Source organism: Euprymna scolopes, chromosome 33 (assembly GCF_053919585.1).
Source record: "Euprymna scolopes isolate OS-2025 chromosome 33, ASM5391958v1, whole genome shotgun sequence".
In the NCBI taxonomy this organism is placed as follows: Eukaryota; Metazoa; Mollusca; class Cephalopoda; order Sepiida; family Sepiolidae; genus Euprymna; species Euprymna scolopes.
The window spans coordinates 74,223,166-74,295,254 of record NC_136514.1 but is presented as its reverse complement, the minus strand read 5'-3'; the positions used below and the strand labels follow the sequence as shown (position 1 = coordinate 74,295,254).

General features: G+C 33.1%; 1 protein-coding gene across 1 annotated transcript; it reads left to right on the top strand.

Annotated features, from left to right (window-relative positions):
- Window positions 1-18,244: 18,244 nt before the first annotated feature.
- LOC145258301 (sperm microtubule associated protein 1-like) lies at window positions 18,245-64,826 on the top strand. The gene is made up of 3 exons (XM_080116347.1): window positions 18,245-18,628; window positions 47,089-47,188; window positions 63,151-64,826. Exons 1-3 carry the CDS (start codon window positions 18,377-18,379, stop codon window positions 63,294-63,296), a joined length of 498 nt encoding a protein of 165 aa, XP_079972473.1. The 5' UTR covers window positions 18,245-18,376; the 3' UTR covers window positions 63,297-64,826.
- Window positions 64,827-72,089: the final 7,263 nt, after the last annotated feature.

Genomic DNA, 72,089 nt, shown 5'->3' with positions numbered 1-72,089 from the left:
TGAAATTAATATATGATTTTTTTTATTGTATTTCTTTTTTCTCCATTGAAATTAATATATGATTTTTTTATTGTATTTCTTTTTTCTCCATTGAAATTAATATATGATTTTTTATTGTATTTCTTTTTCTCCATTGAAATTAATATATGATTTTTTTTATTGTATTTCTTTTTTCTCCATTGAAATAAATATATGATTTTTTATTGTATTTCTTTTTCTCCATTGAAATTAATATATGATTTTCTTTATTGTATTTCTTTTTTCTCCATTGAAATTAATATATGATTTTTTTTATTGTATTTTTTTTCTCCATTGAAATTAATATATGATTTTTTATTGTATTTCTTTTTCTCCATTGAAATTAATATATGATTTTTTATTGTATTTCTTTTTTGTCCATTGAAATTAATATATGATTTTTTTTATTGTATTTCTTTTTTCTCCATTGAAATTAATATATGATTTTTTATTGTATTTCTTTTTTGTCCATTGAAATTAATATATGATTTTTTTTATTGTATTTCTTTTTTCTCCATTGAAATTTATATATGATTTTTTTATTGTATTTATTTTTTCCCCATTGAAATTAATATATGATTTTTTATTGTATTTCTTTTTTCTACATTGAAATAAATATATGATTTTTTTATTGTATTTCTTTTTTCTCCATTGAAATTAATATATGATTTTTTTTATTGTATTTATTTTTTCTCCATTGAAATTAATATATGATTTTTTATTGTATTTCTTTTTTCTACATTGAAATTAATATATGATTTTTTTTATTGTATTTCTTTTTTCTCCATTGAAATTAATATATGATTTGTTTATTGTATTAATTTTTCTCCATTTAAATTAATATATGATTTTTTTATTGTATTTCTTTTTTCTCCATTGAAATTAATATATGATTTTTTTATTGTATTTCTTTTTTGTCCATTGAAATTAATATATGATTTTTTTATTGTATATCTTTTTTCTCCATTGAAATTAATATATGATTTTTTTTATTGTATTTCTTTTTTCTCCATTGAAATTGATATATGATTTTTTTTATTGTATTTCTTTTTTCTCCATTGAAATTAATATATGATTTGTTTATTTTATTTCTTTTTTCTCCATTGAAATTAATATATGATTTTTTTTATTGTATTTCTTTTTTCTCCATTGAAATTAATATATGATTTTTTTATTGTATTTCTTTTTTCTACATTGAAATCATTATATGATTTTTTTATTGTATTTCTTTTTTCTCCATTGAAATTAATATATGATTTTTTTTTATTGTATTTATTTTTCTCCATTGAAATTAATATATGATTTTTTTTATTGTATTTCTTTTTTCTCCATTGAAATTAATATATGATTTTTTATTGTATTTCTTTTTTCTCCATTGAAATTAATATATGATTTTTTTTATTGTATTTCTTTTTCTCCATTGAAATTAATATATGATTTTTTTTATTGTATTTCTTTTTTCTCCATTGAAATTAATATATGATTTTTTATTGTATTTCTTTTTTCTCCATTTAAATTAATATATGATTTTTTTATTGTATTTCTTTTTTCTCCATTGAAATTAATATATGATTTTTTTATTGTATTTCTGTTTCTCCATTGAAATTAATATATGATTTTTTTATTGTTTTTTTTTCTTCATTGAAATTAATATATGATTTTTTTTATTGTATTTATTTTTCTCCATTGAAATTAATATATGATTTTTTTTATTGTATTTCTTTTTTCTACATTGAAATTAATATATGATTTTTTTTATTGTATTTCTTTTTTCTCCATTGAAATTAATATATGATTTTTTTTTTGTATTTCTTTTTTCTACATTGAAATTAATATATGATTTTTTATTGTATTTATTTTTCTCCATTGAAATTAATATATGATTTTTTTGTTATTGTATTTCTTTTTTCTCCATTGAAATTAATATATGATTTTTTTATTATATTTCTTTTTCCTCCATTGAAACTAATATATGATTTTTTATTGTATTTCTTTTTTCTCCATTGAAATTAATATATGATTTTTTATTGTATATCTTTTTTTCTACATTGAAATTAATATATGATTTTTTTATTATATTTCTTTTTTCTCCATTGAAATTAATATATGAATTTTTTATTATATTTCTTTTTTCTCCATTGAAATTAATATATGATTTTTTTATTGTATTTCTTTTTTCTCTATTGAAATCAATATATGATGTTTTTATTGTATTTCTTTTTTCTCCATTGAAATTAATATATGATTTTTTTATTGTATTTCTTTTTTCTACATTGAAATGAATATATGATTTTTTTATTGTATTTCTTTTTTCTCCATTGAAATTAATATATGATTTTTTATTGTATTTCTTTTTTCTCTATTGAAATCAATATATGATGTTTTTATTGTATTTCTTTTTTCTCCATTGAAATTAATATATGATTTTTTTATTGTATTTCTTTTTTCTACATTGAAATTAATATATGATTTTTTATTGTATTTCTTTTTCTCCATTGAAATTAATATATGATGTTTTTGTTGTATTTCTTTTTTCTCCATTTAAATTAATATATGATTTTTTTTATTGTATTTCTTTTTTCTCCATTGAAATTAATATATGATTTTTTTTATTGTATTTATTTTTCTCCATTGAAATTAATATATGATTTTTTTATTGTATTTATTTTTCTCCATTGAAATTAATATATGATTTTTTTTATTGTATTTCTTTTTTCTCTATTGAAATCAATATATGATTTTTTTTATTGTATTTCTTTTTTCTCCATTGAAATTAATATATGATTTTTTATTGTATTTCTTTTTTCTCCATTGAAATTAATATATGATTTTTTATTGTATTTCTTTTTCCTCCATTGAAATCAATATATGATTTTTTTTATTGTATTTGTTTTTTCTCCATTGAAATTAATACATGATTTTTTTATTGTATTTCTTTTTTCTCCATTGAAATTAATATATGATTTTTTTATTGTATTTCTTTTTTCTCCATTGAAATTAATATATGATTTTTTTTATTGTATTTATTTTTTCTCCATTGAAATTAATATATGATTTTTTTATTGTATTTATTTTTCTCCATTGAAATTAATATATGATTTTTTTATTGTATTTCTTTTTTCTCCATTGAAATTAATATATGATTTTTTTATTGTATTTCTTTTTCTCCATTGAAATTAATATATGATTTTTTATTGTTTTTCTTTTTTCTCCATTGAAATTAATATATGATTTTTTTTATTGTATTTATTTTTTCTCCATTGAAATTAATATATGATTTTTTTATTGTATTTATTTTTCTCCATTGAAATTAATATATTATTTTTTTATTGTATTTCTTTTTTCTCCATTGAAATTAATATATGATTTTTTTATTGTATTTATTTTTTCTCCATTGAAATTAATATATGATTTTTTTTATTGTATTTTTTTCTCCATTGAAATTAATATATGATTTTTTATTGTATTTCTTTTTTTCTCCATTGAAATTAATATATGATTTTTTATTGTAATTCTTTGTTCTCCATTGAAATTAATATATGATTTTTTTATTGTATTTCTTTTTTCTCCATTGAAATTAATATATGATTTTTTATTGTATTTTTTTCTCCATTGAAATTAATATGATTTTTTATTGTATTTCTTTTTTTCTCCATTGAAATTAATATATGATTTTTTATTGTAATTCTTTTTTCTCCATTGAAATTAATATATGAGTTTTTATTGTATTTCTTTTTTCTCCATTGAAATTAATATATGATATTTTTTTATTGTATTTTTTTTCTCCATTGAAATTAATATATGATTTTTTTTATTGTATGTTTTTTCTCCATTGAAATTAATATATGATTTTTTATTGTATTTCTTTTTTTCTCCATTGAAATTAATATATGATTACTGTTTTCTACATCATTGTTTCTTTTTGTAGTGTTTTAAAATTTGGTTTGTTCCTTGCTAATGGGGTCAGAAATTGCTTCGTGTTCGAATCTTCCGACCGGCTGTTAATGTAACTCCCTGCACTGATGGTTCCTGAAAGGATTAAACAGTAGTGTCTTTAGGCATTATAAAATAACTATAGAAATAAATATATATATACATATATAAGCCTGACGAATTCTCGCGAGGATGAAACGTGGAATATTCTATGTAACTTAATTGCGATATATATTTTCATAACTTACTATATATATATATATATATATATATATATATATATATATATATAGTAAGTTATGAAAATATATATTTAGAGAGAGAGAGATACAGAGAGAGAGGGAGGGAGGAGAGGGGGGCGTGAGTGTTGTTCTATTATTCCCATGGTTAGTTATTGTACTAGCAAAAGGAATCGCAATGGATATTATGTTTGGATAGTGAGGTGTCAAGGCGTACAATGGCAAGTTGCATAAGGTCGTGTTTCCTTTTTGAGCCGCCATGTTTTCAGAGCTGAGATTTGGGCGTTTTCAGCAATCGTGACAACCTTCAAGATAGACCTTAGCTATGGCTTACAATTGTTGTCTAACGACCGGCATGGCTGCCGCTATCCAAAATGGCGCTGTGATTATTTCACTCCCGTATTATGATCTGACAAGAAAAATATTTTGTTTCAATTTATTCACGGGCTCCATTACCGATACATATGTGTGACTTTGTACGGCGCATCTTTCCTATGCGTGTAATACATTCGCTGCCTTCTTGTTAGTGACCGGACAGGAAATCCGGTAGCAAATTACTTCTTTCTTTTCCGTCCCGGCTGTGTGAGGTTTTCTTTTTTCTCACCACAAGGTAAATACAGTTCAGCTCTCGTTAAACATTTTTATATTCTCGCGATGGAGACGTGAGAGTGTGTTGTTCGAGGCAGATATATTTTCCTCTGTTATCTGAGGAAGAATAATGACCAATATGTTCTTCCTTTATTTATAATTAAAATATTTCCATTCTATGGACCTCCAGCGCGAATGGAGACCTCGCGATATTATTACATCACATGACAACCAATATTTTCTTTGTATGTACTAGCGGAATCTGTGGAAATTCCACAGCCGCATCATTTATCTGTTGTATATTACTACCGTGCTTAAAGATATTTACATTCTATTAACACCCGGTGCAAACGCAGACCCCACGATATTATTATATAACATAACGATCAATATTTTCTTTATTTCTGAAAATTCCACAACTGTATTATGCATCTGTTGCATATTAATGCATTCTATGGAAATCAGGCGAAAACGCAGACCCCACGATATTATTATGCAGCATTTGTTTAAATTGAAACATATTTAAGTATTCAACTTAGAGTAGTTTCAGCATGTGCCCCTTTATGGGGCTATATATCCAAAACCGTTGTAAGAGTTTGTCATATTTCCATTCTATGAATGTCTCACACAAATGTAGACTCTGTGAGATTATACTACTATCTTTGGATAGAACAGCTTCTACAGTTTGAATTATTTGTTTGCATAAAATGTAAAAAATTACATTCGGAAAAAATTAGCAGAAGGCCATCAAAAGTGTGGGGAAAATGGGGGTCGTTAGTCTTTCTTGGTCAAAATTTAACCTGAAGGGCAACAACAACAACAACAACAACAACAACAACAACAAGATATTGCTGAAAGGATACAAAAGATAACAATAACGAAAACGGATGAAATATTAAGGAAAACCCTTGAATGCGGAAACTAATACACATGATCCATAGGCGCTAGTTGAACATAAAGGACTCGCTACAGAAGTAAAACACAAAGAAGTACTACATGGAATCATGACAGCTGTAGAATTATAAGTTAACTCCCATGCGCCCCGTCCTTTTTTTTTTTTGACCATAAACTAAGGTCACACTAAATAACTGAGGAAGATCAAGGAGGATGGAAAAAACGAGGAGAGAAAGCACTAATCAGACCTCTATTTGATGAGTGCGAAGAGGACTTGGACCTTGTGGAGGCTTATTGCCACACAAATCCCAGTATAGACCATTGGTCGTTACCAACGAGAAATCAATAGTAAACGGATATTGTAATAATGCAAACTAATTTGCATATCTTATTGAAAGAGGTCGTGAGTACTGGAAATCTGGGAGACTTGCCATTCAGACTCCAGGGACAACCACATGTTGTTTTCAAAGAGAACTTTTTGATGATGGCATGTGAAAACTTCTAGTGAGTAATAATAATAATGTGGAAATTTCTGACACGCATTTTGGCTGATTAGATTTACCAATATCTGGAACAGCAAAAGATCTTACTTGAGAAACTAAAGGAATGTAGGTGAGGTAGTAGGTGAGATAGTAGGTGAGGTAGTAGGTGAGGTAGTAGGTGATGTAGTAGGTGAGGTAGTAGGTGAGGTAGTAGGTGAGATAGTAGGTGATGTATTAGGTGAGGTAGTAGGTGAGGTAGTAGGTGAGATAGTAGGTGATGTAGTAGGTGAGATAGTAGGTGAGGTAGTAGGTGAGGTAGTAGGTGAGATAGTAGGTGAGATAGTAGGTGAGGTAGTAGGTGAGGTAGTAGGTGATGTAGTAGGTGAGGTAGTAGGTGAGGTAGTAGGTGATGTAGTAGGTGAGGTAGTAGGTGAGGTAGTAGGTGAGATAGTAGGTGATGTAGTAGGTGAGGTAGTAGGTGAGGTAGTAGGTGAGATAGTAGGTGATGTAGGTGAGATAGTAGGTGAGGTAGTAGGTGAGATAGTAGGTGAGATAGTAGGTGAGGTAGTAGGTGAGGTAGTAGGTGATGTAGTAGGTGAGGTAGTAGGTGAGGTAGTAGGTGAGATAGTAGGTGAGGTAGTAGGTGAGATAGTAGGTGAGGTAGTAGGTGAGGTAGTAGGTGATGTAGTAGGTGAGGTAGTAGGTGAGGTAGTAGGTGAGATAGTAGGTGATGTAGTAGGTGAGGTAGTAGGTGAGGTAGTAGGTGAGATAGTAGGTGATGTAGTAGGTGAGATAGTAGGTGAGGTAGTAGGTGAGGTAGTAGGTGAGATAGTAGGTGAGATAGTAGGTGAGGTAGTAGGTGAGGTAGTAGGTGAGGTAGTAAGTGAGGTAGTAGAAAGGCCAAAGGTCAATTGCTTGTTTATAGGATGATACTTTGTGATTGTAAGAGACTCACAAATGTATCAATGTCATGGATAGATTACTGCAAAGCATATGATCTGGTTCCATATAACTGGAAACATTTGGAATAGTGGCGAATGTGCAAGATTTATTTGCAAATAAGTATGAAAAAATGGAAGATATCATTTATATCAAATGGTGAAAGATCTTGGGAGTTCATGTTTAGAGATGGAATTTTCAGAAGGAGAGCCTGTCGCCATTTTTGTTTGTTTTGAGTATGGTATCCTTGCCGTTCATATTGCGAAAGGTAAATACATGTTACGAGTGGGGAAAGACGGAGTACCGGATAAACCATCTATTATTTATGGACGACTTAAAGTTTTATGCAAAGAATGAAGACCAGCTAAGTATACAGCTGAAGATTGTTCAAATGTTCAGTAATAACATAAGCATTCGACTTTGAAAATGAAGAAGTGTGGTGTTCTAAATGAAAAAGAGCAAAATTGTTGAAAGTAAAGGAATAAAGCTTTTGAATGGGGAGATGATAAAAGAGGTTGGAAAGGAAGGACAAGGAAACTCTTAGATGCAAAACTCTTGGCCATTCGTAAACAGGATCAAAGAACTTATACATCTTGACCAGTAGAAACTAATAACAATGCAATATTCATTACACCCGAAAGATGATGCTGACAAATTCTATGTGAAAAGGAATACAGGGGGAAGATATCTGATAACGGTAGAAGGGACAAAAATACTTGGAAAAATATAAGAAGAAAGATTGATCACCACAAAGAGAGACACCGTCAAGAAAAATGATAGATGAACCGATGAAGCCAGAAACAACAGACAAGAAAAGTGAACAGAAAAAGAGCGGACAATTCATAAAAGAGAATCAAGAAAACACCTTTTACATGAACAGAGAAACAAGATGTCTATTGACAGCTGCACATAACGACGCGATTAAAATTAACCACATTAAAGCTAAAAACGATAAAACACAGGAAAATAGTAAATGTAGACTCTGTGATTAAAGAGGTTAAGCAGAAGCCACATAATAAGTGAATGCACCAAACTAGCTCGAAAAGAATGTAAGGGCAGGCATGACTGCGTGGAAAGGCAATAAACTGGGAACTCTGCAAACGACTGTACTTCGAATACGCAGACAAATCGTACAAGCACAAAACGGAGACAGTACTGGAAAACAAAAGCCACAAGATCCTTTGGCTATGGAGGTACAACGAGATAAGCTCATCGAAACAAGGAAATCGGACGTCATTATAATTAACAAGAAGAAAAGAAATTAGATGTTGCCATTCCAACACACTACAGAGTGAACATCAAAGAGATACAAAAAACGAAACAATATATGTAACACAAATGGCTCACAAATGAATACGTAAATCGAACTAGTTTTAAACTTATTTGTTAATTGCGTTTCCTTTGAAATAATTCATGTCGCTAATAGTAATGTTTATTCCTGATATCTTTTTAAATATAACTGTGAGTTCACATCGAATCTCAAGGTAGTGTGAGTAGACGACTATTCCCACGATTATTTGGTTTCTTCTGTCGAGATAAAGCATTGTTTCGTTCATGAATGTTATTTAAAGTGAAATAATTCTTATTAATTTCCAAACGTGTTTTCTTTAGTTAAGCGGCTTTATCAGACGAACAATAGCGTCAACTGTTATAAATTACAAGGATGTCGACAATGGATGGACATGATTTTAGGTGTGTCCTCTAAAAAGGTCACAAATAGTTCATCACTAAGCGCATAAATTGAATGGACGCCGAAAATCAACAGTTCTTTTTCTTCAAATTCCACAATCAGTAATTTAGATTTTGCTGAGCTGACTGACTTGGTATTGACGTTAGGCAGGTGATATATATATATATATATATATATATATATATATATATATATATATATATATATATATATATATATATATATATATATATATATATATTCAGACAAGTATTGTTGAAAAGCACGGAGTGTTCTTGCTTAATGAGCTTTTTTGCAATTTTCCAATTTTTTAAATTGTCGTTTTTATTTCTCGGTTGAATCTGTGCAAGAAAGTTCCATAGTCGTCTTCTTCCATCTGTTTTTTTTTGTTTGTTTTTTGCAAGTACTTTCTACTGAGTTACATCAGTCGTCTTCATGCAGTTTTGATTATTGTTCGTTTAAAATTTAAATCATATTTAAATTTGTTTATTGTTCGTTTAAAATTTAATCATATTTAAATTTTTTGATAATTGTTCGTTTAAAATTTAATCATATTTAAATTTTTTGATAATTGTTCGTTTAAAATTTAATCATGTTTAAATTTTTTGATTATTGTTCGTTTAAAATTTAATCATGTTTAAATTTTTTGATTATTGTTCGTTTAAAATTTAATCATATTTAAATTTTTTTATTATTGTTCGTTTAAAATTTAATAATGTTTAAATTTTTTTATTATTGTTCGTTTAAAATTTAATCATGTTTAAATTTTTTGATTATTGTTCGTTTTAAATTTAATCATGTTCAAATTTTTTGATTATTGTTCGTTTAAAATTTAATCATGTTTTAATTTTTTGATTATTGTTCGTTTAAAATTTAATCATGTTTAAATTTTTTGATTATTGTTCGTTTAAAATTTAATCATATTTAAATTTTTTGATTATTGTTCGTTTAAAATTTAATCATGTTCAAATTTTTTGATTATTGTTCGTTTAAAATTTAATCATGTTTAAATTTTTTGATTATTGTTCGTTTAAAATTTAAATCATATTTAAATTTGCTTATTGTTCGTTTAAAATTTAATCATGTTTAAATTTTTTGATTATTGTTCGTTTAAAATTTAATCATGTTTAAATTTTTTGATTATTGTTCGTTTAAAATTTAATCATGTTTAAATTTTTTGATTATTGTTCGTTTAAAATTTAATCATGTTTTAATTTTTTGATTATTGTTCGTTTAAAATTTAATCATGTTTAAATTTTTTGATTATTGTTCGTTTAAAATTTAATCATGTTTTAATTTTTTGATTATTGTTCGTTTAAAATTTAATCATGTTCAAATTTTTTGATTATTGTTCGTTTAAAATTTAATCATGTTTAAATTTTTTGATTATTGTTCGTTTAAAATTTAAATCATATTTAAATTTGCTTATTGTTCGTTTAAAATTTAATCATGTTTAAATGTTTTGATTATTGTCCGTTTAAAATTTAATCATGTTTAAATTTTTTGATTATTGTTCGTTTAAAATTTAATCATATTTAAATTTTTTGATTATTGTTCGTTTAAAATTTAATCATGTTTAAATTTTTTTATTATTGTTCGTTTAAAATTTAATCATGTTTAAATTTTTTGATTATTGTTCGTTTAAAATTTAATCATGTTTAAATTTTTTTATTATTGTTCGTTTAAAATTTAATCATGTTTAAATTTTTTGATTATTGTTCGTTTAAAATTTAATCATATTTAAATTTTTTGATTATTGTTCGTTTAAAATTTAATCATGTTTAAATTTTTTTATTATTGTTCGTTTAAAATTTAATCATGTTTAAATTTTTTGATTATTGTTCGTTTAAAATTTAATCATGTTTAAATTTTTTGATTATTGTTCGTTTAAAATTTAATCATGTTTAAATTTTTTTATTATTGTTCGTTTAAAATTTAATCATATTTAAAAAATTTTGTTATTGTTCGTTTAAAATTTAATCATGTTTAAATTTTTTGATTATTGTTCGTTTAAAATTTAATCATGTTTAAATTTTTTGATTATTGTTCGTTTAAAATTTAATCATGTTTAAATTTTTTGATTATTGTTCGTTTAAAATTTAATCATGTTTAAATTTTTTGATTATTGTTCGTTTAAAATTTAATCATGTTTAAATTTTTTTAATCTTGTTCGTTTAAAATTTAATCATGTTTAAATTTTTTGATTATTGTTCGTTTAAAATTTAATCATGTTTAAATTTTTTTATTATTGTTCGTTTAAAATTTAATCATGTTTAAATTTTTTGATTATTGTTCGTTTAAAATTTAATCATATTTAAATTTTTTGAACTACGTGTGTAAAAAAATATACTTTTTTTTTACACACGTATAATTGTTGGATTTTTTTTACACCCGAGACGCTTCACTAGTTCAAGAAAATTAAATATAATTTTACTGAAGCATATAAAAGCATCCTGATTTTGAACGGACAATAATAAAAACTGCCTGAAACTGAATTGGGTGGGTGTTCGTTGGTCGGAACGACGATGACCATCTGATCATCCAGGAGGTATGATGGATGACTCGTGTTGAAGTATGAAGCAAATGTTGCACAATATCTCACCACTTCTCTCCTGAGTCGGCACTGCTTTATTTCAGTGGTAAGCAGAAGTCTAGGACAACTGGAAACAAGGCTGAGATAAGCAGAGAGCACAAACAGCACCTAGGATTTCCAAATGGCCACTCATTTTAGTACTGACTATGCTTAACTTCTGTGATCAAACAGGACCAGGTGCGTCAGCGTGATTATGCTGTTTATTGAATTGCCAAGGGTCATATCTTAGGAAATATTCTAGCAGCAGCAGCAGTTTTATGTCCTTTCTCTACGCGCCGGCATCCGTCGGGTAGCTTTAAGAAATCCAACAGATTTTTCTTCGGATTCCACAATCAGTAATTTAGTCTCTGCGGATTGACTTGCTATTGACGTTCTAAGCTGAAAGAACTTAGAGTTGTTCGTCCTTACGTGTAAAGAAACGGCGTGTAACATTTCGATATTAAAAAGAAATACTTCTGTATACATACGTGTTCCATTAATAAAATGAAGTCTTTATACATACATGCGGATGTTTATACGTGATGGTTTTTACACGCAATATAACAAACAAATGATAAAAGTTTATATTCTAAATTTCATGGTGTTTACCATCTTACAATCTATTTCTTTTAATTCTCTTGATAGTGACACACCTTGAGAGCAATTGTTTCGTAGCGCAAAAATATTAATTTAATTTAATATTTAATTTATTATATCAATAAATGAATCTAAGTCGACAGAAGATATAGCAAGTATCAATCCATTAAAATAAAATAAAATTCATTTGTACATGATTACAAAATCGGAAAATTCAATATATATTTGTTTATTTTTCAACGAGCAATGCAATGTATATAAATATCTTTATATTCTATATATTTATTATATATTTACTTATTATTTTTCAACGAACAACGTTCAGTTTGTAAGAATATCTTTAATTCAATGTATATTTATTTCATTTTTTCAGCGAAAAACGTGCAATGTATATAAAAAATCTTTAACAAAATATATTTACTTTGCATACAATTAATAAAATATATTTAATTAAATGTATATCCATTTAATTGTTTTCAACGAAGAACGTGCAATGTATACAAATATATGTAAAAATATATTTACTTAACGTACAATTTATAAAATATCTTTAATTAAATATATATTTAATTTTTTTCAAAAAAAAGTCCAAATTTTTAATTAAATATAACTTCATTTGATTTCTTAAAATAATTATTTTTCAACGAACAACGTTCAGTTTGTAAGAATATCTTTAATTCAATATATATTTATTTCATTTTTTCAGCGAAAAACGTGCAATGTATATAAAAAAATCTTTAACAAAATATATTTACTTAGCATACAATTAATAAAATATATTTAATTAAATGTATATCCATTTAATTGTTTTCAACGAAGAACGTGCAATGTATACAAATATATGTAAAAAATATATTTACTTAACGTACAATTTATAAAATATCTTTAATTAAATATATATTTAATTTTTTTCAAAAAAACGTCCAAATTATATAACTTCATTTGATTTCTTAAAATAATTATTTTTCAATGATTTTTCTTAAAAGTGGCTTTTTACTTCTACGCAATACGAACGGATAAACCGTTTGCTTTGCTTTGTGTGACCGTTTCTAAAATACGTAAAAACGTAATCCACATGATGTAATCACAGTAATCACAAAGGTCGCCCGTTTTAGTGGTACCACTCCCGTCTTTTGAGTTAAAAAAAAATAGGAGGCTTTACTTTTGGAACGACCCTCGTATTATTTGGTCACTGAAACTTCTTACTGAGAAGTCGCCAGTGTCGCCTATCACATTACAAGCGGGAAATAATTCTCCTATTCCCAAATTTATCGTTTTCTTGTCTTGGAATTACGTAGAGATTTTACGTAAGTCTTTACTGTTGCTGGTTTAACTTTCTGCATTATTTTAACATCTTAGTGGATATGCGCAGACGTCGATTCATAAATACGAAACTTTCTGTTCCAAGTTTGAAATCAAACGCTTCATCTATCAGCCATCTATTTTTTATTGCCGCTACTAATTACTCATACCAGACCTTCATACACTCCTACCCGGAATTAACAAACTTGAATTTTGTTGTGAGCACACTGATATCACAGGTGCTCCTGTTTTCTCATGCTGTCGTCGCCTCTTCGCAGAAAAAATAAAGGTAGCAAAGAAAGAGTTATGCCATATACTGCAGTTTGGGATTATGCACCCCTCATTCAGATTTTAGATTTCCCCTATTCATATGGTCCCGAAGCTTCTCGGAGATTTAGATTGTGGGCCGACTGGAGAGTATCAATGACTGAATGCCCTGACAATATCCGATTGCTACCTAATCAATCCCACATATACAGGATTTTGCTTTATCTGTGTATGGTTGTAGGACCTTATCCAAACTTTATTAGGTTAAGACTTACCACACCATCTTAGTGAATCCGACCGATATACCCAAAACTACACTAAGAACTCTGGTGCGTTTGAATTTTTTACTTTTGGTTTGTGAAACGCGGCTAGTACCTTCCAATGTCTCATCGACGAAGTAGTGCGTGATTTGAACTTCGTCTGTAAGAACTTTTTTTTTTTTTTTTGTGGCAAGGGTCTCATCTGAGGAACACGTAACTCACCTCCGCCTACTGTTCGAACGGTTTCAAAAATATCAGGTGCGGATTAACCCTGGTACATCTGTTTTCTTCGTTACTAGTTTCCTTAGGCCAGATCATCAGCCCTGAAGGTATATCTCCCTCACTTGAAAAGGTGAAGGCTGTACAAGATCTTCATCCACCTTCACTTCGCCAATTAAGGCACTTTCTCAGCCTGTTTAATTACCACGGAAGCTTATCTCCCGTCTCCTCTTTCTGACCTGTTACGTAAAAGGAAGAAGAAAAATGAGCAGATTTCGCTGAATAATATTTAGCTGAAAGCATATATTTCGAGACAGCTGAAATAGGTAGAACAACGTTACAAAACGTTTGGCTATGTACCTTGCACTTTCACTTGAGGGCCGTCAATTTGTGATCAACATCGATTACCGACCGTATATGTTCGCACTGCAGTCTAAGCCGGATAAATATTCTCCTGTGAAACTCTCCATATGAATTTTGTTTTGCAATTTACCGGCGATATCCGCTATATCTCCGGTGAACAGAAGACACCTTGTTACGCCTTAGTATCAATTCTCTGTCCTCACCTTCATATATCGACTTACACCAACCACGTCTGGACACTCTGGATCTGTCCTCACCTGAATTTGCAACTCATAAACCTGCTCGTGTCCACTTCGGACACGCAGATTATCTGTGACACCTCAACAGATTTACATCGACTTTTTGTTCTGATAACTCAGCGTAGGGTTGCCTTTGATACCTTACACAATCTGGCACACCCGGACTCAAAGCAACAGTGAAGCTGATTACAACTAGATTGTTCTGGCTAAATATGAGACGTGGCGTCGCTGCCTAGACACGTTCCTGTGTGTTCTATCAAAGGTCACAAGCATATCCGTGCATCTCTTGGAATATTCAGCACCCAAGACGTCCAGTTCAACCATCTCCATATTGATTTGGTTGGACCACGATCAGTCAGTAAGGGATTTACTTATCTGTATAGAATGTTTCACACGGTGGCCTAAAGCTCTTCCCTTAAACGACATTTCGGCTGAATCACTAGCGCGAGCCCTCACATCAGGCTGGATATCGTATTACGAAGTTCCCACAACTATTACCACTAACCGTGGAGTTCAGTTTGAATCCAACCTCTTCTAGGAACTTTCCAGGATTTTAGGGATCAAACGTATTCATACAACGGACTATCACCCTGCTTCTAATGGGAAAATAGAACGCTTCCATCGACAATTGAAAGCCGCATTGCGATGGAGCGAGTATGTACCTGTTTTCCTTTTTGGTTGTCGCGCACTTATCAAAAGGGACCGAGAATACTCTACAGTTGAACTCGTCTATGGGATATCTCTATCGTTGCTGGGTCAGATGCTGACCCCGATGTATTTAACGGCAACTGATCAGGCTATGTACATCTGTTAGATATTGGCAGGGCAATACCAACAAGATGTGCTGGTCGACGATTATTATGATCATTATTAATATTTGTAAAAATAGAATTCAGAAAAATGTTATCATAGCGAAATAAGGTTTTACAGATAAAATTATTTATGTAAAAATGTTTTGATAGAAAGGAATGTTAGTTTTCATAACTAGCACAAACAAAATGTTAACTAGGTGAAAAAGAATGTTTGAACATAAACAAAATACGTGGCGAAAGTAGATCATTCGGTTCATGTCTTTGAACACATGGTGATAATGACGTAACGATAGAGCTTGAAATACACGTATCAGTTATTCAAGAGTTAGCAGACTCGGTCGGAGTCAGAGGGAGAAAGACGATCGTGGACAGCAATGACTCCGAGTTGAGAAAAATGTCGATAGTAAAAGTCTAGGACTAATGTTGCAGCTTTACAATGGGGGAAACATCCGAAATAAAGCTGCTGTAAATATCACCAAGACTTTGAATTGTACGAATCTTTTCCGAGGATATGTCAAATCAAGACCACAGATGGATCAGTTATGTTTTCCCATTGGCCAATGTAAAACACCAGAGACTGTTATTTGTCCCTTAATGCTATAATTGTTATAAGTCCTGTTTAAACAATCACTAGACGATCAATAGGCGCATTCATATCTAGACCATCAAATATACATTCATGAGCAAAAAAAAAAAAAAAAAAAATGGGCCAAGAGTGAAAGAAGGAAGAAATCGATTTTTCAATATTTTTCCATGAATTTTTGTTAATTTTAACTGAAAATTTCTATTTTGCAGATTATTATTATTATTATTGCATATAATAATAAGTGGAAAAATTAATCCTAAAAATGGTAAGACCGCATCTTGGTAAGGATATAAAAAACCGAATTGCAGGATTAAGGCAGTTCAAAATGATTACAAGCAGATTTTTGATATTTTAAGAAAAGAAAAAGTGAAAACATCTCTTTCTGTAGTGAAGCGAATTGGTCAAAGGTTCGAAGTCGAACGCTTGGTAAAAAGGAAATCTGTATCTGTTTTGACGCATAGGTGGAAATTTTATTTTAGTAAGTTTCCACCTATGCATCATATCTTCGGTCCCAAAAGGCATTTCCTCATGGACTCATGTTTTTCAGAGAAAGGGCGTCGTGAAAGGCCCTCTCACTCCACCTTATACTGGTCCTTAACGTGTGCTTTCACGAACTGAGAAACTTATTGCCCTTGACATCAGTGACAAAAAAAAATGATTGTATCTATTAACAGGTTAAAAAGAGCCTTTCTCGACACTAAATCACAAGAGATCCGTATTCCTCCTACATAGTATGAACATACTCCTAAACCAGCAAAAGCGAACACACAACCAAAAGACAATTATGTCACCACCATACATAGTGGTCGACGAATACATTGGCCAATAATACCTGTAGAGAGAATGGTTTTTTTAGTCTGTGTACACATTTGTACGATTTCTGCTTGTTTTTCCAAATAAAAAATTTATGAGCGTTTTTTTTTCTTAACAAAAATGACTCTTATAAATAATCCAACGCCTCATACTTTTGACTGAAAAACAAGAACTTTTTTTTCTGGAGCAACGATCATAGAACGCAACTTTTCGACGATAAGTAAATACAATTTGGTATAACAAATTATTCGTAAACTGAACTGACATTTTTTACAACTGCTACTTTTTTTCTCTTTCGGCTTTCCGCCTAAGAAGGGGGGGGGGATGTAGCAGTCACGATAAAATAAAAGTTTTTTTTTGTTCGCGAATTACTATCCCGGCCACGCAATTCGGCTACACACCGACCAATCAGCTGACAGGGTGTATTTATACCATCTGACCACTAGGGAACTTCTTTTAGCCCCTTTGAGAATCACGCTTAGTCAGCAGAGAGAATCCGCCAGACAGATTTCTCTCTTTCTCTCTCTCACACACACACACACACACACACACACACACACACACACACACATATATATATATATATATATATATATATATATATATATATATATATATATATATAATTATTTACTATAATTATTAACTACCTACAGACACTAGTTTTTCATCCTTTCGGGAATCATCAGTGCAGGGTGTCACGATTAACACCAGTCGATAGATTCGAACCCGACGACAGAAGTCATCTCTAGCCTCATTAGCAGGGACCTAATACATTCGGCTACCGTTAACCGCGAGAAATGCTGTTGAATTCAAACAATTTTATTAATGCTTTTTGTACTGGCATTTTGCTTTCTTAATTTCATTCATCTAGTCGCACAATAAAGATGAAACGTTGATGAACACATAACTTGGTTTGTTCCTTTCCTCCTTTCTCTCTCTCTCTCTCTCTCTTTCTTTCACTCTCTCTCTCCTCTGTGTATATGTATATATATATATATATATGTATATATATATATATATATATATATATATATATATATATATATATATATATATAGAGAGAGAGAGAGAGAGAGAGAGAGAGAGATAACAGGTGTTATGCACTTTAGTAAATCTCGATTAGTAAAAATAAGGCGTAAGTCACATAGAGGCGAAAATCACGTACACACAAACATGCAAAAGATATACGAGAATTAGTCACATAACTTTATTATTGTATAGATTTCATTTACACAAAATTGTCAAAAATTAGATTTTGCTATTTATTCATTAAAAAAAAAAGGCGTATATATGTTTTGTCTTGTTTAGTTCTAATATACTTACATAACAACTTAACTGAACGAGTAACAGTCCCAGGTGGTAAGCGATCTGTCACCCCTGACAACAACACCTCTAATTAGGCCGTAGAACACATTGTGTACATGATAATAACAATAGCAACAACGCTAGCGAGATCAAAGAGAAATTGAAAAAGAAAAAACTTATTTAATTATATACATAACAATCGTAAATCTTGTTTTGTACGCCCCCTTTTTTATTCTTTACAATTTAAACTGCTCGATGATGTACGAACACAAGCGAAACAACAAGGTTTACAGAGCGCCGCGAACGCCCCCACCCAGGATTCAATGGGGATCCGAAAAAGGATTCGTGTTAGACTGCATCGCTGTTAGCAACATTTCCAGCGATTTCTCAAAGGTGAACCCGAAACTCGGCCCGGTCATCCCACCTTACAACGCACAGAAGGATATCTGCGTGGCAGCGTATTTTAAATTCAAAGGGGTCAAAGGTACCTTGAAAAAGTCGAACCAGGTAAGAAGAGGTATTCTTACTTCCTTTGATGTTCTTCCACTAATAATAATTCAAATTCTCTCTCTCTCTCTCTCTCTCTCTCTCTCTCTCTCTCTCTCTCTCTCTCTCTCTCTCTCTTCATCTCTTTATATATATATATATATATATATATATATATATATATATATATATAGAGAGAGAGAGAGAGAGAGAGAGAGATTATATATATATATATATTACATCTGTCTTTAACATCTTTATATTAAAAATTCTATCTCTCTACCTGTCTTAATCTGTGTTTCTCTCTTTTTTTCCTCCCCTTCCCCGTTTTCACACACACACATCTCTTCATCCCTTGTTTACGTCCGCCCAGTTCATTCCTCTTTTTTGTTTTAATTTATTGAAATAATAATAATGTAAATACTGAGCTTTCAGTTTTTAAATTATTGCTCCCGGGACACACCAAGTTTCTTTCAGCACCCTTTTCCTTAAAAATATGCAATCGATATTTGTTTAAATGTATCGCCAGCAACGTCGAGTTTCCAATTTTTACACACTTCTCCTTAATAATATAATGAAACCTATATTTATTTCAGTGCATTCCTGGGCAATCTTGCTTTCCCCTTTCTCCATCAAGTATATGAAATGTATTACCGTATTATAAAGGATATTATATACAGCATAATCACGTTGACACACCAGTTCTCGCTGGATAAGTGAAATTAAGCAACGTTTAGCCTGGTTCGTACCTAATTGGCGATCATTTAGAAATACCATGCTCTGTATGTAAGAGGACATGGACATTTCTCTTCAAGAACTACAAATACATAACGTACTCAGCATGCGATTGGGGATCACTTTTGAACTTGATATTCACTATACATGTCCGCTTTCGATAGAATCCCGTTGAACTCGCCTAGTGTTAATGGCTTATAAAAGATATTGATTACTTCTGATTCAGCTTGTATCACTGATCAGGTGTAATAAGATATTCTTAAACTCGCCTACTTGATCTGGAATATTGAGCACTCTCCGATTTAGTATACATCCTTTACTAAATATAATATTATATCATTAAACTCACATGCTTTGTCATGAGCATTGGGAATTACAATATACAACTTAATGTAATACTGTATACACCTTCTCTTTCTAGGATATTGAGCACTACTGTCGTATTTTTTATAGCTCCCATACAACACTGAATCTCTTATTATACAACACTATAACAAAACATCGACCTTTTTTGCTAACGTGCAAACATAGCGTTTAAACACATTTGCTCTATATAAAATATACAACGTTATGGATTAACTTATACATTAATATGCACACATACACACCTAATTTACATATAGATATATGTGCATGTGTTCAAAGGACAAAGACTCGCAAGAGCATAGCGGAAATACTCGCAAGAGCACATGCAGGAAATGCTACAAGGCTCGAATTGGTCTTACAAACCATCTCCGAACCCACAGAACAATAATCATTTTTAGGAGAGAACTTGAATGCCTACTAGACACTATTCTCGGGTGTCTATGGTCTCTCTGTACAGGGGTTTGTCAGAACAACCTCGCATGAGGATACTTTTTCCATAGAAGAAAACCCTGACCAAATATTCAAAATCACATAGTATTCGCTGCCCAAATAAGATCTTCTCACTATGGCTACCCCACAGCTTTTCCGAGGAATGGTGAACCTTCACCAAATGATATTACCTCAAGTAATAGCACGAAGCTGGATACTCCACCAGACTAGATAAATTGGAATCCAGTAAGACCAAGAGACCAACATGAAAGATATACTACAACATATAAAAATGGTTAATTGGGGAAAGGAAAAATTATGTTCTCAATTTCTTTACTAACTCAATGTTTGAGAGATAAAGAACTTTAATGGAACATTCGAATATCTATGTATCTCATATAGAGTTCAAGTGTTAGCCCCAGCCAAGGGGTCCCTTGATTTCTGAGAACTTTGACTGAAGCAATTGCATGATCACGGTTATATTCGCAAGCGATGGACGAACATCACTATGTGCTTGTGTGTATCTATACGTGTATGTGTGTGTAGGTATGTGTGTGGTTGACACGGTAAAAACACACGCACTGTCTCTTGTTCTTTCTTTCGTTTATTTCGAAATGACACACGGCTGTTTATTTTATCGTCCAACAATCCGTGTATTTTCCTGGTTATGTGTAAGCAGTGTCATACGTTATATAGTATGTTTGCAGGATTATCCGGCGTTGCTCTGGACCGGATAGGGACAACAGATTGTACTATTTTTATTCTTATAATAAACTAAAGACGTGCGATCCGTTGGGTAAACCGTTGAGATTGGGTTACTTTACTTGAATCAGGCAAAAAGTGAGATTGTAAAACCAGTTAAATATTAAAAAAAAGAAAAAAAAACATATCCAAAATTAATACCCCCACTGGCAGTGATACTATTTAACTCGTACTTGTAGAGTGAGAGGCATAGAAAGATGGGAGAGAGAAAGGGGGCAGGAAGATGGAATAAAGAGGGGGTTAGAACGATGGAAGTGAAAGGGGTAGAAAGATGGGAGAGAGTTGGGGATAGAAAGATGCTATAAAGAGAGGGGGTAGAAATATAGGATAAAGAGGGGTAGAAATATCAGGTACACAGGAGCATGGAAAGATGGTAAAGAGATTGTCATAGCCGACGTATATAATAAAAGTAATGGTGGTCAAACAACATACCGTAAGAGAGGGTGAAAGTGATAAACAGAAAATTAGTAAGAGATGAGTCATTTACTGAGTTAATTGCAAATTACGGCTAATTAGAACAGCTTAAAACATTTTTCAACCATAATACAATAAAATATTATAGTATGCATTTTGTTTCATGAAAATATATAGTGAAAAGCCTTAGGTAAACAAATGTTTTAGTATAATAAAGTGTAGACTTGACTTTTTGCCGGCTAAAAACGAGAAAAACTTAGAGCCCGTTGACTTTGAATGAATGCTTTACCAGATTGAAGGTTGAATATGGTTATGCTCATTTACATTAAATACTAATCTCTATCAGTGCAAACTGTACATTGTATGCCATGATACAAATACCAAAGATCTATACAAAATTTCATCGAGATCGGACCAATAGTTTCCAAAAAAAACAAACTTCTAGAGTAAATGTGACATTGTGGTATCTAATTCATATTAATCCTTATCAATCCCTAACTGTGCATCTAACAGATACCATAATACGTAGTCTGCTACACCTTATATGTACAACGTTTCGACTGATGTAACGACCTTCTTCAGGTATATCTTTTCGAACCAAGGAAAATTCCGATCAAACCTTGCAATCTTTACGTCTAACTCGGAAACTTGATCGGAATTTCGAATTGAATCCATGGTAACAGATGGGATCTTTTTGTAAAAGAGTCCTGGCACTAATGGAAAAAAATATTTGGTGCTTGTCCAGAATCCTCCCCATATTAAAAAAACAAAACTAGAGAAAAATCTATATGATGTACGTACCCGTGACGAAAGGATCATATCATATTCCAAACATTTCGTAAATTAAGTAGTAGTATTTTTATAACGAAAATCATTGGTAAGTGATGAATATGGTAATTTGTATGCATTACAATGTAAATTTAGAATGAATTATTATTATCTCCCCTTTTCTTGAAATTTTTCAAAATGGTAGGCAAGACAGTCACTCATCGATTACTCATAAATTTCAATTTTCTTATTTAAAAATAAAACTACTTGATCAAATTACGTAATTTTTGGAATATGATAAAATAAACACTTTCTATTAAGAAAACTAATATCATTGTTGTGGGCCATGTAGAAATGACAAACATAAAAGAAAGGAAAATGATTATCGATTAACGAAGGTTGTTCTAAAAGTAAAACCTCCTTGTTTCAAATCAAACAATTGAAGCGTTACGAAAACGGGAGTGGTGCCATTAAATTAAGCGACATTTTGTCCATTACAACTTTCTTCTTTCTGGTAGTTATGATAGTTAATGAACGGGACCTTGGTCGTGTTTTCAACAACCGATTCGTTGCTTATCAATCGGTCAAAGGACGAGTGCTTTCTCAAACGAGCTGGGGTATGGGGCGGTGAACAGTTTCCCTCAGATTTCAAACAGACTCCAACCTGGGCTCAAAAACTGATTCCAGACTGATTCTCCTTGCTCTGCAGTGCCTTATGTATGAAGTGTTGGTGTGCATCGGAGCAGACATGCGTTTTCCCTTTAGCCAATCATCGCTCGCTGCGTCACACTCTTCGCTCTGATTGGATAAATTTCAACAAAACAAAGATTCTCATCGACAATTTTCTCATGCACTGGGCGGCTTCAGTCCTTGACCCCTGGGGCAAATATTTAGCCCAAACAATCAGCTAGTGATCTCCAAAAAATCAAAATAATAAAAAAAAAAAAAAATAGCCAGTTTATTTTATCAGAACACATAATTACTACAGGTTAGATTCAATCGCCGGCGACGAAGAAATGTTGCTGTTGGGGACTTAATAGGCTTGCTTTGCTAAGGATGATGATCGAAGTCTTGACATTGAACTTGGATAACTGAAAGGGAAATGGATCCTAATAAATGATATAAATAAAGAAAACAAATAAATACTGTTATAATAAATAAAATAAATAAATAAATGACGTAAATAAAGAAAATGAAAAAATGAATTATTAGTATAACATGCAGTGCGATATTGGTAGCAGCATCGTAAAAAGAAGACGAAGTCGAATATAGCATGCATAAATGAATGACGTAAATAAAGAAAATGAAAAATAAAGTGTAAGTAAAAAACATGCAAAAGCGTACAGAATAAAAGTAAGAGGACGATACGAATGACTAAATGGCATGAATAAAGCGAAGAGTACAGTGTAGTATCTGTTCCAATGGTGCATATTTATTTATTTATTTATTTATTTAAGACTAGCCTGGGTGCCTGGCGTTTCCCGAGTGTTTGGAGGTGTATGTTGAGCAACAAAAAAAAGTAGTAGTAGGTAGGCAGGCTCGAACCCTACCGCGAAGGGGGAAAAGAACGTGAAAAAAAAACGTAACGTGCTTGCTGTTGCATCCATCGCCAAACCGGAAGTGACGTAGGTTAAAATTAAGGCTAGACAATCAAAGAGAGAGGATAACTTTCGAAAATATCGGCGAAAAAAGCGACCCCTCCCGGTAGAAAAGTGCTCAGTTGACGGTGAAGGAATTAATGATTTTTGGCCAATTTTTTTATATTTGTCGTCCGAAGGCTTGCGTTTCAAAATGATACCAGTCTCGTGAAAATCCGTCACCTCTGTGTAAAGTTTTAGGCAGACATTAATACATACATTTAAACAGACAGGTGATACTTATATTATAGAAGGCCGTTGGCAATTTAGTATATCGGAATGATAAAGTGACATGACATATGAACAAAAACAACAAACGAACGAATGTTGTATGAGAAGAATCTAAATCTTCATATATCTGTTTATTTTTCAAAATCTTTCACATATAAATCAGTAAATATGGACTTACTGCATAATATAACCGGGCGGTAAAATGTATTTGATTATTTCGAGCGATAACTCTCTTTCTCAAAAATGAAACAAACCAAAAATATGCTGTAAAAACAGAACAAAGAAAAAGGGAATTAGGATATATTTTTGCCAATACAAATTGTGCATTTTACTGGAGTTGTATTATTATAAAACGAACCTTGTGTCTAACTGTACCCTCGTGGGGAGCCGGATAAATAGGAACCACACAGAGTGGATCTTCTATTGAATATTAATATTGTGTTAATGGTTGCTTTGGTGACTAAACACGTCGCCCGTTCAATCATTTCTGGGCGATGTCAAGCCATTGAAAAGGTTTTCACCGGCGACAACGTTGGGTGGAGTTGATTTGAAAGAAACAGTCGGAAAGTCGGACAAGATTTATTGGATTATTTTTTCCTGTTATTTCTTGAGTGGGTAACGAGAAAACAGGCACTTTTCATCCAGAGGGTGGACAAAAAAATAAAAACATTATTGCATCTCTCTCTCTCTCTCTCTCTCTCTCTCTCTCTCTCTCTCTCTCTCTCACTCATATATATATATATGATTGTAACGTCTTGGCAGACGATTGCCACTCCCTCAAACACTTAAAGTTCATGAGCCCCAAAATGACTTCTATCGCCACAGGACCATTTTAATAAACAAATGCTTGAGGAAGTATCTATACACATATGATGTTACAGAGACTTAGCTTTGTACGACAACTAAGTCTCTCTCTCTCGGTTCAAAATGTTGAGATCCAGCAACAAGCAAGAGCAAGATAGCCAGCAACATATTAAACTGCAGACCAGCTTAATGCGAGTACTGGTCTCCCGCTTTATGGTTTTTTTAAATCAGAGATTTGCTTCTCCTAAAAAGGTTGCCTTCACCGCGGCTTACGGGGGCCCTTTCCACCCCAACACACACATACATACACACACACACACACACACACACACACACACACATATATATATATATATATATATATTATTAATATTCTTGAAAAATATTATAATTCTTATTAATTATTTATTTTCTTTTTTATTATTTTTGTTCCAATAAATATTAATAAACTTTTTTTATTTTAAGATAATTTTTAATTTTATATTTTTTATATTTTTTCTAATTTTCTTATATATATATTATAATAAATCACGATATTTATTGAGCCATCAAATTCAAACCAGGAATTATAATAATATTTAAGGATTTTCATTTTTATAATTTCTTGTTTCAATTTGATGGATAATAAATATTATAAGTTATTTTCATCTATCTTTTCCATTTCTTTAAGTGCTCTATTTAGTAAATTGAGCTTTTCATTATATTGATAGTTTCTAATTTTAAAGGTATTTATATTTGTAATTTTCTCTCTCTCTCCCTCTCTCTCTCTCTCTCTCTCTCTCTCTCTTTACATATATATATATATATATATATATATATATATATATATATATATATATATATATATATATATATATATATAAATTAAAACTTGTGCAAATGGAAATTCAATTAAATTTCTTGAAGTTATATATTTGGATTTTACCGTCACTGGATTATTTATCTTCCACCAGACTATCCATTCATGTGTAATCACCTTTTTTCTTTACCATATTCCCTCTGCTTCACTTTTTTTGTTATCAAGTAACATCTTGGACTTACTTGTTGTTTCATCAAATACGTTTGTATGCAAAATCCGATCCCGCATTTTGCTAATTTCTACCCTCTGATGAGAAGGAAAGTATTTCTTCGAAACTTCGCGGATTAAGGACTATCCACTTATATAGTGTTTCCTTTTCCAGATTAAATATGTTTTTAACTTATTTCAAAGTGTTTTTTAACATGTTTTATTAACTGTTTGATCGTGTATATATATATATATATATATATATATATATATATATATATATATATATATATATATGTATATTGTTTTTGTTTTTGTTTTTGCGATACGTTTTGTATGAATTTAATTATTTACGAAAGTGCATTTTTACCTAAATGCGAGTTGGAAATAATTTCCCCTTTAACCAATTTAGTGTGTGTGTGTGTGTGTGTGTGTGTGTGTGTGTGTGTGTGTGTGTGTGTGTGTGTGTGTGTGTGTGTGTGTGTGTGTGTGTGTGTGTGTGCACGAAACTGATATTGGTTGAACTGTTTCCTTAGACGATTTCTCAATGAAAAGTGATACTAACATAATCTCCAAACCTGATCCTCAAGATCGTCACGGACATATAATATGTGCCTACATTAGGGATAGCTTCTCTTCTGGCAGCGATATTTCCAAATAAGATCCTAAACTACCCTACATGTGCATTTACAGCATAGCTTTTTATATTTGCAATCCCCACAACGATGGAGTTAGTATCTTTGAGAGTATCGCGGAGAAAACTGTCCATATTCTGTCTGCCCAACTCACACAACCCTTCAGGGATCCATCTGGGCCGAACTCTCTTCTTGATCCTCATCAACGATCTCCCAAATCATGTTCTATGTAGACGATACCACCATCCATGGCAACATTTCAAGGTCGACAAAGAACAGGATCTTGCCTGATTCTTTCTCCTTCAACCTAGAGCATTTGATACCATGGGGTAAAAAGCAATGACTTGCATTCAAAACCAACTTCACCATCAACATGAAAATCAACATGAAATCTGTTGGCAAAATCACTGAGAAAATGCTGGGATCATTCTATCACTCCAGAAAGTATCTCACTTCCGAAGCAATCCTCTACCTGCATAAGAACCAAAGACGTTCTAAGATGGAGTACTGTTGCCACATCTAGAGTGTAGTACCCTTTCCTGCTTTGACACGGCATAAAATCGTCTTCGAAATCTAGTGGATTAAGACCATTTCACGTCCCTAATTCATCTTTCTCACACAGTAGGAGTTGCCAGACTGTCTCTGCTCTGTCGTTACTTTTAAGGTAGATACTCGACTGAGCTTCAATCTATGCTCCCCACACACACACGTAAAAGATTTGCAACAAATTATCGTCTAGCTACAACAACCATCACTAACTTTTCTTACTCTCTATCTGTGCGTAAAACGAAAATTCTATGAGTAAAGGATCTTTTAGATCATTTTCCTATATAAATTTAATGTAAAATGTGCACCCATTTCTTGGTGTAGTGGTAAACGAGACATGTAACCGTTAGCATTTTTTCAAGTTTGCTGGCGGGCGAGGGCAAAAAGAGGGAACGGAGTGAGGGGGGGGGTCAAACGTAAAAACACTTCAAAACGTGTGTGCATGGAGGAGGACTTTTAATTTTTTTTTTTTTTTTAAGATTTGCTTTGAAAAGATCTCACCGTTAAATATTACTTGATCAATTATTATTTCCTGATATTTCAAGGCTGTTAACACATACACTAAAACTAGGGTTGGCCTGTACAATGCACATTCCCTCCTTGTACTTTTTTCTGTTTGTCTTTTTTCAATATTTTTCAACGGATTGCACCTCTCTTATATAAAGAATTTTTCATTTAATCTAAGGTCAATGAAGTTAAGACCTTTATTATTCAATGTATTTCGTAGTGTTTTCAATGGCCGCCAAGTTTGTTTTCGCGCGCGTGTGCATTCAGTTTTTGCGAACATGCGAAAATTGAATGTGTACGAAATTGCTTATTGTTTTCACTGGTCGCCATATTTGTTTTCGCGTGTACTTGCATTCAATTTTTGTGCGTTTATACATTAATTTTGTATAGTCACTTTCCCTTCTATACATTAATTCTGAATGCTCACTATTCCATAGCTAAATATAACATATACTGAGCCAACGGGTCACGGGTAGTCTAGTATATATATATATATATATATATATATATATATATATATATATATATATATATATATATATATATATGTATGTATGTATTACATGATAAGGGTTGTCCCCTTTTCATGTAAGTATAAAAATAGGGAATTAGTTAAATGTAAAAATGAAATAGAATAGACGAAATTCGAACCTCGTAATTTAGGTTTAGAAATAGATTACGAGAGAGAATTAGAAAATGGAATGTAAAACAAACCATTGTTTAGCTTAGAGATAAAATAGTTTTAAGAAAAGGAATGTGCATTTGTCAATTCTGTTATGAAATTGAATGAGGAATGCAACTATAGGATAATTTAATAAACATGTTTTTTAACATATTGGAAATATAGGTTACTGGAAATATAGGTTAAAATTCATTTTGTAAACAAAGGAAAAAGTTTTGGACACGCATTTCCAGAACACGTGAAAGAAGACACATGTTTTAACATGTGTATGACGTCATGAAAAATGGGAAGTTCTCGATATAATTAGAAACTTTAGAGTTAAGCAGGGAGAGTCTGAGGACGACAGACGATAGTCTGGAGTCCAGAGATGGACAGTCGAACGTCTGGAAGCGAGACGGTCACCTTTGAAAAATAGAATGTAAAACTTTGAATTCCTGACTAAGAAAACCACCGACCGGTCGAAGAAGAAATAAACGCATCATGTGTTTTTATAAACGTCATCTTTGTGTTGTAATTCTACCAAAAGGTAAAGTGGAGTTGTCATTATATGTCTTATATATCCTGCGTTTTAAAATGTCTTTACATACACAATGTCTCTACATCTCATATCTACAATGTGAACACTAAGATTGTCTCCTCACTCTAAGAGCTTCTACTACACTTCTAAGTATGAACATTTTATGTATATGAATCTCTTCATAACACGAACACAGAACGCAACATCTCTCTTAATAAGACTCTCTAAGACTCACTTTTAATAAGATTTCCTAACAACAAACAATAACAAGAATAATAATAATAATAATAATAATAATAATAATAATCAAACACCTATATAACATATATATATATATATATATATATATATATATATATATATATATATATATATATATATACTGTATAGACAAAACCAATACTTCAAACTTCAAAAAAGATGTTGATAGCAACAGAAAGTGTATTTCATTTTAAGTTATAATTGTTTCCATACCAGTTCGAAAATTTCAAGCATTATGGCGTTTGAAAATTTTCACAACCAGCATTTCTTCAGACTTCTTGAATAAAAACACTCTTGACAATATACTCTTGACAATAGAACATATTTTAAAGAAAAATTCCCTTACCGGAAAAGAGGCATGTGAAAAAAAAAAACATTTACCCTGGAGGCATCCTCCGTGAAAAAAAGCCCATTAAAATATTAATATATCGCCTAATTTTCGTATCCTTATTTAAAATCCAAGTTATAAGGAGTTTCCAAAAAAAACGGTAGCCATTTAAAGAAAATGTATACATCCATTCATTGAATTCATTGAATTCCTGAATTAGATTCCTATATTTCTTTATTTCACATAATTAATTTTTTTAAAAAGAGTTTTTTTTTATTTTATTTCTATATTTATAATATGGCCAATAATAACCTTGCAATAACGTTACGGTTAATTTTTAGTTTCGTATTCGCTCATTTGTGGCAAGCATTGTTTACAAATTATCTATTGTTTTATCACTTAGATTTAAGACCATTTTAGGGTTAATATTTTATTGAATAGGAGAATAAAGAAACGGAATACATTATATTTATTAATCCTCATACAACATTTTGAGTAAAGGATTCTATTCTATTTTTCATTATTTAATATTTTAAAATTCGTTATCATTCTGATCAAACATGGTTCTATATAGTTATGAAAAAAAACGATTACGAAGGGAAATAATCCAATTACGTTGTTAAATGCTAGTAGATGAATTCTGTTGAAGTAAAGGTCATATTAGTACCCATAACAGTTAAAGAGATAACTAAGGCCGTTTGATGTTTCAGGTCTAGTGAGCGCTGGAAAGCGTCTATGATTCAATAATTTATTTAATTACACAGATATATAAAGTGCTTATTTGACAAATTAAGAATATAAAGTATATTTTTAATCTTAAAACTGATTATTTACCCATGGGTTTAACCTACATCTGTTATTCATAATCTACTTTGGTTACTTATGACATCAGAATCAAAATTACAATTCGTGTATTGTGTTCTTGGGTACCTAAATAAAATAGTATATATCCTCTAATTATTATTCTGACAACAAAACCACCCAATAGCTACATGTGCTTCACTCTGATGAGAAGGTGTCTACCCCAGCATTTTTGGATAAAAAACCTTTAGAACAAGGAGTAAATAAACCAACAGGGATTCAACAAGCTTAAGATGTCAGATAAACAAAATCAATTAAATTAATTTCCAATCCACTAATTGCTAATTTAATTTTTTTTATTAATAATTGCTAGTTTGTCATTAAGTTGTTTTATTGATCTGGAAAGGGTATCACTTATTTCATCAACAATACTGCTACAATTAAATACTAAAATGCTCACCGTTATGGAACAAAGTTTCCAGTCTTTGTTGAGATGTATACTTTATCTATATTTCATTATCCAGATTAGAATAATAGAAACTATATTTGCTTATTAGATTTGGATCCTTCATTTAGGTTGCATCGTTCCCAGCTATTTAACTCTACATTAAAATTTGATTCGGATGCAAGGATCAAATAAAGTACATAAATTAAGAAGAAGAGGGAGAAAAACTAAAGTAGTTATATCAGCAGCATAGACAACGGAGAGTTAGGAGGTGGCATAAAAAAAAACGATGAAAATAAAAAGGAAAAGACTTGGATATGAGTAGAAGCAGCAACATAAGGGAAGTGGGGTGAAAGCATTGCATAAATAAATGACATAAATAGAGAAGAAGAAGAAGAAGAAGAAGAAGAAGAAGAAGAGGCTTGAATAATAGTTGGAGTATAGCAGAAAAATAGTAAGAGGATAGTGGGAATAAATAAATAACGTAAATGCAGAAGAAAAGGAAATAAATCGAATAATAACAAGAGCAGCATTATACGCGAATGAGACTAAGAGAATTGCATGAATAAAAAATGTTGCAAATAAAGAAGAGGAAAAAGACTACAATAGTTGCAGCAGTGTAAGCAAGAGACTGCAACTGGAAAATATAAATAAATAAATGACGTAAATAGAGAAGAAAGGGAAATACTCAGATAGAAGCAGGGGCGACAGTATAAGTAAAAGCGTGTAAGAGGATGATATAAATTAATAAATAACATGAATGAAGAAGAAAAGGAAATAACTCCAATCGTAACAGGGGCAGAATCAGAAGCAAATGAGTTATAAGGAATTAAATAAAGAAATCGACTAAAATAATAGTAGAAGACATGAGCTAAAATGATGTGAATAAATAAATGATGTAAATAACGAAGAAACAGAAAAGGCTACAGTAGCAGCATTATAAGAGAAGGGGGCAAGTGGATAATATAACCAAATAAATGACATACGAGCAACAGTATACGCAAAGGAATATTAAACGATGCAAATAAATTATCTAAAACCCGTGCGCTGTGGCGTCAAGTGCTCGAAATTCCGTGTAGATTCCTAAATTCAACAGAAAGATTTTTTAGTCTGACATGATACACCTAAAGAAGATCGGAGGTTACATCAACCGAAATATTATGCAAATAACAATCAAGATGAGAACAGTAGTCCAAATAATCTAAAAAAAAAATGCGAATTATTAATCCTCATCTCAAACATTGAGAAACATTAAATTTTGTTAATTCCATTAATCGTTTTCAATTCTCTCATAATATTCTTTGTCATTCAACTGACAATCCACGCATCTCATCTATTTCATCTTCGGGTGACGTTTACTCTTGATACGTGGTGACTCATGGGTAAGGAAAAAGAATACAGGATTTAAACAAGATTGGAATCGTTTGTATAATCACCTGGAAATTTTCAACAACTTTACAATCTCCGCTATCCCAACACAACATGGACGGGGCGGGGGGGGGGTCTTGTCGTACTTATCTACCGTAACTTAAGAAATACTTACCAATTAATGGTAGCCAACTATTAATTCAAATTACTTGGTACATTTAAAAAAAAAAACCCTTGAGATTCCAAAGAAACAAGAAAGCTTGTTCGTACATGTTCGTGCATGTTCGTACATATTCGTGCGTTAAAAAAAATTAATGGGAAGTATTTTTCAAAACAGTAGACGCTAAGAATATGACGTCATAGACACATATGCACATACATACACATGCATACACACACACACATGCATACATACACGCACACACATACATACACACATGCACATACATAAACACATACATGCGCGCACACACATAGATACACACACATGCACATATATACACATATCAAAGAAACCAAGAGTTCTTAAAACGATTTTTCCTATACACACATATATACATATATATATGCATGTACACACATACATACACGCACACACATACATGCACATACGCATACATATACACAAGCACGCATACACATACATACACACACGCTTATATACACATATATACACACATGCACACGCATACATACACACATATATACACACATACACATGCACACATACATACACACACGCATACACGTATGTAGACATACACACATACATACACGCATACATATGTAACATAGTGCATATGAGAGCGTGGTAAAGTATCAGCAGCGGCGAAGGATGGCTGGCTTTCAAAGATATTAGCAGCAGCAGCCGAAAAACGCGCATATGCAAATTAGGAAGTGTGCGCGAGAAGAAGAAGAAGAAGAAGAAGAAGAAGAAGAAGAAGAAGAAGAAGAAGGAGGAGGAGGAGGAGGAAAAAAGGAAGTCGACGTCGAAGTAAATGGATGTGTAAAGCGAAGGCAAGAAATGGCTGGCTGTGGCCGGCGTAAGGCTGGAGAAAAAGGTGGAATGTGTAAATGCGAGGACGAGAAATGGATGGCTACAACTGGCGTGCGGTCATGAGAGGGAGAGCCACCAGCTGGGTGGGATAAACATATGGCGGGGAGATACTTTTTAAATTATGATATAATGATGCTAAGTTTTTGGCTAGAATCCTTCTTCTAATTTTGATCAAAAGTCACTGTATAATTTTCATTCTAGAAAATGTTTCATATTTAATAGATCCTAAGAAGACACGGAAATTCATGGAATCTTGTTTAATTGGTGTCTAATAACTATCCCATCAAATTCAATGCAAATTTGAAATTATATATATTTGAAAACCACTTTTAAATATTAAAACAAAAAAAAGTTGGGAATTTGTTGCAATATTTTTTACTCATAATGAGGTATGGTCCCTCACAATTGGAATATTTAATTAATAAACGATGCTGCTAGGAACTGACGAATCAAATTAATTCACGTTCTGCTATCAACCAATCGGAAACCAGAATTTCTCCATAAAAATTAACCCTTTTTAGCAACGTTGCATATGTTTTCTTCGTGTCAACACGAGAAGGGTCTTCTGCTCTTTGGCTGCAAAATTATAAAATTCTGAACCTGTACAGAACAGCTGTCCTCTGAGAATTCATCATCTCCAGGACTTGTATGGAATAACTACCCATCGGAAACTCTTCTGAAACTAAACATTGCTTCCAGCTCAAGACTTTTGATTAATTAATGTAGATTATTAATGTAAATTATTATTATTATTATTATTATTATTATTATTATTATTATTATTATTATTATTATTATCTATATATTAATTTGCTTGTACATACGGTGTCACGTCATCATCATCGCAAACATTAATTAATGAAACGCGTCATCATCATCGCAAACATTAATTAATGTGAATTATCTCCCTTTATTGTTCAATCTTTATCAGTTAAAAATCAGTAACCCCTTTTATTTCCCAAAAGTTCCCGAACGAAAAAAATAAATAATAATAACTGCCTATTTATGGTTCCGGATTATTTTAAAGGCAATTATGCATAGAAGGTATCGTTCCACAGTTTAAATAATATAGTATTTTACTTACATTTTTAACGATGTCTTCTGTTTATTATTGTAGGAACGCTTATTCTATTTTATTCAGTAATAAATATATTTTTTACATTTAACGCTACGAGTACGTTTTTTTTTTTTTTTTTACTGTGCCACTTTATGTTTTTTTTTTATTTACACAACAAAAAATATGTTTAGAAATACATGTTACAAAAGTCAAGAATGACTTTATTAAATAAATCACCAAAGTCACCATTCGCAAATACACAGAGTCAAAACATATTTTACGTCTTGTTCTGTTTTGTTTTTGTTTTACGGCATATCAATCCTTTTTCGTGTTATTTAATGCCGAATCGAGTAATTTTGTAACATTTATACAGCTTCACGTTGTTTACATAGTTATTACTTATGTTTTGTCATTTTATTTTGCTTCTTTTACAGGCATTCATCTTCTAATGCCCACGATTAACTTTCCACCATTTTGCAGCTTCCGTTTACGCTACGCGCGTGCGCTGCAGCATGAACGACGGCTTGCTTCACCTAGCAAACTGCCTTCTCACATGGCGTACCAATCAAAAAATTACCGACTGACATATTTTTAATGACTTACAGTTATAGAAAAGTACAACAAATTGAGGGACTTTTTTTTTTGTCTCGCGTAGTTTTTAATGTGGTTTACAAAAACATAAGCACCAAACATCTTTATGTTTTTCATTCTTTTTTGCGGGGGGGAGGGATTCAATTATAGAATTTATGTGGCTTAATAGGTGCTTTTTCAGTTTAGTTAAACGTTTTTCCGTAAGTAACGCACCGACATTTACCAATTAGAACACCATTTAATATTTTCCGAAGATTTTACTGTGTACATTGGGGGCGCGAGCGGGGGGGGGGACGGATGTGATGTTGGGGCGCGCGTGCCAATGTACACAGTAAAATCTTCGGAAAATGTTAAATGGTGTTCTAATTGGTAAATATCGGTGCGTTACTTTTTGAAAATTTGAAGATTCTATGTTCCAGGTAAAAAAAAAAAACAGATAAATTACCCCCCCCCCACACACACACACACACACACACACTCCAACTTGGAGTGCTTTCCTTTTCTTGTTTTATTTCTTTTTCAGCTAATTTTAAATTTTCCACCCAAAAAGTGCTATAATGTATTTTTGAAAATTAGAAAATTCTATGTCCTGGAAAAAAAAAATCCCCTACCCCAACGTAGTTTGCTTGGTGAGGCCGTCATTTATGCTACAACGTGCATGCGCGTAGCATAAACGGAAGCTGCAAATGGTGGAAAGTAGTTCGTGGGTTCAGGGGTAAATACCATGCAAACGGTAAATTTGCCCCAAGTTTGACTATCAGATTCGTTGTCAGCGACCTCAATTACCTATAAAAAAAAAAAAAAAATTAGAGTGGTCGGTGTTCTGTAGTAGCGTATCTGGATATTTACCGTTTTTTTTTTTCTTTCTTATTTTAAAACAAATTATAAAAAAAAGATACAAGACCATTAAATTTTTTTTCATTAAATCGCTATTTAGGTGAAGGTTCAAAATAGTTAACCCTTCTCCCCATAACCGTTTTTTATGCAGTAAAATACTTTGTTTCAATAATTATGGTTTAAATAAATATTTATTCCTTATTTAAAGATTTACAGTATATTTTATTTAACTGAAGAAATATTTATTGTTCATACATATATTTTCCCTTATTTTTTTTTTACATTGTTAGGTGAAGTTTCAGAATAGTTAACCCCCCTCCTCATATTAAGAATGGCTTTCAGCATGATTCTTACAATAGTGTTATCAAAGTTTATTGATTTTTCTTATTTAAAAAAAAAATATAAAAAAGATACAAGAACATTTTAAACATTTTTTTTCATTAAATCGTTATTTAGGTGAAGGTTTAGAATAGTCAAACCCTCTCCCCTTATTAAGAATGGCATTTTATTATTTCAGCATGATGCTTACATTTTTCTTAATATAAAAAAAAGATACAAGACAATGTTAAGCTTTTTTTTTTTTTTTAATTAAAATGTTAGATCAAAGTTCGGAATAACTTACTTTATAGCCAATTAGCCAGCTTACTTAACTATATAACATTGACAATAAATTTGATAGGTATAACCTACCTCACATCATTTTGATTATAAAAAAATCAAATCAAAGTTAACTGTACTTCGTAAGATTTACAGAAACACTTCATTTTCTATGCATGTAATACACAAGAATCTGAATATTATAACAGATTACAATGTTTTTATGGAAAAAAACTTTTGTACAGAAAATTCAAAGTGTTCTATTTATATTATCAGGAAGTTGTGATGCATTAATTGAAATCTATATCAATAATTCGACTTAAAAAATATTTGTGAATTTCCAAATCTTCATTGAATAAAATTCAAAATAAATAGAAAAGTCTATCGCATATGTAAAAATTGACAGTTGCTTATTTAACTTCATTAAAAGCCATCAAAGTCAACTAAGAGCTGCTCAATATTCTGGCTTAATGGATCATTTAGCAAGGAATGAAGATGGTTATCCTGGTGTACCAGTTATTATACCATCTACACTTACAGGAAGTCCTAGGAATCTACAACAGCTTTATCAATATGCAATGGCAGTTTTCTGTGACCTATTCATTACTTACACATGTAATCCAAAATGTCCTGAAATATTAAATAACTTGGGGTCATCAGAACTTGCAAAAAATCGATGTCAACAATGTCACACAGTTTTTTAAATTCACAATCTGACTCCCAAGAACCTGCTGAGTGACCACTATTCTCACTCCAAGCAGCTGATCGACGTCCCTGTCACCGCCTCAATCATCACCAGCACTTACTGACAATATCAACAGCATCAGTTACGATCGCATTGGCCTTCAATAAAAGTTTAAACTAAAGTTCTTTGTTTGTTCTACTTGCTTCCATACGTTCATTTTTATAAAGAATTTCTTACTGGTGTGTTTTAAAAGATTTTAACTACCGTGGAATTTCCACGGGTCCTGCTAGTTATTATTATTATTATTATTATTATTATTATTATTATTATTATTATTATTATTATTATTATTATTATATGTTTAATTAATATAAAAATTCTTATCGTTAAAATTTGTCTCAAAATCGGAAAAAATCTGAATTTTTACAAAATGCTTCCATCCTCTTTTTATATTCTTTGCATTAGACTAAATACATCCCTAACCCTAACCGTAACCCTAACCCCTTACGCCTAGCATCTGTGTCCCTAAATTTATAATGATCGGGTAACTAGTTTAATACCGAATCTTGCCCATACAAATATCTTGATTATCCATTTGGACAGCCGGTTGCCATCGTTTTGTTTTCAACTGCTGTGGATACCACTACTGTTTTTCGTTGCATGACTTTGTAGATGATTTTGAAAACCAACCTCTGATCTGCAACGCTGAAAACAAAGGTTGCAGATGGAATGAATATCTTCAACTGAATCAATGCGATTGTTTTTGTGGAATCTGATTTATTTTACTTCAGTCGAAATCCTCGGAAATCCAGAGTTGATTTCTTGAGACAAACAATTAACGATTGAATTTTCCTTTACATCTCGAATGACAAGTTTCAAGAAAAAATACACGATTAAACCCGGTTCTCCAACGTAGACCCCTACTACCATGTCTCCTTCTCCAACATCAGGGGTCTTCGTTCTAACCTTCCAGAGGTTGAAACCCAATTACAGGAGACTAAACCAGACCTTTTATTTTTAAGTGAAACTGGCATTGGACAGGCTATTTCCCTAGATGAGTTTGCAATTACAGGATACTCTAACTTAACTTCTAAATCTGACCCCCAAGATCGCCATGGGCATGGAATATGTGCCTATATTAAAGATAGCTTTCCATGTGGGAGGGACATCTCCAGGGAAGATCCTAACTTACCCTATATGTGCTTCCGGGTTGCTTTAGCTCACACTACTGCATTTATATTTACTCTCTATCGCCCCCACAACAGCGGAGTTACTATCTTTCAAACCATATCTGAGAAAATTGACCAAGTCCTTTCTACTTATCCTTCAGCTAACATTCACGTATGTGGAGACTTCAATGTTCATAACGTCGAATGGTTGACCCACTCAAACAAGACCGATGATGAGGGGAGGTTCTGTCATGATTTCTCCATTGCCTATGACCTCACTCAGATTGTTCAGGAACCTACCCGTGTGCCCGATAATGACGGCCAGTATGCGAGCCTACTAGACCTTTTTCTCACAACTTGCCCTGAACTATGTTCAGTTTCTGTTCTGTCGCCTCTTGGATCTTCCGATCACTCTGTTGTATCAATTAAGATAAAAATGAAATGTAATAAGTCCCCAGACGTACCTCTTCATCGTACAGTATATCGATACACTAAGGCTGACTGGGATAGCTTCCATACATTTATATCTGATCTACCTCTGCATTCCATGTTTAAAAAGGATGTGTCCTCTATAGTATTAGACCTAACTGAATGGTTAATTGTAGGTATTGACCATTTCATACCCTCTAAAAAGTTTCAGCAAAAACCTAACAGCCAGCCATGGTTCTTTCCAGAATGTGCTGCTGCCATTGCGCACAGAAATCACTTTTTCCACTGCTTCAAACGTAATAGATGTATGGAAACTAAAGCAGTTTTCAGGACTGCCAGCAACCATTGTAAGAAAGTAATAAGGAACGCAAGAGAGTTGTATGCTCAATCTGTTAAGTCCAAAGTAGCTGAGCAGCGGCTTGGTTCCCACCAGTTTTGGCAAATAGCAAACAGAATCCTGAACAGAAGCGTGTGCTCCATCCCAACTATTATCAATGGACCTGAGGTAATCTCGTCAGCATCAGACAAAGCCAAACTCTTTGTCAAGAACTTTGCAGCTAATTCTACCCTTTGCGACCAAGACCGCCAACCCCCAATATTTCCTCCTGTATCAGAAAACACGCTATGTGATATACGTATATCTGTACGTGATGTTGCGAAACTAATCAAAAACCTTGATTCGAGTAAAGCAACCGGCCCTGATGGTATTCCAATTATAGTACTCAAAAAACTTCAACCTGAACTAGCGCCCATACTTACAAAACTGTTTAAACGTTGTCTTAAGGAGAATAGTTTCCCATCTCCCTGGAAAATCTCATCAGTATGCCCTGTATTTAAGAATTCAGGTGATCGCTCATCCCCCTCTCAGTACAGGCCAATAAGTCTCCTGTGCGTCATGAGTAAGTTGCTAGAATCTGTGTTAAATACAGAAGTAATCAACCATCTCAACAAAAATAACCTTCTTAGTGACACTCAATATGGTTTCCGTTCTGCTAGATCTACAGCAGATGTCCTTACAGTTATATCGCATAGGATTAGCAAATCTCTCGACGGTGGCAATCTTTCTAGGGCAATTGCTCTTGACATATCTAAAGCCTTTGATAGGGTATGGCATAAAGGTTTACTTCATAAGATCGCTAGCTATGGTATAGCTGGAAAAGTCTTCTCAATTATTAAATCATTTCTTTCTGATAGGTTCATAAGAGTAGTAGTTGAGGGGCAAAAATCAGAAGCTCACAGTATTAATGCCGGTGTCCCTCAGGGATCCATCCTGGGCCCAACTCTTTTCCTGATCTACATTAATGATCTTCCAAATCATATCCTTACATCATTTGTAGACATTTATGCTGACGACACTACCATTTATGGTACCACATCTAAGACAGTAAACGAGCAAGTTCTCTCCAATTCTCTCTCCTCTGATCTTGAGCACGTAGTACAATGGGGAAAGGAGTGGCTGGTTACTTTTAATGCATCTAAAACCAAGCTTCTCTCTTTACATCATCAACATTCTAATCCACATTTGTCATCAATTGAAATGAATGGCTCTCGTCTTCAGGAGGCCTCAAGTTTTGACAAGCTTCTGGGCTTGACCATTACTCCTGATCTTAAATGGAACACGTATATCAAATCTGTTGCCAAGGCCGCTGGAAAAATGGTGGGATCTTTCTATCGATCCGGTAGATATCTCACTGCTGATGCTATTCTCTACCTATATAAGAGCCAGGTACGTCCAAGGATGGAATACTGTTGCCACATCTGGGCAGGAGCTGCTAGAAAGGACTTGTCCTGCCTTGATAGAGTTCAAAATAGACTTCGTAGCCTCGTAGGAGATGTCCTTTTCTCCTCCTTGCAACCTCTATCTCACAGAAGAGATGTTGCGAGTTTGTCTCTGATGTATCGTTATTTTCATGGAAAGTGTTCAACTGAGCTTCAATCTATGGTCCCCCCTCGCCAAACTTTCACAAGGAACACTCGTCTAGCTGTAAACACTATCAATAATTTCCCCCACTCTTTATCTGTGCCTAAACCTAAACGTAGATTCCATGAACAAAGCTTCTTTCTTAGAACTGCACGCCTGTGGAATTGTCTTCCGTTTTCCTACTTTCCGGCTGACTACAATATGGTTGTGTTCAAGTCTAAAGTAAATAAGTTCTTGATGAGCCGTTCCATATAAGTTATCAAATTTACCAAATTTTCATTACTAATGATTACTATATTGACCAATTTCTACTGTACACTCTTTAACCCTTATCCTTGAGTGGCCTCTGGGCCTTGATAATGTGGTGATGCCTTTGTAAAAAAAAAAAAAAAAAAATGTTAAGTCATTGAAGAATTCATGCAAATCAATTTTATAGTCAATTTTTCTTATGATCCAATCGGATTGCAAGATAATAATTCATCTAGTCTGGTGAAATATCCAACTCAGTGATATTACTATTGCAACAACACAACTTGGAACAGGTGCACTATTCTCATATAAGCAAGTGTGCTGTAAGTGAGGGATCTTATTTAGTCTGCGAAACATATATTATTTTGAACATTTAGTCAGGTATATTCTAGGGAAAGTATTCTCATGCCAGGTTGTCCTGACAAACACCTTAACAGAGAGACTTTAGACACTCATTGACAGTGTCTAATAGGCATTCAAGTTCTCTCCAATAGGCATTCAAGTTTTTTCAAGGAGGTAGGAGGTATTCATTCTTTTAATTAGGCATTCAAGTTCTTTCCAGTAGTCATTCAAGATCTTTCCAGGAAGTATTACCTTTTTCTCCAGTAGACATTCAAGCTCTCATCCGAAGGCATTCAAGTTCTTTCTAATAGGTATTCAAGTTCTCTCAAGAATGCGAATAATTTTTCACTTGTAAATATTTAAGTTCTCTCCAGTAGGCATCCTTTATTCTTCTAAAAGCCTGGTGCTTGAATTAATTGAATAATTATATAAAGAAAACATGTTAGATCGATTTGAATTGCACCTAGCGTAATTGGCTTTGGTCCTTGAAGGATGGTCAACACGCAGTCGCAGGACGCCGAAGTCTGCAACAAAGATATGATTTTAAGTTGATTAAAACACTAATGATTAAAGACGAACTCTTTGTCCAGCTTTTTCGACAACTTTTTTGACTACTAACCGTTAACTGCCGGAACATGCCGACGCAATCTTGGACCGTGTTCTAAATGAGTACTGAATACAGTTTGATTCATACCGAGGACATTCAAATAAAGAAAAAAATATTCAAAGAAACATTTTGTTAAAGATAAATGAGAACATAAATCCTATGAGCCGATTGTTGAGTATAAAAATAAATGAATGTTCAACTGACACGTAAACACTCGAACAAGCGGCTACACGCTTTGGTGGCCGAGAAAACTTTCATTGGATTAAAAATAAGTTTCTCTTCGAACGACAATGGCAGTTAAAACTTTTCATTTTGATAAAAGAGATCCTTTATTCCTAACGTTTCTTTCTACGTCTTCAAATTTCAATATTATATTCCAATTCCCATGACAAGTAAAGTAGTTAAACTTAAGAATTTCAACCTATTTTTATAAAAGAGACTTTTTATTCCTTTCATTAGTTTGTGGCGGAGTCTCTGGCCTTGGTAAAGGCCATCTTGGAGAGTCTCTCTGTAAAGGTAAGAACCATACCGACATCTAATATGAATTAGGGTAAAAAAGTTATTGTTTTAACGAAGGAAGAAAATGAGCGATTATATATATATATATATATATATATATATATATATATATATATATTAAAATACTAATAGAGTCACCAATTAATAAGTGCTACTAAAAACAAACAATTTTCCCTATGAAAAAAAGTTTATCAGAAAATATTTTTATATGAGACATAAGAATATAAAAGTTACTTTCATTTTTTTTTAACATGGGAGTAAGCGCTTATTAAGGCCCAGAAGCCATTCGAGGATAAGAGTTATTGAGTGTAGAGTAGTTGATGTGATAATATCGTAATCGTTAGTAGTGGAAATTACTTAAAGGGACAGTTCATCAAGAAATTTGTTTACGTTGGACTTGAAAACTACAAAATGGTAGTCAGTTGGAAGACGGGCAAACGGAAAAGAGTTCCACAGGCGTACAGTTCAAAGAAAGAAGCTTTATTCATGGAATTTACGTTTCGGTTTATGCACAGATAAAGAGTGGGGAAAATCGTGTTTAGTCAATATTTATTACAAGTCAAAATGTTCATTGTGTGAGCATGTGCGTATTTGTGTGTTTAGCAGTGTGGCATTGTGTATGTGTATTTGTTCTTGTAGTGCGTGTATATGTGCTCGAAATGAAGGTGGTATGTGGGTTACTGGATCCTTTCGCTTTGCTGTCCTAGCCAAAGGCCGGGTTTGGGTATGGAGTAGACCGGGTTCCTCCGTGTGAGTGGGGCTAGTAAAGTCTGAATCGTTTCGACTGCCTGTCTCCTCGCCTTATAAGAGTTCCCAACTTCGCACTAGCTTATTAATTTCGCCTGTATGTGTTACTTTTTTGGAAGGAGAATAGAAGTATTTCCATTGGCTGAAAATACATGTCAAAATTAATAGCTTTGGGAAGTTAGGAGGAAAAGGAATTCCAACGAAGAGTGAATGGAAAGAGTGTTAGCAATTATAGCTATTTACTTTTTAGCGTTCGCAGGGATTATTTCGCGATTCAATTACCACAACAATCTCCCGCCAATAACGGAGATACAAATTGGCAATACGTCCTATAAATATATACATATATTTTCATAAATTTCACTTTAGTCTTTAGTTTGTTCATTAATTTTATTATTTTTGTTTGTTTCTGACAAGTCTCGCTTAGAAATAGTACATGTGAGAACCGTGCATTCGTTGGCGCATTCACTAATTTTGCACAGAATTGTTTCATTATTTATGTCTGAATTTGACGTTTTGTTAGATTTTATGTTTAGAATTGTTCTCGTCAAGGTTCGAGCGTTCATTTAGCATCGATTTTGGAGCTGATTAAAAATCAAGTTTTTGTGGATTTGTATAAATTAAGCTATTTTTATCTTGGTAGAAGGATTTCAACTTCATGGTTCTTTTGTGTTGTTCATTTTTGTCCGTTTGTTGAATAAAAAACCTTTGCTGCGTTTGATGTTTGTTTATTTATAAAAGAATTTATCGTTTCCGAAGACATGAAATTAAAACTCGAAATACATTTAAATATACGCGAATAATACCTTGGACAATATTGTTTGTTTGTTTGTTTGTTTGTTTGTTTGTTTTTGCGGGTGGGGGTTGTTTTCTTTTGTCTTAGTTATTTTCCCTATTTTGGGTGATTTTTTTTATATATACGCCTCGTCTCGAAATGGTTAGTATCGCAGTTTTTTGCTATTTTTGTTTACGAACGTTCTCGATGTTTTTGTTTGGTTAGTTGTTTGCTTTTTAGCATCGGAAGCATTTTTGTTTATTTGTTTGTTTTCTTTTGTCGGGTAAAATATTGTTTTGCTCGTTCATTTTTTTTTTTTTTTTTGCTTGTTTTGTATTTTTTACTGTGTAAATTTTGTTTTGTATTTTTTACTGTGTAAATTTTGTTTTGTATTTTTTACTGTGTAAATTTTGTTTTGTATTTTTTACTGTGTAAATTTTGTTTTGTATTTTTTACTGTGTAAATTTTGTTTTGTATTTTTTACTGTGTAAATTTTGTTTTGTATTTTTTACTGTGTAAAATATCATTTTGTTTTACCTTTTTGTGTATTTTTGTTGATATTACGTACTTTGGTATCTGTGTGTGCGTTTTTTTTGCATAGGCACAGACTCAGACATGTATGAAGTTTTGTAAGTTTTTGTTTATTTTCCTTCTCTAAATTGTCATTATTGACTCAACATGAGCTTTCACACAGGTCTTCAGATATCTTTCCCTGAAAACAGCCTGTGATGTTCCCTGGGAGCTGAGTGACAACAAGTCTTCCCATGTTTCCAGTATTCTCCACCTCTTTCGATAACATTTGCAAATAAATTTGCATTATCGCAATAGCTGCTTGCTACTGATTTCTCATTGGCATCAGCTATTGGTCTTTGCTGAGATTTGAGTGGCAATAAGCCTCCCCAAGATCCCAGTTCTTTTCGCATTTATTGCCAGTTCATCGGTCCTTCCTTCCTCCTTGACTCTACTTGGTTATTTAGTGTCTCTCTTTTTGGGGGAGGGGCAGTGATGTGGCAATGAGGGTAGGGTTGGGTTAGAGAACTTATAGATATGCGGTTTTAGTGTTCTTGATTCCATGTAGTGTTTCATGTTTTGCCTTTGCAGCAGTTTGTCTGGCCCGCACTTGTTGGGCCTGTGTGTTGGTTTCCACATTCAAGGGGGTTTCTTAATATTTCAGCTGTTTTCATGATTGTTGTTCCTTGTATTTTCCCAGTCATTCCTTTGATTCCAATTTCTCCCATTCTTTTTTCAAAGGTTGTGGGGATTGTTCCTAGTGCTCCTACTATTATAGGTATTATTTTGATTTTCTTCATCTTCCATATCCCTTTCGGCTGTCTGGCTAGCTCTGTGTATTTGCTCCGTTTATCTTTTTCTTTGATATTCACCCTGTGGTCAGCTGGAACAGCAAAGTCTACGATTTTATTTATTATTATTAATAATAATAATAAGAAGAAGAAGAATATTAATAATAATAATAATATAAATAATAATAATAATAACATTAATAATAATATTAATAATAATAATAAGAAGAAGAAGAAGAAGAATATTAATAATAATAATATTAATAATAATATTAATAATAATATAAATAATAATAATAGTAATAATAATATTAATAATAATAATAATAATAATAATAATAATAATAATAATAATAATAATAATAATAATTTATTTCATGTTACTTTGTTCTTAGAAGGCTTTCCAGTGTTATGATTTCAAACCGATGACATTCAAATAAATAAACGATATCTAATGAAATAACTGCTATAAAATAGATACTAACTTTTCAATACACATATATCAAAATATTAATTTGACCAGAATGTAAATTGCTTCATATTAATAAACGACTTTGATAAGCATCTTCAAGAGCTGGACACACTAATAAGAAGAGTACCATACTTTGGGGTATTTGCACCAAGTCCGGGGTAATTGCGCCAACTAGCTAAAAGTCTCCTTTGGCAACCACACATATAAAGAGAATTACCTCCGGATTTGGCGCAATTGCCCCAAAGTACGGTACATCGTAGCATGAATATTGATCCAAATTTCATTGAGAAAATTTATACCTTTAAAGGATCGAATATTTTATCTACAGGTGTTACATAATAGGAACTCAGTGACGATTAAGTCAACTAGTGTGCATTTTGACAAGGGTCACTTGTAGTGCATGTCACGATAACATTAATTCGCAAACAAAGTTGTATGCAGAAATAGGTTGAAGCGAGGGGCAGAGATCAAACGATGACGAATAACTCCACAGTTTCGAATGAGAGAACCAAAGATTTTGCCGTTAGTTCTCTCCGGGAAGCCTCCGAACGAGACGAGGAAAAATGATGTAGAAAACTGATAATCTCAGTGAATATCACCGAGATCTCTGTCCGTCTGTGTTTCTCGTTTCAGAAGTTAGAAAACTAAGTTCAGAATGGAAAAATCATTAGTTATTTAGTTTCTCTGTCCTAAATTCATTCGCTCCAGTAAAACCTATAAGAAACTCAGCAAACGTCTCTCTTGTGCCTTTCATACATGTCTAAGTGAAACAAAAGACACGACCTTAGCCACACATGAAACAGCAAAGATGAAAAGAATGAAAAACGAGCACGTATAAACCGCGCATGTATGTAGAAAGATATTTTATTTGGTCTATTGATCGCTGATTAGTTAAAATGTTACACAATGACTTCTCAAAAGTCTCCTTTATGTAATTGTTAATAACATTTACAATTCTTTCAGATAAATTTTCGACTTCAAAATGAAAAAAAAAAACATGTCATTTTACACGCATTTGTGTTTACCAGGGCAGTTCCTGTTTCTTCTTGCTTGCGTTTTGAGACTATTAACGGTTTTTGAGAAAAACTTTTGTCATGTGATTTTTTTGTTGTTGTTTGTTTGTTTTTATTTTAGATTTACTTTTTTTCTAGTGGTTTCTCAATGTTCATTATATTTAGGTTGACAGTTGTCTGCCTATGTAATTTTCTTTGATGTTTCATTAATGGCCATAATCTGGCCTGCGACTCATCATTTTCACGTTATTCGGCCCGTGTTGTTGAATGAGTTGTCGACCCTTGGTGTACTCTATATAAAACGAGTGATAGGCAATTTTTTTTAATGAAATATAGATTTATTCTATTATTAAAGAAACATTTTTAACTCGAGAGTTTAAATATGCGATCCATTGTTAATTTGGACCCAATTTAAATTGAATTATATATCTGTCCTTGTGGGGAGGATTAAAACAAAGAACTAAAACGTTTTACAATTCCTGATGTCTTTGTCATGATTTCAATAACACCATTTTCAACTATACTTGTTCCTACCCCAGCGAACAAGAAAGGTTGGGTAGTAAGCTTTTAAATGTGGGGAGCTCCAAAAGGGCTTTTTTTTTTCCTTATTGCTCTCCAAATTTATCACCGTGTTTCCGAGGTCTCAACAATTCCTGAAGTTTTATCCGAGCATTTTGGTCAGTCTCCAATTCTAACACCGTATAGAATACAGACTGTGTCCAGAATAAAATAACCATTAAAAAAAAGATTTTCTTGACTATTACGTTTTTGTTTTGTTTTTGTTTTTTGTTTGTTTTTCCTTGTGATTTTTTGCACTCAGTCGTCTTGATTAGAAAATTTAAATTTAAATTTTTTTTATTATTTGTTTCAGGCAAATGGTGGTGACTCAATTGAAGGTGCAGCCGTTGACGCTTTCCACACGAGAGGTCACCAACATATTTACCTTGAATATAGAAATCGTTTAGGAGCGGGTGCGAGACTTTTTATTATAAATTATACAAAATGCTTTCGCAATATTATCGTTGGTTATAGTCAAGATTGTCGGCTTTTTTTTTTTTTTACTTCCGGTTTTTGTTTCGCAGACGAGGCGATGGTGCCAGGTAATATGTTGTCCCTTCTAGTTAATGATTTTTTTCTTTCAGATAATATGAAAGCCCCCCCCACCTTCTCTGTGTTAAAAATGGCTTTCTTTTTCACTTGAACATGTCTAATTATCTAGCCAAATGGATAGCATAAACCGGAAGTCAAAAAGAGCAACCAATCCTGACTATAACGTTTCCATTTATAGCCATTCTTTTGTTCAGCCTTGTTTTACACACTGAGGGCATCCCTAAAATTTGTCTATAGGTATCACCTTCTAATCAGAAGATTACCACTCTTGAATAAGAATGACCGGGTATTTTTACTGCATTTAGCAGGGCAAAAAACAAATATGCAGCAAATAACTGTAACCAAAGGCAAGATAAGTAACTCTTCTGCCTACCTGAACAAAATGGATACTTAGTTTGTTTTGAAAGAAAAATGTGCTTTAACATATGTTAAAACACAAATGAACCTATCCAGATTGGTTGGAATTTCTGAGTTAGCAGGTGAATGTTTGTCATCCAGTAGTATGCTCCATCCCCACCTTGAACAAACCTATAAGATTTTTTTTAAATAGATAGAAAAGTAACTTATTTTACCTTTGGTAACATTTATTTGTTGTATATTTGCTTTTTGGCCCTCTTTTTTATTCTGTTAACTACAATTAAAAATGTGCGAACGTTCTGAGGTTACCTCTTTTTAATAAGAGTCGTATATAAGTGTTAAGAACCAGACTTCTTCACGGGAACACAGGCTTTATTACGTCGCCTAAAGAAGGCTTGTGATCCGGACCGACCACTTGTGTGAAACATTAGCATATTCAGTGTAGCGACTATGTAATATTTGTCTATATAAATAAGAATATTATATTTTGCTATTTTTATTGAGCACTCTTAATAACCTCGTTTTAATTCACGAGTTATCCCTCCTGAATACCTTTAAGTTGGTATCTCCCATTAAGAAATGCTGATCTACGATTATGTTTTGAATAAATAATATTCTAACATTATCTCCCTTGAATAAGAAGCATTATGGTGCTTTTGAGTAAAACGTTACACGGGATCAAAATAAGTTCAAAGAATTTATCTCATTACTAAACAACAGAGCATTATCACTGCTAACGAGGGACAAAATCGAGCAGGAATGTAGGCACAGTGTGATGATGTGTGGAAATGAAACCCTGACCAGCGTTGCATGGAAAAATGATATGAGAATGATGCAATGTATGTGTAGTGTGAGTAGTAAGGACAGGCTTAGATCTGATGACCTCAGTGGAAGATTAAATCTGAGCAGTGTAGAGAAATCTGTGCAGAACAGGAGACTTCGTTAGTATGGTCACATTGAATAAATGTTGTTAAGACAATTTATTCATAGAAAAAGACTTATTATTTCTTTTTTTGTTTTGTTTTTTGTTTGTTTTTTTTGTGTTTGTTATATTCCTAAATACTTAGGAAATAAAGACAAACGTGAGTTACACCGAGTGGTATGTGTAATGGGGTTTATTTATAATACAGAAACGTAAGGCTGCTCGCCTAAGGTAAATAGAAGTACATAGTAACAAGTATGGGGAAGAAAGTCTGATAATCAACACGTAAGACTATCCGTCTTACTGCGACTGCTTGTCTGCCGCTGTCTGCCGCTGTCTGCCAAACAGTCCAATATATATATACAGTTTGTAACCGGTGTATAGCCAGTTATGTTCCTTCACAACACCTCCCCCTGAAGCTGAAATCTTCCTGATTTTAGCTTAAATACCTCTTCCTTTTAGGGTCAGGGCTTAATCTCCTGGTAACTTTTCTCTTTCTTGCGCTTTTCCTTCTGGTCAGCGTTACCCGGGGTAAAGGTTTCTGTCCAGCCCGTATGGTCGGTTCAGGCGAAATATTCATTGTTTGCGGTACACACGCTGGTTTTGGTATATCAAAAATATCGCACAATGTTTCCATTGGTGTCTCTTCCACATTTGGAGACAGTCTGGGACGTATTTGATTTCTGTGTCTTTTGCAGACAAAACTTAATCCTTGGATGGTATAGACCATGCTCCCAATCCTTTTTTTGATAATACCTTCAACCCACTGATTTCGTCCATTTTGAAAATTTTTGAAATATACATTTTCACCTGGGGAGAAGCACTTGGTATTAAGGTTTTCTTTTTTTGAAAACTTTCTTTTTCTCTGGTAGCAGCCTATCGAAGATAGATCTTATCTTTCTTGCAAACATTAGCTCAGCCGGGGAAGAATTGACATTATTATTAGGATTTGGTGTCACCCTGTAAATTGCTAAAAATGTTTGAATACATTGTTCGTCTGTGTCCGTAGTAAGATTTTTCTTAAGTGCCCTTTTAAACGTATCTACAAATTTTTCGGCCAACCCATTCGATCGTGGATGGTACACAGGTGTTGTCATATGTAGAATATTTAGTGAGTCACAGAATTCTTTGAATTCATGAGCAGTAAATGCTGTTCCATTATCGCTCACTAAAGTTTTTGGCACTCCAAAACGGCTAAAAATTTCATTAAGCGCACTCACAGTGTTTTTTGCTGTTGGATGTCTAAACTTAAATATTTCTGGCCATTTTGAAAAAGAATCTACAATAATCAAGTAAAAATAACCATTTATAGGTCCCGCATAATCAATATGCAGACGTGACCAGGGTAGGTCCGTCTTTGGCCATGGCGTCGTTTTTACTGGAGGATCTCGAGCTGCTAATTGACATCCTCTGCATGTCTTGACACATTTTTCAACTTCCTTGTCCATACCAGGCCAGTACACATATCCTCTCATAAGGGATTTCATTCTCGAAATGCCCGGATGACCTGTATGAAATTCCTTCAGAATTTTCCTCTGTAACGTTAGTGGAATTACGATCCTCTCACCATACATGAGCACATCTTCACAGATGGAAAAAGGCGTTGTTTGATCTACCTTTTTATTTTTTTTTTATCCATCCCAATTGATTTTTCATTTTCTTAATGAAAATGTCATTTACTGCCTCTTTTTTTATTTTTTCGAAAGTTACCGGAAGTTCACGTATCATATTACACATTGAACTTGTACATTCACTTTCGTCTTTAAGCGCAGCAATTACCGTTTCTTCGAAACTTTCGCTTCTTTTAGGGATCAACCGTGATAATGCATCTGCGTGTCCTAACTTTTTTGAGGATACATGTTCCATCTTAAACTGATAGTTTAAGAGGGTTACAGCCCATCGCTGTAATCGATTCGCAGTATGTGTGGGAATGCCTTTCTTTGATCCAAATATGGTAAGTAGGGGTTTATGGTCGGTTTGCAAAATAAAAGATCGTCCATGGAGAAATCGATTGTACTTTGTAATTCCAAATATTATCGACAGCGCCTCTTTTTCAATTTGGCTGTAATTTTTCTCCGCTGCAACCAACGTTCTTGAAGCATGGGCGATAGCTTTTGTCCTACCATCCTCATACTTGTGAAGTAATACAGCGCCAACACCGTAATCACTGGCGTCCGTTGCTAGTATTAGTTCCTTTTCTGGATTGAAATGTGCCAATGCTAAGTCTGACAGTAGACATCTTTTGATATTTTGGAAAGCAGATTCACATTCCTTATTCCAGTTCCATTTAACACCCTTTTTCAGTAACTCGTTAAGAGGAGCTCTTAAATTATGTATGTTAGGGATGTAAATTGCATAGTATTGAACTAATCCCAAAAACGATTTTAATTTTGTCACTGAATCTGGAGCAGGCATCTTTTCAATTGCTTCAGTCCTTTGTGGATCCGGTCTTCGACCCTCTTTGTCGATTATTTGACCTAGATATTTAATTTTTTTCATAAAAAAATCGCATTTTTCTGGGCTCAATTTAAAACCAAATTCCTGTATTCTTTTGAATACTTCTTTTACATGCTTCTTATGATCTTGCAAATTTTCACTTTTAATTAGGATATCGTCAAGGTAGGCCATTGAAAATTCCAACCCTGCCAGCATCGTGTCCATAATTTGCTGGAAAATAGCAGGAGCAACCTTTAATCCAAAAGGAAGCCTCTTTAGCTTAAAAATGCCCTTATGAGTATTTATGCCTAAGTATTTGGAGCATTCATCGCTGATCTTAATTTGCAAGTAAGCATCTGAGAGGTCTATCTTAGAAAAAATTTTTCCTCCGTTAAGCTTAGAGAACAGATCTTCTGCGGACGGAAGGGGATAATTATGGTCCAATAGACAGTCATTTAAACCCGTTGAAAAATCTCCACAGACCCTTATTCTGTTATTTTTTTTCTTTACATACACGGTTGGACTTGCCCAATCTGTGTGGTTAACTTTTTCAATGACTTCCAGTTGTTGAAGTCTATCCAACTCTTTTTCGATTGCGTCCATCGCTGAAAAAGGCACATTCCTTTTAGGTTTGAATACTGGAGTGGCATTTTTCTTTAATTCAAATTTTGCCTCTGTCTTAATACAGAGTCCTAGTCCTTCGGCAAAAACATTGGGAAATTCAGTTTTCAAATCCTTCAGGAAGTCTTCCCTTTGGTTTGCTTTTTCTGCAGTTAAAACGTTACAAAACGAATTTATGGGTTTCTCCCATAAATTAAACAGGACAATCCAATCTACCCCAAACAGGCATGTATTCTTTCCTGGTACGACGTACACTTTGGATTTATGAGTCTGGTTAGCGAATGTCACTTTGCATTTTAATTCTCCCTTGAACTCTAATCTTTTGCCGCACACACTTCTCGCCGTCTTTCTGGTTTTCGTTAATTCAGGTCGACCTATCCTTTTCCATATATCTTCATTTATAATACTAATATCTGCACCGCTATCCAGAAGCAATGTAACCAGATGTCCATTTATCCGAACATCAACATATTTCCGTCTTTCGCAGCTTTTTTCTTTATTCATGCGAAGCGTATTTACATTATCGGTCCCTTGTCTTTTCTTCTGGGCACAGTATGTTCCCTTGTGACCTCTGAGACCACATTCATAACATATTTTGTTCCTAAACCAGCAGGTCTTATTGTTGTGTCTTAAACTACCACAACATTTACACTTTAGCTTTGGGTCTTTGTATCCTTTAAGGATCCTGTGTTCTTGGAACCTGGACTTTCTTGTGGTCCCTTGCCTTTTTACTTGCTGCACCTTAAAAATATTTTTCTCTTCAATGCGAGTGTTGTCTTTCTTTATGTTAATCAGACGTTGACACTCTTCAGTGACTTTTTGCAATGTTATGTTAGGATCCGCCTCCATAATTGTTAGGATCCGTGAACGTATATCTTTGTCCCTTGGTGCTGTGAGACCTTGTACAAAGATTAAACATTTAAATTGGTCTGCGGAAATTTCATTCAATTTAAATGATTCGCATAAACAGTTCACAGTGCAAGCATATTCTAGATAGTCTTCAGCTTCTGCCTTCTGAATGTTCAAACATTTGTATCTAGAGTGAAATAGGCTATCCCTTTTATCAAATATTTTCGACAAGGTACTAATTGTTTCCTCGAACGAAACCTCCTCCGGTTTTTTTGGTAGAATTAGATTTGCATACTTGGTGTTTTCATCAGTACCCAGTTTTTGTAGTAGCAGGGTAACTTTTTCCTCATCGGTCCAGTCTAAACATCTTTTCGTAAAAATTGTTTCGTATCTTCTGTAGTATGCAGGGAAAGTAACACCAGTATCCGGGGAGTAACGAAATTCCGTTAGTGAATTTGAAATACCCTCGGCAGAAAAATTAGTCTTCTTCCCGGTCGACGTTAGAATTAGCTTTTCTAAATTCTTTTGCTGTGTCGACATTTGTCGTTGTAGTATGTTTGTTTGTTCTTGTTGTGCCTCTAAAGTTTTTTGTGTTCTTTCTTGTTGTTGTTGCAGCTGTTGCTGTAGCTGTTGTTGTTGAATTTGTTGTTGTTGTTGTTGCGCTAAAAATTGTTGAGTCATTTTTGTCTGTTCCTGGATGCTAAGGGCTAGAGCCTTAGTTAACTCTGCTAATTGTTCCATGTTAGCTTCTAGTACAAAAATGTCTTTTCGAATTCTACACAATAATTCCAAAGAAAAATCGTAAATTTACGTATATCGTAAATTAGTAGCAATATGCAGACACAACACGTTTCAACAAAGTTCATCCATAGTAATTCAACAGGCTTTGTAAAATAATTCTTTTTTTTTTTTTTTTTTTTTTTTCAACAACGTAAGTTCATACACAAAATATTTCTTACTTCCCACGACAAATAGTTCCAATTATTTATATAAAGGCAATAACAAACAATTAATTTTCCAAAAAAAAAAATATATGGCTGCCGTTCCCACGTGGCATAAAATGGTACAATAGTCGTTGTATTTATATTTTTTCTTTCGAAACTCGTAATCCTTTAGTGTAGTTTCGAATTCAACTTGCGACCATTTTTTTTTTTTTTTTTTTTTTTTTTACTTGTCAAAATAAATATAAATTCCACTTTACCTTGAACATGTTTCTATAATTTCTTGTGAGTTCTTTACGAAGAAAAATCCGTACTTTTCGCTACTTTAGGTAGGAAAAATTTTTAAATTCATTGACGCACGTGGTCAAAAATCCTTGTGTAGTTTGTTTTTTTCGTAAAACAAAAAATCCTTGCATTGTACACAGTCCTTGGTACGGTAATTTATCTCTGTTAAGAGAAAGAACATCCTTTCGTCGCCATTGTTATATTCCTAAATACTTAGGAAATAAAGACAAACGTGAGTTACACCGAGTGGTATGTGTAATGGGGTTTATTTATAATACAGAAACGTAAGGCTGCTCGCCTAAGGTAAATAGAAGTACATAGTAACAAGTATGGGGAAGAAAGTCTGATAATCAACACGTAAGACTATCCGTCTTACTGCGACTGCTTGTCTGCCGCTGTCTGCCGCTGTCTGCCAAACAGTCCAATATATATATACAGTTTGTAACCGGTGTATAGCCAGTTATGTTCCTTCACAACAGTGTTGTTGTTTTGTTTTTTGTTTTTTCTTATCGTTTTGTTATTGGATCGACGTTGGTGAAGAGAGCAAAATGATACATCCGATGTTGTTGACGTTTTTCATAAAGTCTGTATCGATGTGTGTTGCGTGGTTAGCACAAATTTGGAATAGAGAAAATTGGTTACATTTTTAAAAACGTTATTTCTTAATTTTACTTTGAAAATTTACAAAACTGAATAATGTTATATGTTTTTTTTTATTAAATTATTAAAATAATTTTTTCTGAATCTTTCATTTTTAAAACAAATTATTCGTGGAAAAATTGATCTTTTGTTGTTTTTGTCGTTTTTTACTTTTTTAAAAAAAAATCGAGCGTCGATTCATACTTTGCAACAACCATAACAATATCGGACATTTACATTTCTCTCTTCCGAGGAGTCGACCCCTCGGGTTAATACCACTAAAATAGTTTCTTTTAATTAAGTCTTCTATGAAAAAATATTCTATTTAACACTGAAACTCTAAAAAGAAAATGATTTAAATCATTTAAAAAAGATTATATAGCATTATTCGTGAAGTATATCAACATTAACAATGCATAATGAATAAAAATGCACAAGACAAAATAACATTATAGATAGATCGGCAGACGGTGCGTCTCGTAGGGAAAGATCGTCTCCCGGTCCTTTTATTTACTAAAGAAAAAGATTTCAAGACTGTCGCGCCCTCTAGTGGTAGTTCATTGAAGTGCAAGGGAGATAATCCGTAGTTCATTGAAGTGCAAGGGAGATAATCCTGTCCAATATATTACATCCCTTCAATCTTACTCTGGATCACGAACATAGTCTTCAAATTTTTTTGGTGGTCTCCGAATACGCCTTGACTTGCGAGAGGGTGGTGATGCCGATTTTTCTACCACTGCTGGAGTCTCTGCAACCTCTTCCATATGCCTGCTCTCAGGTATTAAACTTTCCTCAGGACTGTCGGGTGTGCTGGAAACTTCAGGTGTGCCGAAACTCTCAAGATTCTTTGCAGCATTATCTGCTTGTATCTCAGGCGTAAGTTCCACTGCTACTGGTGATGAGAGTTTCACAAGCTGGTCCACATGCCTCCTTACTAGCCCTCTACCGGTTTCCACTTCAAAATTCACTGCTCCCAACTGTCTGGTAATGGTACCTTCAATCCATCGCTGAGTAGATCCATAGTTACGCACAAGCACAGGATCGGCTACTTTAAATTCACGGAGTGGCACCATTACCTTGCTCCCCCTTTCCATTTTATTTTTTACATCCATAGCCTTGTACGTGTCTGGCTTTGCCAAATGAAACGCTGTTCGTAACTGCCGTTTGAACATCAGCTCGGCAGGAGAAACCCCAGTTGATGAGTTTGGAGTTATCCTATAAGTGAATAAAAATCGGTTCACCTTGGTTTCAAGTGTTGCCTTGCCGTCTGTATTCATCCTTTTAAGTGCTTCCTTGAAGGTGCGTACACTGCGTTCTGCTAGTCCATTCGAGGAAGGATGGTAAGGAGCTGTGAAAATGTGCCGAATTCCATTAGCATCCATGAATGCTTTGAATTCTTCACTTGTAAAACAGGGACCGTTGTCACTCACAATTAATACCGGTAGTCCATGAGTTGCGAAGATCCCTCTCAATTTTTCAATTGTGGTCATAGCAGAAGATGATTTTGTAATGCAAACTTCAGTCCACTTTGAATGAGCATCCACTACTATCAAAAACATGTGCCCCAAAAATGGACCCGCATAATCTAAGTGGACTCTCTCCCATGGTGCACTTGGATATTCCCAGCAATGAATGGGAGCCTTGCCGGGATTGCTTTGATAATGTATGCAGGTTCCACACGCTTTACCGGCTCTCTCAATATCTGCATCAAGATTTGGCCACCACACATAGCTGCGAGCAAGGGCCTTCATTCGCACGATCCCTATGTGTGTCTGATGTAATTGCTGAAACACTTTTATTTTGAGTATAGCCGGAATTACTACTCTACTCCCCCATAATACGGTACCATCTTCACATGTCAACTCTGTCCGTTTGTTGAAGTAGGGCTTCATTGCCGTGTCTGGAATACACCTACTCCAGCCATTCAGGATGTATTCGTAAACCCGACTCAAAGTAGGGTCTCTTCTTGTCTCCAATCTTACTGCCGCCACAGTCACTGGAGCATCAACCAAGTTCATCATGTGTATCCTGTTAGAATTAGGTGTGACATCTTGCTCCTGCACACTGATTGGAAGACGACTGAGGCAATCTGCATTTCCATTAAGGGACCCGGCACGATACTCCAACCTGTAATTATAGGCAGCCAGAAATATGGCCCAGCGTTGAACTCTGGCAGCAACAAGAGAAGGGATCGGCTTGTTTTCAGCAAACAACCCCAATAACGGTTTGTGGTCAGTGAACAACGTAAAATTATTCCCATACAGATATTGGTGCAACTTTTTTACCGCAAAGACTAGGGCCAGCCCCTCCTTCTCAATGTGCGCATAATTCCGTTCTGCCTCAGACAGCGTTCGTGATACGTAGCATACTGGTTTCTCCCTTCCATCTTCCATTTTGTGAGCCATTACAGCTCCCAGTCCATAGGGAGAAGCATCTACTTGCACCAGAATCGGTCTAGATGGATCAAAATGAGTTAAAAGAGGTGCAGAACACAGCATTTTCTTTGTTTCTTCAAAAGCCCTGGTTTGTTCAGCACCCCATACCCAGGGAGCACCCTTCCTCATTAAGTTGTGAAGCGGTTCAAGTATAGTTGATAAGTTTGGCAAATGACTATGATAATAGTTAAGTGCCCCTAGGTAGGCTCTTAATTCTGTGATGTTTTGCGGTCGAGGTGCCTCTGTCATGGCGGCTACTTTGTCTGGAAGAGGCGCTATGCCTTCCTTACTAATTCTGAAACCCAGATATGTCACTTCAGGAAGGAGAAACTTGCACTTACTTCTCTTTAATTTTAATCCGGCCTTATCTAGAGCAGCAAATACACTGTATAAATTCTTCAGATGACTACTGTCATCACTACCTGAAACCAGGATGTCATCCACACGCACCTTGCAAAAAGGAATGTTCTTCAATCTTTTGTCCATCTCCCTTTGAAAAATCCCTGTAGCACTGTGTACCCCAAATTGTAGTCTGGTGGGCTGGTATAATCCTTGGTGAGTGTTTACTGTTAGCAGTTCCTGGGTTTCTGCATCCAATTCCAGCTGCTGATAGGCATGGCTCAAGTCGAGCTTGCTAAATTTTTGACCCCCTTTCAAAGTAGCAAATATATCTTCTGTCCGAGGAAGAGGATAATAGTCACATGGTGATGCCCGGTTTACTGTTTGTTTGTAATCTCCACAGATCCGGATGCCTTCATTATTATTTTTGGCAATCGGTACAATGGGGGCAGCCCACCTAGAGTATTCCACTCTTTCTGGTTTTCCAGGCGATCTAGCTCCTTTTCCACATCCGCTTTTATGGCATAAGGTACTGGTCTTGCCCGACAAAATTTGGTACTCACCGTTTTATCAATGGGTATTTTGACCTTAAAATCCTTTAAACACCCCATTTCTTCACTGAACAGCGAATCAAATTCTTTTAAAAGCCTTTCCAACCTCGAAGGGGAATCTTCCTGGTATAAAGGAAACATGCTTCTCCAATCCAGCTTTACCTTATTCAACCAGTTGCGGCCAAGAAGTGTCGGTACATTACCTTTCACCACCAGCAAAGGTAGTCGATGCTTTAACCCTTCCTGGATTACTTCCACGTCTGTGGTCCCATGTGGTTTCACTAATTCACCAGTGTACGTTCTCAACTTGACATGGCTTTCCTTTAGATCACGAACTTGGCCAATTTTATTGAATTTTTCTAGGCTCATTACTGTGCATGCAGCTCCAGTGTCCACTTCCATGACCACTTTCTCTTGATTAATTAGCAGTTTCACTAATACTGGTGGTGTCCGCAGGTTAGCAACTGTGTGCAAGTCTAGCCTTTCCATATTTATTTCCATTTCTTCACAACAATTTTCCTCCACATTGTTCACCATCCTGCTTTCCTTACCTCGTTTTTCGGAGTTAGGAGGCCTGCTCTCTTCTTGCCTACACTTCCGACGAGTATGCCCTATTCGCCTACATTTAAAACATTCCTTGTTTTTAAACTGGCACTTGTCCGTTTGGTGGCCAGTGCTTCCACAACGATAACACTCTCGTTTTAATGGTAACCTGTGTACGGACGTTTCACTTCCACTCGTCTGTGCTCCCAACATCAACTTGGAATATTTCCTTGCCGATTCCATAGACACTGCTATTTCAATGGCCTTGTGCAAAGTTAGCATTCTTTCGCCCAGCAAGCGCTCCTGTATCTTCTCATCTTTCACTCCCACAACCAAACGATCACGTATGTGTTCATTTACTTTTTCTTCAAAGTTGCAATGTTCCGACATTTTTCTCAGTGTGGCCACATATTCACTAATGGACTCACCTTCTTGTTTGTCTCTCGTGTTGAATAAGAAACGTTCATGTATCTCGTTGGGGGCCGGCCTGATGTCCCTCTCCATCAGAATACATAGTTCTTCAAATGTTTTCTGCTCTGGCCTGTTTTCGGCTAAACCCCTGAGAATAGCATAATTTTTTGCCCCAATAACCGACAAAAATATAGCACGTTTCTTACCTTCACTCAACACATCATTGGCAGTAAAAAAAACTTTACTCTCTCAATATAGTGCGACCATTCTTCTTCCGCACTATTCCATTCTCCAATGGTGCCTAATAAAGCCATTTTTATCCGCTACTCGGCAACTTTTCCTCGTTCGATTTGTTGTGGGTGTTCGCTTTTAATTTTAAATTGTCCTGTTACTCCTCCGCATTATTCGTTCTTTGTCGCCAATTGATGTATATCAACATTAACAATGCATAATGAATAAAAATGCACAAGACAAAATAACATTATAGATAGATCGGCAGACGGTGCGTCTCGTAGGGAAAGATCGTCTCCCGGTCCTTTTATTTACTAAAGAAAAAGATTTCAAGACTGTCGCGCCCTCTAGTGGTAGTTCATTGAAGTGCAAGGGAGATAATCCATAGTTCATTGAAGTGCAAGGGAGATAATCCTGTCCAATATATTACAATTCGATTTTCTATTTTTTTTTTGCAAAATAATATTTTTTTTTTTACGAAATAATATTTTCACCGATCTAATTAGTTTGTGTTCCTTTTTGTTGTTGTTGTTGTTGTTGTTGTTGTTGTTGTTGTTGCTGCTGCTGCTGCTGCTGCTGCTGTTCTTGTTGTTATTGGTGGTGGTGGTGGTGTTTATCCTGACTTGTGGCATTGTGTAGCTTGCAAAGTAAAATCCGTGTGTTCTTCAACGTCGATATTTTAAAATGTTTTAATAAAGAGGAAAATGTGGCTTGCGTGAAATGAATTAGCAATTTTTTTTTTACGTCAATATAAGCATTGTTTAAAATTGAATTGAAATTTTTAAGTAAAAAAAGTCAACATAACACATAATTATGCGTTGTTCTAGCTTTTTAAACCTAGAAATTCCAACAAATAAATAATTCATGATCAAGTTTCCTGAAATACTCCACTTTATCGGGCAATGCTGGGACACATATCTGCTAGTTTATAATAAATAAATCCCTATTTATGAATTTGGGATGTTTATCGCACGGACAGTGAGATTTAATTATTCTATTATATATAAAATAAAATATTTATTGCGCTTTTTTGTACTCTTTTAATGATTGAAGGCTGACAACATCTCTTCACGCAATAATATTGATTTTTGAGATCATTTTTTAAATTAGGCTAACAGAACTACTCACAACTGGTATTATTTTAGAGGTTTCCTTCTCATAGACTGGTTGCCTTGCTAAACTGTGAAAATCCAGTTTATCCTACTATTTCACTGGAGGAACAGTTTTCGTCATGTTTCTTTTTTTGTTGTTGTTAAAATGTTTTTTAGCGTGTGGAATTTCATGATTTTTACTTTGATATACATTTTTTCATTTTAATTTTTCGTTTTGTAAGGGAGTCATCGTTTATAAATGCTATGAAGCCACTTGAGGATAAAGGTTAATAAGTGTAGGTGGACATTGAGACAACATCATAATGATCAGTTGTGGTGGAAATTGGGCAGAATTTGATTATTTAATAGGACGGCTCAACAAGAACTCGTTATTAATTCACGGTAGCCTCTTTACATCTTTGGGGTGAATATCAGTAAAAAATAAAAGAAGGGGAGGGGGCACTCAGGATTGGGACAAAAGTAAAAATTACCTCAGTCTAGAAGGACCGATTAGTAAATATAAAGTATCAGAACAGATACTACACTTTGAAATATTTATTTGCAGAAAATATTTCAATACATTTTATAAATCAGGCATAAGATCAATCAAAAATATAGGAAAATAGATTGGCCATCTTCGATCATCGTGATATAAAAATGTTTGTCCTACTTTTAACTAGAATCACCAATCATCATAATATCATATTTTACTCCAGGGGTTCAAAAATTTTATTGAAAATAAATACAACTATATGCTGTTATTTTACTGGCGATATACAATTATTTCATTTGCGATGTATAATTAAATATACTTTGCTCCCAGACCAAAAGAGCAAGGAGCAAGTTATAGAAATGTGAATGTCTGTGAACGGGTGTTGTGTAACAGGTATCGCAAATTGATGTCACACAAAAAAAAGAAAACTGAATTTGCGAGTTTTACTTTTTTCACCCGAGAATGTCAATTATTTAAAAGCCGCAGAAATGGAAGTGAGTGCAACGCAAGTCAGAAATGTTTCTTGTTCCCAAATTTGATGACCAAAAACCAGTTAATGCGCAAGAAACTCCACTCACCCTCAAACCGCATCAGCTCGGACCAATAGACAAAATATTTTTCTACACTGAACATATACTTCGATTCTGGGTGGATTGTTGACTTTGGCACACAAAAAAAAACATGTATGTATGTCACACACACACACACACACACACACATTATTATTATTATTATTATTATTACTACTACTACTACTACTACTACTACTACTACTACTACTACTAAAAACTCTAAATTTGCTTGTCACGATATTATCATCTCAAATTTTAACGTCATGATGTCATATTTAAATGAGCCTAAAAATATCTGACCAAGGACGATATAGGCGAGATGCGTACGTTATTTGAGGACATATTTTAATATCTAATAAAACAAATTGGGTTAGGGTTAGAAATTTGATCAGTTTTGTGCTATCCATAACCACACCTTCTCCTAATAACTAGCACTGTTTGATGAGTCAGTAATGAAACAAGTGTAGCTCAATCTCTGACCGAACTTCCACTTCTGAACCTTACTGCTTGATGGTTCTATAAAGAAGCAAGTGTTGCCTCATCGCTAACCGCACATTACTTTTCCAAAACTGGCTGCTTGATGAGTCTATAGTGACGCAAGTATTGCCTGATTACTAACCGCAAATCCTCTTCATAACCGGGACTTTTTGATGAGTCAATAATGAAGCAAGTGTTGTTTAATCCCTAACCTTTTGAAACTCACTGCTTGATGAGTTAATATTGAAACAAATGTTGCCTAATATCTAACCACACTTTTCCTTCTGGACTCTACTGCTTGATGAGTGTACAGTTAAGCAAGTGTTGCTTAATTGCTACCCACGTCTGCCACTTCTGAACCCCAGTGCTTACTTTAAAAAAGATTTTCTCATCTAGAGGTTATGAGGTAGGAACTTAGTTTTAATAGTACTCTGGAGGTCTCCTTAATCTTATTTGGTGCTTTCAATAAGGCTGTGGAGTTCTCCTGAATTTTTTTCTTTTCACTGCTCACTTCTAAAATTGTTTTTGTTTTATTAATTATATTTTGCTTTAAAATAAATAAATTTAGGGATAATGACAGATTAAGTTTTAAAAGAAATATGTTAAACATACTTTTTTAATATTGCTTTGTTAGTTTCGTATTAAAAGCCCAAATACACTCATGTATTCATCTTCTTTTTTCGAACTGTTATCCTCATCTTCGTAGTTGTTGTTGTCTTACTGTGTTTCGGCCAACAAATATTCTGACCTGCATTGGGTAGGATTAAAACCACGATCTTCAGAGAATGTTCACCTGGAACCGTAGAGCACGCAAAGCACTAGTACCCGATCGACGTAAATACCCGATCGACATAAATATCCCCAACAAACCCCAACAAGCAGCAAAATTCCACTCCTATACTCTAGAGATCCCTGGATGCCATAAAGCCTTCTACGCGAATAAATTCTTCCTTTGAACTGCTAGAGTTTGGAATTTTAAAAAAGTAACAAGGGGATATGAAAAACCATGTGTGTACTTTATGGCGATTTGGTGAAGGCATTTATAAAAAAAAAATTGGTGTTGCTCATAGTCATAATAAAAGTAATAAATAGTGACAGTCCTAAAATAAAACGAATCAAAAACATAAAACAAACATATAAATCAAAGATATATTGATTTATAGCATAAAGTAAAAACTAAGATATTTCATGTTAATATTGAATTTGGAGAGAAGTATGTAGATGGCTAGCAAGATGTGATTTTAATGCCTACAATTTATTGATGTTTCATGTTTTTTTATTTAGGAGCTTATCTATTACAATTTTTTCATTGAATTTAAGAGTAATAAAAAAATGTGTCTGGTTGCTAATAGGAGGGAGCAATAAGTTGCCCTCTCCCCTTTCTTCCTGTGACGTCACACACAAGAATGGATATGAGGAAGATAAAGAGGTTAATTGTTATCTTTATGAACTCTTGCTTAAATCTCGTATATCTTTCTTTGTAGTTAGATTAATTTAAATTACTTTCCCTGAAAATCAACAGATTTAAAATGAAAATAATTTTTTTTAAATCTCCCTTCTAAGAAGAATTGAAAAGATAAAAATTCTTACGTCTTATTTTTTTTGTTGTTTTTTATTGTTGTTTTTTCAGGGCATTCAAAAGAAGTCGTTGCTGGCCATTCAAGTTTTATGACTGATATCAAACCTATAACAGGTTACAATGGACCATTCGGGTTTAGACGAAACACGCCAAATTTAAGATTGAAACCTTCAGTGTTTGAAAACATCATGTCTTAAAATTCTACAACTATGGCAAAACAACATAAGCTTAAAACTTGACATTATACAATTCTTTGAGACAAGGGTAAGTTGAAAGTTTTGCAATATTTTGCAATCTTGAGCATCTTCTGGGACTGTCATGATAAGAAACACTGTGCCAAGCTGGACAGATTGCTCAATAGATTTGCCTTTATGGATTTAAAGATCCACAAGATCCACAGGTTTTGGTCTGACTTTGCATGATTGCCGAAGTTCTGAAACTTAAGTGGAATTTCTTGAATTATCCGGACCTTGTACTGCACTTTCATCCTTCACACAGCATTCACAACATTCACAGCAAGAACTGTAAAGCATTTCCTTTTCTCCATCTGTGTGCCTAAAACTAAATGAAACTTCCATGAACAAAGGTTCTTTCCAAGTCTTGAGTGGAGAGCCATTCGAGTATTAATCCAATCAGGATCAGCAGTGAACCTCCTCTTGGTGCCAAAATGAAAACTCATGACAGAAAAATTTAAAAATTACTAGTATTGTTTATAGTACATACTTAATTAATTCTCATCACACCTGGCTATAAATATAATCGTCAAAATTTTTGTGATCATACCCACAACGAATTATGCCAAAAATATTGCAACATTTTCATCTTTGAAACACTATATCACGCGGCTGCTTCTTGTCAAACTACAACATGGTCGTTTTCAAGTCCAGTATTAATAAATTCCTATTGAACCGTCTTCCAAATAATCATATCCTGCCCATTTCACTAATCGTTTTCCAATTGTCTCAGGATACTGTTAGTTGTCCAACTGACAAACTCGTTTATCCTCGAGTGGTCTTTAAGCCTTGTTAAGATGTGACTGGTTAGTATTAAAAACAATTACAGCTCAAATGCGTAAAGCATAAGTTTCAATATTAGACTACATCGCACTTTCATCTGTACACTTTTCAAATTACACATGGAACAGATTACTTCACTGTGTGTCAGCACAACAAATCTCATGAGAATACAAACTTTGGTGGATAACTTGCTCACCTTGAACTGCACCACGCACTAGCAAATAATACAAAACATTTGACGCACTCTTGTACAGGGTGACCCGCTACCACCAAAAAACGCTACATGAAATCTATAATATAAATCTCACCTGTCTATTTAAATTTATGTATGTATGTATGTATGTATGTATGTATGTCTGCCTAAAACTTTTGACAGAGGAGACGGATTTTCGCGAGATTTGTATTATTTTGGAGCTCGACCCTCGGACAACAAATATTGAAAAATTGGCTAAAAACATTAATTCCTTCACCCTCAACTGGGCACTTTTCTACAAGGAGGGGTCGCTTTTTTCGCCAATATTTTCAAAAATCATCCCATCTTTTCGATTGACTAGCCTTAATTTAAACCTTCACCACTTCCGGTTTGGCGATGGACGCAACGGCAAAGACGTCACATTTTTTCGTTTTTTTTCTTTTTCACATTCTTTTCCTCCTTTGTGGTATGAGTTCAAACCTGCCTGCCTACTACCACTTTTTTTTTCTTTTCTCAACACACACCTCCAAACACCTGGGCAACGCCAGGCACACAAGCTAGTCGTTAATAAAAAATTGCAATCCTTTCTGCAATCCAAACATATTTCTTACAAATAAACTTTAGTCCATGTCTGGCTTGTCCACCAAGTTCCAGTGACGAACGTCCACCAGTCTTTGTTTTATTGCCATCCAATTATTGTCATCAGTGCAAGTTGGAATACTAAATGGACTTCACACTCACCAGATTTCTATTTGTGGGGTTTTTGATAATTTTGCACATCAGGTGTGCTTATCATTAAATAAAGCAAAGAGTGTTGAAAATTCATACAAACTTTTAGGTCTGATTGTCCACCAAGTTTTAGCAATGAATGTTCAACAGTCTTTGCTAAAACTTGGTGGACAAGTCAGACCTAAAAGTTTGTATGAATTTTCAACACTCTTTGTTTTTAATGTCATCCAATAATAAACACGCTTGGATATCACATGTCAATAAAACCTGGCACACTCCTCTCTTAGCATTGATCTTGGAGATGTTGGTCATCAGGAATATTCTGAGAAATGTTTTGATAGACATTTTAATAACTATTTTTTTTTTTTTTTTATGGAAATCACTCCAGACAACGCATGAAAATACCACTTTAAGATCAAAAACTAGCCAAAGATAAGTACTAGAAGGATAGCTTCAGACACAGGAAACAGCAATTCTTCTCTCTTTGTCAGAAACATTGGTCATAGAATGTGAGGACTAAAGGACAAAATAATGGAAGTGGGTGTGTGGAGGCTGCCGAAAGTAAACTCAAGGTCCGCTTTCTACTCTCATTAAACTTCTTTGCAATAAACTCACAGATAAAAATTGGTTGGGGAGGAGATCAATGTCCGGTGAATGAAATCCATTAAAGATTGCACCTTCTCCTGAAAAGGCTATCACAATAAAATACCTGCATACCATTAGATGGCAATAAAACAAAGACTGTTAAGTATTAATGACTAAAACTTGGGGGACAGTACATTTAAGATAAACTCACAGATAATCATTTGAGAATTATGGTCCAACGAGTGTGAAGTCATTCAGTAACACTATTCATTCTGATGAGACGATCATCAAAGTGTCCCCTCATATCATCGAACAGCGATAAAGCTAGTGATGAGACAATTCCAATATTGTTCACGATTCTGAAACAATTACAGATTCCTATTCTCATTCTAAAATTGCTTAATCACAAAATGGGAAGGGGGGGTCGTGGAAAGTCCCCATCTGCTTTCAAATGTAGATATAAATTTACGCTTTAATTTGACAAAATTCTTAATCGTTTCTCTTTATGTATTGTGTCGAAGATTTCGATAAACTCATTTTGAGATTTTAATCTTTCACTTGCACCATTTCTACCTTAATTCATTGTTCTGATCATTAAGTTTTAGTTTTACTGATTGTTTAAAATGAAATATTTATGCTTTTATCCTAATGATAAAAACATAAATATTTCATTGCCAGCAATGGAAAATTAAGTTTTTAAAATTTTTCTAAATCACTTTTTGAATCGGAATTAGGCTGAACTTTTTCTGATTCTGATAGAAACTCTGATACTCCAAAAAATTCTGATTTTTCTAATTCCAATTTTAATTAATCGTCCCAACACTAAATAAAACAAAGACTGTTGGACATTCAAGACTAAAACTTGGTGAACAAGTCAATCATAAACTGAAGTTTATCTCTACAAAATATGATTGGATTCCAGTAAATGATTGAGAACTTTATTCCAATTTCCCCGATTGGCATTTTTATTTGGGTCACCTTGTGCAACGTAATTCTTTTCATATTTCCATTTTTTTTCTGCTGAAAATGATATTAAATATTAAAAATAAAGCAGTTTTCAATGAAATTTTATTGCATATATTTCATATCTTTTAATTTTTGAATAATTTGTAAATTTAATTGAGTAACTTTAATGGGATAAGTTTAATTAGATAAATTTAATGTGTTAAATGTAATGGGTTTAAATTTGATGGGATAAATCTCATGGGATAAATTTAGCGGGCTACATTTAATGGGTAAAATTGAATAAATTAAATCTAATGGGTAAAAGTTAATGAGTTTAATTTAGTAGGATAAATTTAATGGGTTAATTTATATTGAAATTATGAAATGTTTTCTTGTGATTTTGTCAGTTGTCATTATTTTGGCATTTCTTGTTTGAATCAATAATTTCTTTTCAACTATTCATTTTGTTATATATATATATATATATATATATATATATATATATATATATATATATATAAAGAAAGAAAATGTTGATATAAAACTATATATTAATATATACAGACTTATTTATTCAATAAGAGTATGCATCAATTAATGTGTAGTGTAAGTGAGAACTCTTTATACCATGGCATTTCGAAGGTTAATGCTTCTCATCAGAACAAGAGAGAAGATGCTAGGTAACATAATAGGGATGCACCATCTAGCAATAGTCACATTATGTATTAATGGGTTATAGCTATGGAAGGGGTGTACATGAAATAGGAGTTTATGCTATGTCGGTATATTTTAGAAATGGTATCTGATAAAATACTGGATCAATTATGATTCAAACGCCTCCCAAAAAATCCAATACAAAAGAGACGGATTCGAGTCTACACCGATGTCTTATAGGTTAATTTACGTAAAGAAGTGGATAATAAACCTGATGTGTTTGATTTTTCGATTTTGAACAAAGGAAAAAAATTTTTTTTTCAGTTAGAGTCGGATCATTGGAGAGAGGAGTTAGAGTCGAGGAGTCGAACGGTCATAATGGCTTCAAGCACAGAGGGGTGCGAGGGGTCTAACGCATGTCAAATATAAATAATAGGGAAACATCTGTAATAAAATTGCTGAAAAGACAACCCAAGATTTGTTGATTCATTAGGAGGAATCTTGTTTGCAGGTTCGCATTAAAACAAGAACAAAGATGGATTCGGTATGTTTCTACGATTGACCAGATGTTGAACCCAAAAGAGAACTGTATCCTTTTTGTTATATGTCCTTTTTTTACTCTCATCAATAGACGGTCAAATATTTAGACACATAAATTTATAAATACACTAGACGATAAAATATGCTCATAAATATATACAACCCCACTAAATTAGGTATGTATGCATGTGTGTGTATTTATTTAACCGGTCACATAACACTAAAAATAACAAGAAATAGTAATCATACACCAAGGATGGTTTATAATGAGTAAAATCTTTGTTTGGATGAATGAATAACACGTCCAGAAATATGTCAGTAAGTTGAAATGCAAAATGTTCATTAGTTTTGTACTCAATTATAGCTTGAAGTGGTTTCATTTTAAATCTGTCAGATTAGCACAAACGCTAGGAATGTGACAAGACTGCTAAATGTTTTGGATTTTAGCTGGTGGCACTCAAGTCATTACTTTTAAACTTTTGAATATACTATATATATATATATATATATATATATATAATACTCAATAGAGAAAGTGCTCAGTAATAATAGCTATGAAATCTGCATGAATTAAAATATATTTAAGCGTATTTTAGCTGGTGGCATTCAAGTCATTATTTTTAAACTTTTGAAATCAATATATAAACTATAACTATATATAAACTATAACTAATATATATATATATATATATATATATATATATATAATATTCAATAGAGAAAGTGCGCAGTAATAATAACTATGAAATCTGCATGAATTAAAATATATTTAAGCATATTTTACGACGAGGCGAGGATGAGCATCCCACTAGTGTCAGAATAAGTTCTGACCACGGTTCTATAGATCAGTAAATTTTATAGAATAAAATTCCAATTTTGAATTACTCCCAACTATTGGAAGTAGTTTCCAAATGATGTCTCAACACAAACTTTCCCTGGGCCTTTTGGCTAGGAGTAGTATATGTACTGATACTACACTTTATTGTTTTGTCCTCAGTCGGTAAAGAACTCCTTCCAGATTGAGGCAATTTTTATTTTTGTCCCAATTCAGAGTTCTCTTTTTTTGGAGAGCAGGATTTTGCCCGTGTTAAAAAAACTAACTCTGCCTTTGTGATGAGTCAAGTAAATAAAAACTTAACAATAAACAGTTTGAATGCAAAACGCGATAAACAGCATTTTCCAAATTACGAAATTATAATCACAAAAATTCAAACCACAAATCAATAACTGCATTTTTTTTTTTTCAATTAAAATAAGTTTTTAGTCACAAAGTCTAGATTTATTACATCCACTCTGCCTCAATTTAAAAAACTCTTGTATTTATCGCATTTTGCATTTGAACCCTTAGTACAAAACATTAGTGATTGGATGATTCCAATATCTTTCCCGATTCTGATACAATTAGTATCAGTGTATATCTAAAAACAAAAATAAGTTTAAGACTCCTATAATTCGTACTAGAATTGCACGCAAGTTAAAATTTAGTTGTAAGATATACTCTTTTGGAGGTTGAAAGTTCAGTCCTCAGTGTGTGCAGCACTCAAATATACAATTGTGAATTCTAATTCTATTCTAAATTCCTGATTCCGAGACAATAACAGATTCTGATTCCAATTCCGATTTTTTTAAATTTCTAAATATTGAGTTGATCTTTGTCTTTTTGTAAGAAAAAACCCATGTAATATGTGCATATATTTTAGCAAATGTAAAAATGCTCGTGACCTATAGATTTGAGCGTTACTCATTGTTTAAAATCAATAAATATTTCTAATTTTTTTCCATGGAAAATTAAATTGTAATAAATTAAAAAAAACATTCCTATTCTAGCAGAGGATATTTATGGAAGCAATTTTATCATTAATTTCGTCAAAATCATAAGATAAAAAACTTTCCACTATGTCTACAACACTAAAGTGAAAAAACAAAACAAAAAAAAGAAGGATCTACAATTACAAATAAACTCCAGTAAATATGAAAATGAAGCGTAATGATGCAGCTAAATAGTATGGATTAAAATTTATTAAGCACTGCATCATTTTGAAAAGGACATTATTAAATTTACCAAAAATTATAAGTATTATTAAACACATAAATGAAAACTCTCAAACTAATTAAAAAAATTCTCAAGAAGCCTCAATAATAATAACAACGACCTAATTTTTCCAGTTGATAAAACTAAAATTTCTATAAGACAGACATTATAAAACGAGGAATTCCCAGCAATTGCACAACTACACAAACAAGATTAATTTAGAGTCTAAAGCGTTGTTATTGGACCAAAATTGATAAATACACTGAAATTACAATTCTTAGAACACCTAGATTTAACCTAAAAGACCACAAAGAAGATTTCAACATTAACCCCCTCCATTAGATTAATATAGTCATCTAGATCTGGCATAGGTTTGGTTAGTAAAAATATATTATACAGCATAATCCTTACAATTAGAAAAAAAATTAAATATTCAATTTTGATTTCTTAAAATTAAGTCAGGGATTGGTTCACACATGTAAAATTCCTAGATTTTAACAGTGACTTATATTTCTAAGCTATTTCACCAATCCTATTGAATAAAGCACTTTCTATGGATAGAAAAACCTTCAATACTAAAACACTAGAAAGGATAACTTGTATTATTTGGATTATCCCAAATACTGTTCTCATTTTCACTATTATTTTCACGTTTCAGTTGTTAATCTTTCATGTTAATCTTGTTGTACTTGGGAATCTTTGTGTCGAACCTTCGTGGATTAAATAAAAGATTCCATTCAAAATTCCATGCAGATTCCCAAGTTTGACAGAAAGATTCCTGAGTTCTACAAAATGCACCAGCAGAAGGTTAGCAGTTACATCGACTGAAATGTTGTGAAAATAGATTGTACATCTAAAAACAAAAATAAGTTTAAGACTCCTATAATTCGTACTAGAATTGTCTGCAAGTTAAAATTTATTTGTAAGATACACTCTTTTGGAGGTTGAAAGTTCAATCCTCAGTGTGTGCAACACGCAAACATACAATTGTGAATTACTTAGTACTTCTAACCTATCATGGTTGATGGAACAAGAGCATGCTGGATTAAATAAAAGGTTCCGTTCGCAATTCCGTGTATATTCTCAAATTCGACAGAAAGATTCCTCAGTTCAACAAGATACAGCTGAAAAAGGTCGAAGGTTACATCAACCAAAATGTTGTGCAAATAACACTTAAGATGAGAACAGTAATCTGAACAATCCAACTAATATGAATTATCAATCCTCGTCTTCAAAATTCAAAAAAAAATAGCAGCAAAAATCGATTTGATATTACTAGCTAAGAAATCTATTATACATTTTGATAATGCATATTAGAGCAGGAAAAACACGATGGACGGTTTTAATATTTCAATGGGATCCACAGACTCTTCAACGGGTAACGGACTTTGTAGATCTATTCTTACTAAATGAGATTCAGACCTTACGAGAGGCATATACATAGATTATGCACTTGTTTATAATGAGAGCATCTATCTGAAAAAAATGAAGCCAATATTATATGAACTTTTCAAGCACGATGGGTTGAAAATAATAGATATTAAAGATGAATAACTTTGTAGAGTTGACACTTAGCATATCAAAAATAGTTTTACTTTTAATACTGCTAATCAATCACCGATTACCCTAACAAATAGCTTTTCCTCTCTAAACACATAGATTCAATATGGCCATCTGAATTCTTGACTTTGTTGTTGTTGTTTGTTTTGTATTCTTTTAGTTTTGTTTATTTTTTTTATATTTTATTATGTCATCTGGATATGGATTTTTGTTTTTTGTGTTTGTTTTGTATTTTTGTTGTTTGTATTTTTTGTATTTTTTGTTTTCATTTTTGTTTTTGTGAATATTTTTTCTTTATTTTTTTATATTTAACTATGCCCATTTTGATATAAATTTTTGTGTTTTGTTTTGTATTTTTTGTGTTGTTTTGATTTTTAGTATTTTTTTGTTTTCGCGTTTTTTTGCTCTTTCTGTGTGTTTTTTGTTTTGTTTAAATATTTAACAATGAATTCTTGTTTTTTATTTTGTTTTGTATATTTTGTTTGTTTTGTTCTTTGTATTTTTGTTTTGTTTTTGCTTTGCTTCATTTGTTTTTTACAATATCTAACTATGCACATCTGGATATGAATTTGTTTCTTTTTGTGTTTTGTTTTCATTTGTGTGCTTTGTTTTGTATTTCGTTTTTGTTTTTTGTATTTTGTTATGTATTTTTGTTTTTATTTTAGTTTTGTTTTTGTTTTCTGTATTTTTATTGTTGTTTTGTTTTTAGTTTTGTTTTGTTTTATTGTTGTTTTGT

What these genes read in the sequence shown, in the direction of transcription:
- LOC145258301 (XM_080116347.1), top strand. Translation starts at nt 18,377, where the DNA reads ATGATGTACGAACACAAGCGAAACAACAAGGTTTACAGAGCGCCGCGA. An exon ending in CCTTGAAAAAGTCGAACCAG is followed by an intron (nt 18,629 to 47,088) that starts GTAAGAAGAGGT and finishes TATTTGTTTCAG; the next exon opens with GCAAATGGTGGTGACTCAAT. An exon ending in TAGAAATCGTTTAGGAGCGG is followed by an intron (nt 47,189 to 63,150) that starts GTGCGAGACTTT and finishes TTGTTTTTTCAG; the next exon opens with GGCATTCAAAAGAAGTCGTT.